Source organism: Triturus cristatus, chromosome 10, assembly GCF_964204655.1.
Source record: "Triturus cristatus chromosome 10, aTriCri1.1, whole genome shotgun sequence".
NCBI classification, from domain to species: Eukaryota; Metazoa; Chordata; class Amphibia; order Caudata; family Salamandridae; genus Triturus; species Triturus cristatus.
The window spans coordinates 909,581,149-909,653,237 of NC_140593.1; the positions used below are offsets into that span (position 1 = coordinate 909,581,149).

The 72,089-nt window shown below is 42.7% G+C and overlaps 1 protein-coding gene across 1 annotated transcript; it reads right to left on the reverse strand.

The window, feature by feature from the left end:
- Positions 1-13,723: 13,723 nt before the first annotated feature.
- On the reverse strand, positions 13,724-53,605 carry LOC146796240 (cathelicidin-2-like). Its single transcript, XM_085628735.1, has 4 exons — positions 53,368-53,605; positions 45,099-45,206; positions 26,762-26,848; positions 13,724-15,372 (listed from the first exon to the last, which is right to left on the reverse strand). The coding sequence occupies exons 1-4, from the start codon at positions 53,554-53,556 to the stop codon at positions 15,211-15,213; spliced, it is 546 nt and encodes a 181-aa protein (XP_085484861.1). The 5' UTR covers positions 53,557-53,605; the 3' UTR covers positions 13,724-15,210.
- Between the last annotated feature and the right edge of the window lie 18,484 nt (positions 53,606-72,089).

Sequence of the window (72,089 nt, forward strand, 5' to 3'; positions counted from 1 at the left end):
AAGAGTTCCTGTATGAATAAGTATGTGTTTCTATAAGGGATTGTTTAAAAGACTAAGTATGTATAAGTTTCCGTAGAAGTAAGTGTGGTGGTGTGTGTATAACTGTATATGCAAGTAAATGGATGTTTGATTCTTTATTAGCATGAGTGACTATGTGTGTGAGTAACTCTATGGATGAGTGGGGTTGTGTAACAGGATGTATAGGTGTATGTGTACATATGATGAGTGAGTACATGTATGAGTGACTGTATAGGACTGTTGGTGAATGAGTGGATGTGTATGTGGATCTTAGAATTACTGAATAGATTGTTGTAACTGGTATTGGTATGTCCATTGTTTTGAAAATTTTAGTTTCTATTTTTGAATGTGTGTATCAAAGGTTATATTAGGGTAAGAGGAGGTCTGCCACTCTATCACAAGGATGATGTCATCAGTGATGTAATCAGTGATGTCATTTGAGATGTCATCAGTGATGTCACTGACCATGTCATGAGGGATGTAATATGTGATGTCATCAGCAGTGCATTGGGGGCGCGTGAGCTATAGTTAGCTAAACTAACTATAATGGGGGAATTTCAATGGTTTTGTACGAGTGACAAGTCCAGCTAACTGTAACGCCCCTGAAACCTATGGTTTTTTCAGTGAATTTCTAAGGTTTTTTAAATGCTAATTCCTAACTATAACGTGCCTGAAACCTATGGTTTTTTCAGTGAATATATATATATATATATATATATAGAGAGAGAGAGTGAGAGAGACAGAGACAGAGACAGATAGATAGATAGATAGATAGATAGATAGATAGATAGATAGATAGATAGATAGATAGATAGATAGATAGATAGATAGATAGATAGATAGATAGATAGATAGATAGATAGATAGATAGATAGATAGATAGATAGATAGATAGATAGATAGATAGATAGATAGATAGATAGATAGATAGAAATAGAAAGAGAGATAGAGGTGAAGAGATAAAGAGATAGAGATATAAAGAGAGAGAGAGATCAAGAGATAGATAGATAGATAGATAGATAGATAGATAGATAGATAGATAGATAGATAGATAGATAGATAGATAGATAGATAGATAGATAGATAGATAGATAGATAGATAGATAGATAGATAGATAGAGATATAGAGAGAGATCGAGATAGAGAGAGATAGAAAGAGAGCTAGAGATAGAGAGGGAGAAAGAGAGGGAGAGGGACTATAGTGCAAGCGTGCCTGCGTCGGCGCTAAGTTGGTAAACTTAGCTCCATCGTAGGGGGAAACGCAAGGCTGCACCACATTCTTGTAAATATGGTGCAGCCTTGTGTAATAAAGTGAATCCACACCAGATGAAGATATGTGGTAAGAGGTATTTATTACAGCCTCAACCAACAGCCAGCATATCAACTGTCATCATAGAACCCTCACATGACAGAACCTCAGAACAAGCTGGTTCCATGCCTAGTGTTCTGGCATGGAGCCATGTTACATCATAGAACCTCAGAACAAGCTGGTTCCATGCCTAGTGTTCTGGCATGGAGCCATGTTACATCATTACACCTTGCTTTTCAGAAGTGGTGGAGAGAGGCTTTAAGCCAGGAAGGGTAACACCTCTCGCCGCCACTTCCTTTTTTATTTTTTATTATCCTCATTCGCCATTAATCTCACTTCAAATTGCACTCAAGGTGTCTGTACTTACTCTCAGAAACTGAGGAATTTAGGCTGTTAGGAATGAACGCCCGCCTACTAGTATCAGAAGCACCATAGAGGTCAACCTGAAAACCGCTGAGATCTCATCTCCCAAGCTCTTAGAGCAAGATGACATTCACCGACAAGGCCACCACCAAACCTGGTGGTACACGGCTTAGCCAGAAGAATTTAAAAAATGGCATAATCATTGGATTATTTTGGGGAGAAAAAAAAAACTCCATCGTTTTTACTTTATCATCTGGTCCGGCCATCTAAGTTGTAAAGGCTTCCAAAAGGCCTTCTTTTTGTCACTCCCTTGTCTGGCCAAATCCAATTTAGAGACTGCTAATACTGAAGACTGCCAGTCCAGCAGAGTAGGAGAACTTGATTCCGCCCATTGTATGCAGATTTGTCTCCTAGCTAATAAAATGGAATAGAAGAGAAGCAGTTCAGCAGGGCCCTTGATGTTGTCTGCAAGGCCAACCATTATCAAAGCTAAATTCATATTAACAGTGCGGCCCAAAACACTCATCAGGAAGTCGCCAACCTCTCTCCAGAAGCTGACCAGAGCAGGACATTCCATGAACATATGTATGTCTGAAGCTGATACCTGACCACATTTTTTTACAGCTAATTGGTGGCCCTTTGGAAATTAGTGACAACTTATGGGGAGTAAAATAGGCCCTATGGATGGTAAATAGATGATTCCTTTTTAACCAAGCTGGTTTCACAACTTCGTGTAGAGTCTTACATGATTTCTGCCAAAGTTTAGACCAATCTTGTGTAGGTAAAGAGCCCCCCCATAGTTACTCGGCTAGCTTGAATTCGCCGTCTACTTCGTCCAATAGGCTTTGATACCAGAAGGAAACTTCTTTCCTGCCCGGGAGCTTATTTACAAGCTGATGTTCTAGAATGCTGCCACTATCCGAGGCAATTTTCCGTAAACAGGTTTGGGCCCAACTTATGATTTGATAATATTTGAAGCGAGAGAGACCTCCCCCTACCTTATCCCGGAGAAGTTCCCAGGAAATAAGGGTGCCTCCAACGAGGAGGTCTGCCCAAACCGCCAGCCCTGTCCCTTTCAAAGGTTGTGCCAATTTATCCTTCAGACAATCTGGAGTACCAGGGGAATCCCATAGAGGGGCTAGGCTGGAGAAATAATTGAGCCCTACCGCACTTCTCACCTTAGTCCAAGTTTGGGCTGCACCTTGGAGAACCTTCAGCTTGATTTTTTTTAAAAACTTCGGGTCCCCAAATTTAAACAGAAAGCCCTCTTCTGCCAGTTTAGCACCCCTAAGCATTGCCAAAAACATCCCACCACTACCGAAGTTCACAGGCATTTTCAATAACATGCGTGAGTGTGAGAGTTGGAAAGCCCAAGCATACAACTGGATGTCCGGCAACGCCAGGCCCCCCTTTTCTCTACTCCGCCTCAACTTTTCCAAGCGATTCTCGGTGATTTAGATGCCCAAATAAATGAATTAATTTCCCTCTGAAGTTTGTCAATCATGGATTTTTCAAAGTAAAGGGGAATACAGTTAAAAAGAAATGTAATCTTTGGTAAAATTGTCATCTTGATCAGATTGATTCTTCCAATAATGGTCAAAGGAAGTATAACCCAAGATTTCAACAGCCTTTTACATTCCTTTACCACTATACCCAGATTAATCTCAGCGATCTTTGTAATATCCTGAACCACATGAACTCCCAGATACCTCATTTTGGAGCTGGGCTGGTAATGCTGGTATGTCTCTGTTATATTCCAAGTCATAAGCTCTGTTTTTGCCGCATTGATCTCATATCCAGAGACAGAGCCAAAATCCTGAGCTAGGCCAATAACTGTTGGGAATGCTGTTTGTAGATCAGATGAAAGAATCAAGATATCATCGGCATACAGGGCTACCTTCCTCTCCCACTCCCCATATTTAAAAGGCTGAATATTAGCATCTAACCTAAGACGCTGAGCAAATGGCTCAATGTAAAGGTCAAATAAAAGCGGGGAGAGTGGGCAGTCCTGTCTAGTGCCTCTGGTGATACTAAATGGGTCTGTAACATTCCCATTAACCAGTAGCCTGGCCATAGGACTATGATAAATCAACTGGACCATGTGACAGAACTTTTCCCCCAAGCCAAACTTCCTCAGAGTCTCTGACAGGTAAATCCAGTTTACTCTGTCAAAAGCCTTGGTGGCATCCAATGTCATAGCCACTAATGGGAGAGAATATGCTGAGGCAAGGTCGACAGCACCAATTAGATCATACGTGAGGTCAGAAAGCTGTCGGTTCCTGACGAACCCCTTCTGATCTAAGTGAAGAACATCTCCTATCATAAAACCCAATCTCGCTGCCATAATAGAGGTAAAAATCTTATAGTCTACATGTAAAAGCGAGATGGGTCTATATGACCCGCAGCTTGATGGAGGTTTCATGGGGGTTTCAATATGAGAATTATTAAAGCATCATTCCATGAAGCTGGGAGCCCTAGACTGAATTCCAGCACATAGTTAAACAACTGCGTTAAAACGGGGACTATCTTATCTCCCAGTAACTTATAAATCTCCGATGGAAGACCGTCAGGGCCTGCTGCTTTCCCTGTTTTGCAGCAATGAATAGCTTCTCTAACCTCCGCTTGAGTAAACGCTTGGTCCAGATATTTTTGTTGGTCCGACCCAAAAGAGGGAAGGGGAATATTCCCCAACCAATTCTGAACTCTGACTGGGTCTAGCCTTTGGTCCTCGCGATAAATCTCCTGAAAATAGGTCTGGAAGACCTGGCTAATTTCCCCATCTGAGGAGAAGGTTACACTTTCGCTAATAATCTCTTTAATGTTATTTCTTGCTCGGTCAGACTTTGCTTTCCAAGCAAGAAGCTTACCTGCACCCTCCCCATATTCAAAATGGGCAATTTTACTAGCCTCCCATCTACGTATAAGCCTGGATTGGAGAATGTTCTCCAGCTGCCCCTTTAAGGTGCCCAATTTAGTTTTTTGTTCCTCCTGGGTTTCAGGAGAGGCTAGAAAAGATAATCCAATCTCTACTTCTTTTATTTTCTCCTCAAGAGATGATATCTCCGCCTTATATCTTTTATTACTGAAACTGGCTCTACTGGTAATCTGACCCCGTAGGAAGGCCTTAAAAGAGTCCCATACATTAGTTATTAAGGTTGTCCCTAAATGTATCTTAAAAAACCATTCCGTTTCCTGCAATAAGAAAGCTTTTTCATCCTCCATTGAAAGTAAAGAACGGTCAAACAACCAGGTGCGAACGGGTGCTACCATTGGATGAATTAAACTTTGCAGGACCCCCGAATGATCTGAAAGATGATTAGCCAAGTATGAAATATCTTAGACTTTTTCTCTCAGTGAATTATTTATTAATATATATAATCTATTCTCGATTGATGGTGATATTTATAGTTTCTAAACGACACACCTGGTTGCGAACCCGCCCTTTCTCTCCAAATATTTACTAATATAAATTGTTCCATAGCCTCCAAAAGGAATTCCCGGGATTTCAAAGAGGTCACAGCTCTACTATTTAGAGGTTTATCCAGCACAGGATTTAAGACAATATTAAAATCCCCAGCTAGAATTATCGGATCAGTGTAGTCTAATAGGTGGGAGAAAATGACCTTGAGACTAGAAGGGTCATCAAAATTTGGTCCATAATAACCGACCAAAATATACAAAGTCCCCTCAATCCTAACCTTAACAATCAACCATCTACCACCTGGGTCCACCACTTACTGTAAGACCTGTGCCTTAGCGGATTTCTTAAAAATTATGAGAACTCCTCTTATGTTGATTGTCTGGCTCGTACAGACATATGAATCCACCCATCTTTTATTTTTAAGGAGGGACGATATCTCTTCTTTCATCAGATGGGTTTCCTGGAGAATCAAAACCTGGGCCGATGAATCTTGGAGATACTGTAATATCCTATCTCTCCTCGGCCTGGTACGCAAGCCATTGATGTTCCAAGATAAAATTTGTGTGGGGCTCATATTAAGTCATCTGAGAATTGGTATATGAACCAGCCCAGCTCCAGCTCCAAACACTATTCCTAAAGATAACATAAGTACAAACAACAAAAATTGGAGAATGAGGATTTTTTTTTTCTTTGCTACACCCTAACCCAACCCAGTGTCCCCCCCAACCCCTCCCCCCTCTCTGGGAACCCATCCCCCAATTATCTGGACAGATGGAGTCCAGGTAAGAGCAACTCGGAGACAGCCGTCCAGTCATGTGAACAGAAAGCAAAAGGAAAATAAAAAAAAGACTACATTCCGCCACTTCCTTGTACATATCCCCCTATATCTCATGAAACTGAGGGGCATATATACAAGAGAATGATGGAGCGTGACGTTAAGCAAAACTTGCTAACGCCACACTCCATTCCCACGCAAAAAGCCACGTAGAACTGACACAGTGAAATTTACAACATTTCACTGCGTCACTCTACGCCTTCACTGCGTCAAAATTCCTATGCCTGCTCAGACCAGGCGTAAGGAATGACGCAGGGCTTTTTGTATGGGACTCACCTATCTGTTGTGGCACAGTGCTGGAGTTGCGTCCCTTTCATGAGCAACTCCAGCACTGCGTCACTTTTGTGCCAACTGACGCATCTGTTAATCCTTGCACCATGGAGCACTGTATTGTAAATACAGCGCATTATGGTGGCACAAAGACATTTGGCGCTGGCTCAAAAAAACTGACGCATCCATACAGATGCGTCTGTTCCTTGTAAATCTGCCCCAGTTTCTACACCATTAGGTACTATTAATTAGGACGTTCCAACTGTGGATTCTACGCCCTATTCAACATTTCCTGTAACAAATGGCGGATTTTCCGTTCGCTCTAAACGAGGTCATCGGTCATTTATGTTTCAAAGGTCGATAAAGTCAGCGTTATTGATTTCGAAAATAATAACATCTGTTATTTTAATAGCTATCACATGGAAACAGTGATGCAGTGTTTAATACAATCAGGGCTATTAAAACAAAGCACCACATTGTATTAAATAAATGTGTAAAACCTTAGGGGACTTATTTACAAGCTCCTTGTGCCATCCGTGCGTCACTTTACCCATTTTAAAAGTGACGCACCGGCGGCGCAAGGGGCTGGTAAATAAGCCCCTAACTTCTCATTCTCATTCGTTATTCGAAACTGTAACACTAATGATTTAAGAAATTGTTTTACGTTGATCCTAACCAAGCCCATAGTGATGGAATTTGAATAGGGTTTCCCCATGACTTATGTTTCACTGCTCCCGTGTGGCCATTGTTGGTAATGCATATATTGTAAAGTTGGTCCTTTGGCATTGAATGCACACTTTTCCGAGATTGACTTCTGGCGTGTTTTCCTACTTCAATGGCGTTATTAAAAATATAAAAAATTAATAAATGCTTGGAGAATTGTGTCCAGAGCTAGAGGTCATGTGAGGAGTACCTCGTTCACTTCTAGAGGCTAGTGGTGTAACGAAACTTGAGGGACACCCCCCCTGCCATGTACACGGAGGAGGCCCCTCTCCCTGGCCCTTCACCTAGCACTTTTACTGAAGGGCCCCCTGGAGCTCGCACAGCCCCCCAACCCAAAGGCCATAAATGGTTAGTCATGGGGCTCTGTAGCGCGGGGTACCGTTGAAAAAAACACATTGACATTCAATGGAAAAACCTTAGCTGAAGATAAGCTACAGTGAGATTGGCAGCAGCCGGGCAACATAACCAAACACAAAGTTGTTGTGATGCAGTATCTACGAAATAAAACCTAATAAAGATTGAAATGTACCAGTTAAGATAGCTACTCAGTACTAACCACAACCCCTGCCATGCTCTCCTCATAACCTCACATTTGACATCCTTGATAACAGAGCTGGTGGCAAATATGACATCAACATTGATATCATCAGTGATGTCACTAAAGACACACTGGGGCATATTTACTAGAAAATGTCGGAGCTGTGCCAAATTTTGCAGCGCCGCGCTCCGACAGCTTCAAAACGCAGGAATGCATCATATTTATTACAATGTGACGCAACCCTGTGCTTCCCCTAGCGCTGGTGATAAAAATTAGCTGCCTAGCGCCAACGCAGTCACCCTTGCACCACAGCGAACCCTTGCACCATAGTGAACCCTTGCACCATAGCACCACAGTGCAAGGCTGCTTGCGTTGAAGGGAATGATTGTTTATGTGCAGGAAAGTATCCCTTCCTGCACAGAAACAATCAATAATGGTGATTTATTACTTATATATGTGCTGCATTCTGCAGCACACATAGAAGTAGCAAATCGTCAATATTTATTGATTGTTTATGTGCAGGAAGGGATACCTTCCAGCACATAAACAATCATTCATGGTTTTTTGCTCTTTCTATGTGTGTTGCAGAATACAGCACGCATAGAAAAAGCAAAAACGAGGGGAAATGAAACCAATTCTTCTTGTGTTCCATTCTAGCGCCTGCTCTTGCATGGAGTTAGTTTTTGGCGCTGCCACAGATTCACACTGCCTTATAAATCTTGCAGTTGTTGTACACAGTCATATCGGGTCTTCTTCAGGACACAGGAGGTGTATAACAGCCTACATAAGATAAATATATATAGATCAGTATCTACGCTGTGTTAAAGGTTTAAAAGCAAGGAGAACAAGAGTTTCCCCATCAACTCACCTAAATTGTAGGTGATAAGACAAATGTCCACCAGTATGTCGTAGTTGCCACTCGATTTCAATCGGAAGGGACTACCTGGTGACATGTGTGCACATTAGTAAGCATATATTGGATGCAAAAATTAATTTTACAACATTAAGGCCATAGAAAATTAATTACCAGAATCGTAGTAGATCATGATTCGTCTTCGTCTAATTATTTAATCTTTTTCATCTCTTTCCATTCTGATTACCGAGACATGTTGTGAATTGCTACAGATATAAACCCAGATAGGCATAATCAGGATGATATTCGTATGACCGACATTAGGTACCATTATAAATTAATGGCCCACGTGATGGCTCACCTGACTTCAGGGTAGATACTTTGCGTATAGTACTGCAGGGGGCACAGTCATCAGGATACAAATTCAACTAGAAAAAAACCATAAATCAACCCACATTTAGTACCACTGAACTCGTTTAATCTGTAGAAAGTTCAAATGACCCCAAACAATTAGGTCATAGTTTCAAATATGAAACGCGTGCCTTGATTCCCTTCACTAACAAATTACAGTATCCACAATGTTATCCCAATGGAGTTCAAGTCCCCAAATCACATAGGCTAGCGATGAGTCAATATATTCGATACATACGTGCACCATCCAGTGCTTAACCAACCACTGAAAATATAGATATCCAAGGTCTAACTAATATAAACAAATCCGCCGTCATTTTACCGGTAATTTAGTAGCACTAAACAAGTGTCCGGCAAAAACAATTAGGGACGCCTCCTACCTGATGTTTTCCGGTTGTTTCTCTTAATCAAGGGGAGTCCGTCTGTTGCACGCCGCCAGCCCGAGAGCAGAGCGTGCAGCAGCTAAATTGTAGCTGTCCATGGACATGGCAACAGGACTATTGTGGGTCTTTGCGATTGGTCTCTCTAAAATAAACTAATTATTCGGGCGTATAAAACAAAAGTCAAAAGTGCCAAATTAATTTCAATGTTTGAATGCATGGGATCTAAATCGGGCGAAAATATGACGTATTTAGGCAGAGGATATAAATTCTCAACCTTGCAAGGCTAATGAGAATATAACCTCCGAGCCTTTCCTTATTCATCACAGTATTAATACGTCTTAACGGCAAAAACCAAAGTGCCAAATTATTTTCAATGCTTATGCACATGATAACTAAATCGGGCGAAAACATAAAAAACTTTTTCAACCTTGCACTGCTTATTTACATCCAAGTTGGACATCATGTACCGAAGTCATGCCTCAAGGGACAGTGGCAGTTCTACTAGATAGTGCAACAGTAGTGGACATAGGTATCAACTCAGGCAGTTCATATGGACCAGTTTGAACATTGCTTTCCACAGTGTATATACATATAGCATAGCTGTTTTGTATAGAATTGAGTAACATTAAGATGGTTCCATTTAGATATACATTTTTTACACCATATGTTCATCGCGCATTAAACAAACTCAGTTGTATTGAATGATGTAATAACAGTGGAAAGGTACATCAACTCAGGCAGTGCACCTAGAACAGTTTGAACCTTGCTGTACACAGTGTGTTTTATATAAAATAAAAGTAATATAAAGATGGTTTCATTACATATACATTTTTTCACCAAATGTTCGTCGCGCCTTAGACAGAAAACAGTGAGCATGACAGGAAGCTATAAATTATTATCGATGATCAAACAAACTTATCCCAGACAGGCGAAGTTTAAGACAATCTCTAATTACCTAAAGCATAACATTCCCAGTTGTTTATTGGTCTCCTCATTTTCACATTTTCGTTGACGGTTCCACAGTCCCGTACCAATTGGAATTCCTTGTATATACAGAAAAGTTAGGACATGTGCCTTACAAGGTTTATTTTCTATCCATAATTAAGCTGAGAACTTTTTTGCAAAAAAATTCAGCAAAAACTTTTTTTGTGTATTTATTGATAATCACGTACATACATTGTAAATATTCACATTTTCACTATCACACCTAGTCACCTTATTCACTTTGTCACTGCGTCGTTTCTCTGTAAATATTATTGTATATACAGCCTTTTTCATTTTTGCTCATATTCAAATGAGTTGATAAATGAGTTGAAATTCATATGAAAATCAAAAAATAAATTATTGTGGTTTTTTTGAATTATTATTCATTGTTTAATATTGATTATTTGGTAGATCTACTAATGCTGTGTGTTGTGTAAATTGATTTATCTCAACTGTAAGTAACTGCTTTCCCATTGGAACCATTGTTCATATATATTGATGAGGCCCAGGTTCCTTGGGTTATAGGGTTACCCCTGTGTGTTTAACTCTTATAAATCTTGAGCACCATCAAAAAGCAATGGGTGTTGAGGTGAAACGCCCACAGCAACACCCATTGCACGCCCCTTTGCTGCAGAGGACTGCGGCGGAAAGTGGCATATTTACAAGGTGGGTCTTAGCTTAGCACCACCTTGTAAACATTGAAAATGGCGCTACGCCACAGGAGCATAAAAAAAATGATGCTCCGGTGGCGATAGGAGCTTTTAAATATGCCCCTCAAGGACACAGCAGCACACAGTCCATTGGGCAGAACCTTAGGAGGTAACTAACAGGCTGTGGATGCAGTGACTGGCCTTTGGCTACTCCCAGAGTGGAAGGAGAAGGGTGCTGAGAGCAGAGACAAATTCAGATGTTCCTTGTACCGAACAAGTTCTCTGCCAAGCCAAAAACCATACCCATAGCCTGCTAGATATGGTTGAATACACGTCCTGTAGGCCTAGGTTAAGTGCCAAAAGCATGCTCAAACAAACATAAATGCCCGAAGGGAAGGCCATCCTCGCAGAGCCTACTGGGCATAGCTGAAGACCATGGGCCCTTGTGGTAGGTACAGCCAAAGAAAGCAGACCCTGGCCGAAGACCGGCTATTTGCTCAGAGCCTGCAGGATGGGGCTACAGTTGGCTCCAGGCTCAACAACCCTTTCCACTGAGTGCAGAGTCTGACCAACGGCCCATCCATGCACCTAGAGCACACTGGGTATTGCCAAAGGTTGGACGTAGTGGAATGGTCACGTGATATGTAATGGCAACAGTGATGTCACCGAGGATGCCATCAGTGACATCATGTGTTAGGTCAAGAGTGGTGTATTAGGTGAGATATCTTTACACAGTTCACTATGATTGGGGAATTTCAGTGGCATTTGGGCTTTTTATCACAACTTCAGCGGAATCTTTCTTTTAGCACATGCCTATGATTTATTTAAAAATAGATGGGTTTTTTCTGACCTGAAAAAGACCAATATATTTTTTTAAATAAGATTCAAACCCTAATATAGTCTTATTCTGTAATTCATCCATCTGAGGTTAATGAAAAAAAGTCCAGATTAGGCAACCTAAAAAAAGCTGAATACAAAATGATTTGTGAAAAGCACAACATACATACGCCTATGTACACGGTAACCTTTCATCATCAGAGGCTGTGACGTTTGTGATACCTGCTATTTTTACTTACAGCAGAGCACAGGACCTGCCACACCAAATCCACCACATTCAGTTACAAACCTCTGAAGTGTGAGCCTACCGAAATATGTTCTTCTCCCTAAGGTCTGTGTACAACACACATAAACTATGATAAAGTATATGAGACGGACATCTAAGCTGGGCTACTGTAACCTACACACAGACCCATTGGAGCACTGAGATTTTATCCATAATCATTTAACCCTTCCTGCTCAGATTTTACTACTTGATAGCCATGAGCAAAACTCTAAGAGCTACCAGCTTGCACCAAGAGCATTTTCTTAAAATAGGCCAAGCAGCAAAGTACCCGAAGGAAACAAGCACAGGGGAAGCGGAAGTATTTGGCTACAGAGAACTCGGCTCATGGGAGTAATTTGAAATATTTTTCTTGGAACAGTAGCGAACGCAGTAGAGTTGATTGGGGTCAAAACAACGGGACATATCAGCAACAACCGGCGATAATTATCGCTAAGCGCACTTAGCGCTAGGATAATTATCGCCGGCTAGCGTTGACTTTTATTGCTGAGATAGCGTGCTATTATCAACGCTTATCTCAAAAGCGATAAAAATCCTAGCGCTAACTGCCAAATGTGAGATTATCACTGGAAACCCAGCGATAATCCCACGAAGTTTGGCAATAGTTTGCTGATAGGGCCTCACATACTTAGCCATGATATCCACATTCCATAGGATATCATGGCTAAGTCAGTTTTAAAGCAGGCGTAAGGAAAGTAGCGATAACAGAGGTTATTACTACTTTTCTTGTCGCTATGCTGCTTTGCGTGAGGCTTGATAATAGGAGAAATGTCACTTAGCGACATTTCTCCCGTTATCCTGGGGAGGAACGCCCACTTTGCATCTCATTAGAGATGCAAAGATGGGCGTTAGGAATTCAGGCGCTAAGGCAAGGTTTCACGCGATAGCGTGACCTTGCTGATATAGCGATAAAATTATTGCCGCTTTTGTAGATATGCCCCAACATTTCCTTAGACATAAACAAAGAAACAGAACTCAGTGCCAACTGGTAAGTGCTTGAGACCACGCAGAGTGTGTGAAACAGGTATAAGCAAGAAATATATGTGAGAAAAAGACAAACATTCTATGTGCCCCTGTTTTTTTGGTTCTTTTTTTTAAGAACTCTTGATTGTTTCCCTCTGTTGTGAGCTGAGGCCTGCTGAACAGGCCATCAGCCCCATGCTCCCTGTTGAAGCCATGTGTATGTGCCATGTTGCCAAAGCTCCCACTACTGTAGGCCCAAGGCTGGCCTCAGTGTCAGCCTTTTTCAGAACTTCAGGCTGAAACTGTGGTCAGTCTAAATATGCTTAACCCTTGTAAGTGAGCAGTAAGAGTAAAGTACCGCCAGTGCACACGTGAGGGGTTAGTTATGAAACAGTTAGTGCTTTTTCTTTTTTCTTTTTTTGGCTTCAAAGATAAATATGGTCTTCTCCTCAAAATGCACTTAGCACTTTATGTATAATGATAACCTAGCTTGTAATTGAACCTTACATGAATTTTATTATTTCTCACCGTGATAAATTATTTATATCCCATTGTGGTGATTTATGATAAATGTTTTAATGTTTTTATATTTGATGTTTTTTAGAATGCTTTTATGGTTGTATACTAACCGAATAAAGCTTGTTTTGAATTGAATTGAATAGTGCAGGGCATTTTGTCTCCGGCCAGTCTTTTAATCAGCTTGTGTGCTGCACTGAAAAGCTGTCAGTGTTTGCCACAGATCCACACCTCTGGTTAAATCAAATGTTTACTCGCTTTTAACCTGAATCTCAGGTTTGGGTAATAGCCATCCCCAAAAAAACAATCCAGTGGCTCCAGGCAGTAAGGAAAGGACCACAGTGGTGGCACTGAAAGGAACAGTGATTGTGTTAATGAGGTATTTATTAGCAAAGATTAGAAACAGCTCAGACATATAAATTATACAAGGGCCATCATAAGTAATACACAATACTTTATGACAAATTATGGGAGTAATGCATTTTCGAAATAGTGCATTTTATTTTATTTTCCCACACAATGCTGCAAAAAGGCAAATTAGAAGAATGTTGAACTTGATAAACCATGTATTTTCCTTCAAGTACATTAGCAATGTGGAGTAGAAGTCCACACCTCCACTTTGTTGCCTGTCCTCAATGATCCCTGTTCCATTTAAGATAAAATCAATGTACTGTATTTACACACATACAATAACACACATATGTAGCGCAACACACCAGATAGATTTAGAATGAGCGATTACAATAATTTAGGAGAACAATTAGAAACAGGGTGCAGCTCACAGCCCTCTGTTTGTACTCGAGGATTCAGGTAACACCCAGGTAGCGCCGGTGGTGGGGCTCACAACTGCTCCTCTCACTCTCCAATGTTCCTCATCCATGGCTCACTAAATTCATTCCAAACATAAAGGAGGATTTTGAGCTTTCAGGTAATATTGCAATCCGATTTAAGAGCTTTCACCCTACCAACTTGAGAAAACACAAAAGAGACTCTGAGCTCCAAGAAGTCACAATTAGTTCCAAAGTGCAACAATTAGGTCATTTGAAATATCCATGGAATTGATGGGATTGTATGAAATTTCCTTGAAAAGCATCACTAATATTCCAAATGTGCCAGAAGTGCTGAGATGAAACCAAATCTTCATATAACAAAAGCAAATATTTAGAATGAAACATGATCCCTGGCCTAAACACAATATGTGCCTTATGTGATTACTCTTTACTACCCTGATCTCTCTAAAAAGCTTCACATTCTGTCTCTGACACTTTGGAACATAAGAGTGATCAATATGCTCCTAACTCAGGTAAAACATATTTTATATAAAAATATAGCTTGAAGAGTTTCCAAAAGGAAGACCAACCCTCGCGAGATGGTGTGGTGGGTATAGTATCCAAAAGGATGTCAAAGCAGCACAAATCAACTTCCTGGATGGATCCCTTTTAAGGAATAGAATGGATGATTTAGATGAAGACCTCCCAGTTTGGTGCCCACCCCTGTGTCAACCTCTTCTCCTCTAACCTTTTTTGGTCCATGCAACTAATCAAGACCTCCCACTTTAGAAGCCAAGCGACAACCATCCATTTTCCTTCTTGATCGCCTGTCAGCAGGATGGGTGCAAGGTTGCTAGCAGTGACATCTCATCTCAACACTCTGGTCCAGGCTCTCTCATCTTTCTGACATCTCTGGTGACTATGATAGTGTTACTTTTGTGTAATTGTAGGTAGTGTGCATCAAAGTGACACAAATCAGTGATTAAAAAGTCATGCCGACAGAGGATGGTGGCGAGGTCGCCCGCCTCAGAAGCATACAATCTTTAGGCGATGCTATAATCAGCCCCAGGTCTTATGTACAAGTTACTCATCCGTTCCTGCTCCAGACAGAGTCAATGCTGCAGTTGAATAGGAGTTTATGAAGTGCTCCACTTTCACTTCAGCAACCTCTGCCATCACTTGAGGCTGGCGCTTGGCCTTTTGCTTCTTTCTCTTTGGTGACACGGGTTTCTTGGGTTTTGGCCCCTGTAAATTGAAGATAGTCTGTTCTTAGAGCAGTAAGAGTCACATTAACAGCAGCAAAGAAACACCAAGAGCTGAGTAAGGCAATGACACAAGCCTTTGCTGGTGGCAGTGGCAGATGTGCATGGATTGCAAGGCAACAAACAATGTCTCACTTATCCCAAGAGGGTATGGCCATTGAAAGGCCTGCACGGCGGGGCAGATTTAAGTTGCATGTCACATCAGTGTTTTACCAAATTATCAAGGTGTTTTTTATATCGACCTGCACATACGCCGACTTCATAATACTGACTACTAACATATTGTCAGGTTAAACATATTAGAGTTAAGAATAGTAAATGTAAATTTCCTATGTGCACTTTAAAAATGATAGTTACTGACCTCAATATTTTGACATACATCCCATGTTATATGATTCTACCTTCCCAGATCTGTACAGTTCCTCCTAGAGAGGGAGTCTGCTCTAGCTCCACTGGTCCATCTGGAAATCTGCACTCCCTGCTTCAGATCCTGTGCAAAGGAGCTTTCTCAACTCTTGCTCTGATGGTGTCATGCTTGTGGGCTGTAATCACAGAACGACATGCTTTTGGATAATATGAAGTCCTTTTATGACCATCGTTGGTTTTGTCGAGCAAGGGTCTGTGCCCTTGCACTCTGCACACTCGCAAGACTCACAAGAGGAAGGGAATTCCTCACACTCTGCAAATAGCTGTGCCTACTTGAACTCTTGTTCTAGATTCTGGCTGAATTTTTAGTTTTCCCCAGTAGACAGGGCATCAATAAGCATAATGAATCCATTCCATGATGTTTACATAGTTTCAACAGCTAAACAAAAGACTCTGTTGAACTAAGTATACCCCACCGCGTTCTCTCATACACAGAATAGGAAAGTTAGTTCTTCGTAAATAGAAACAGGCAGCAGAAAGATGTTGCCTGCACCCGTGGGATGCGAGCCGAGCAACCATCGTCACTCCCCTCTACTTTTGTATTGTGGCATGTGATGGGTGGCATATGTGTTGTGTGCATTCAACATATGTATGGATTTCGGAGAGGTGAAATTTATTATTTACACTCCAATCGGAGGGGTGAAAAATATTACTCCTACTCCAAACATCACAACAGTTTGGAAACTGTTGGACTTTGGAGTGGTAAAATAAATATAGGCTCATAAATATTAATATGTAATGAAAAATAAAAAAAATATTAATCATTTTAGATAATTACAATTCATTTAATTGATTAATTGGCAATGAATACATTTATTGTCATTCAATTTATTTATTAATTCCCACCTTATACCCCTACAAACACAGTAGCCTGCACCTAAAATATAACTAAAAAAAATAAGTATTCCATAATTTCATATTTAAAATCAATAAAAAAAATATTAGAAATTAAGAATTAACTGTTAATTCATTGTTACTTAATTAACTTCCCCTCCTAGACCCCTACAAATCTAGCAGCCACAATTAAAAAATAATCAAAATAATTATATAGTCTATAATTTAAATATTTGAAGTTCAGTTAAATAACTTAATTACACATATTACTTAATAATAAATTAATTAAATAACTTGCCACCCTATACCCCTAGAAACCTAGCTTCCTGCAACTAAAATATTAGAACAATAATTTAGTAGTCTATATCTTGCATAATTTAAAAAAAAATGATTACAAATTATTATTACATAATTTCTTTATTACTTATTTCCCACCCCAGAACCCTACAAACCTAGCAGCCTGCAAATAAAACATAAGTACAACAACTACGTTTTCCATAAATTACGTAATATAGTCAATTTAATAAGGCATCAAAATTAATAATTAATTGTTAATTAATTATTACTGAATTTACTTCCCATTCCCCCTACAATCCCAACAACCCACTATGACATATACATTACTATAAACATTTTAATAAACAATTATAAATCACAACATTACAAACTATATGTACAATAGCAACACATAAATTCAATATGTCAACTAAACCTCATCCAAATAATTATAAAACGATATGAGGGACCTGGCCTTGTGATGTGGACTACGACTCAGCTAACAGAAGTCGACATGGAAGAGCTTGGCTGGCACCATGAAGAATTTGCAGGATAGCCCTTCTAAATTGACAACAATAATCGATTGTCTACATCAACAAAGTAAAATGCATGCCGGTACCTGTGAAAGAGTGCACCTGCCATTCAGCCTGTGCTGTCTTTTCACCCTTTTGACTTTCTAGGAGTCTGCACCTCCCTTCCTACAGGCCAAGGTAGACACGAGTATTTCTCACCTTTTTCACCTAGGGGTAAGTTAGATTTGCTGAGGCTGGTCGTACTGATTTAGAGAAATATATAAATGATCTGTTTATGGCTCTTGGGAGCATATTATCAACAGTCAGCGATAATTATCACTGGCCGTGCTTAGTGATAATTTTGTTATCGCAAGCTATCTCTGGAATTTATCGCCCTGGTAGCGCGTTATTAACAACGCGTTTCTCCAGGGCGATAACGATTCCAGAGATAGCGAGGTTATCGCCGTTTTGCAGGGAACATCGCTGGTTTTCCAGCAATGTTCCCTGCAAAACGGCGATAACCTTGCTGATACAACCCACAGGGTCATATCAGCATAATCCACCCCAATGTTAGGGATAGGTAAGTCTGCATTTTAGCAGACGTTAGTTTTTGGAGAAAACAGTGGTTTTCTCCAAAAACTAACGTGGGCTAAAATGCTGGGGCAGCCTTGTAAATATCGCGATGTGCACATCAACGATATTTACAAGGTTGTCCTGCCCAGTGACGCCCACTTTGCATCTCATTAGAGATGCAAAGGGAGGCGTTGGGTAATAGGGTGCTAACATGCACTAATGCATGTTAGCACCCTCTTGTTAATAGAGCGATAGTTTTATCTCTGCTTTTTTGGCTTTAAAAGCCAAAAAAGCAGAGATAAAGCCCTTGTAAATATGCCCCTTGGTTCCGTGATCAGCTATTTACATTACACAAGCCCATAATGCTTGGAAGCCCTAAAAGACCTTCTTTGGATGCTAAGCCCATTTCAACAACAGTAGCCCTACAATTAGAATATTGCCTTATAATAGGGAGCTTCTCTGTCAACGACCAAAAAGTATCTTTTGGCCCTATTAACTGGACACTGGAATTCTGTTTTTGAAATTAGTTGCTTTTGGAAATCAGAATTCTCCTTTCTTGTGGCCTAGGAATACCAGTGAAATTCTCAATGGTGGATTTTGGGCACATTGTCAGCTACCCCAGTTTAAAACCGAGTGAGTTTGTCACTCTCCTCTATGAAAAATGGAGCTGATGAAAAACTAGGGCTGAAAGCAAAGACATCAAATACAGTAGATACACGTGTCATATTCTGTCTGCCACTTTCAGTCATTGAAAAATACTTCCTCTAGAGCAGAGGTCTTCAAACTTTTGGATGCCGAGACCCCCCTGTCAACATTTTGAGGCGTAAGGACCCCCTCTTGACAAAATGTCTAAACCTGTTGACTAAATTGCGTGGGATGAAAATGTAAATAAGGTTATGTGATGCCGCGTATTTTGGGATAGCATTGCTTCGTTATTTTGATATTTGTTACACACAGTAACGCTGAGGAAAGATTTCACCCAATCAGTACCCATTTATAACCAAAATACAGCAATTATCATCAGAAAGATTTCAAGTCAACCTTTGTGAAGGGCCTTCCACTCTGCAGCAATACGTGCTGCCACATTAGAAGCTCACCTGGCCCTGACCGGAAGAAGCAGGGGTCCCTTAAAACCCTGGCGGTTTTGTGTAGAGTTAAGCCTTTTACCCATGCAGCTTTCCTCTCACCCCCTCCCTTCCATCCCTCTCTCCTCTCCTAACCCCGGATCCCTCTCTCACTTTGCAGGTCATTTTCTTTCACCCCTTTTTACAACTTCTGAACTCTCCCCATTCAACCTCTCACTTCACCTTTAATCACCTCTTGCCATTCTGTCCTTTCACTGCCCTCATCTCTAACAGTCTCTCACATTTATCTCATGGCCTCTCTGGCCCTGTCACCTCCCGTGCCCCTCAGCACTTCTCATTCACCTCGTCTCTTCATTCAAATTTTTGTCTATTTGTATCTTACACCTCTCCAGTCCCCCCATTCCTCTTTCACATCTCCCCTTTGTTCTAACAGAAGCCCTCACCTTTGGATCACACTCACTTCTTGCGTGTCCACACTTCTCTTCGGCAATTCACATTTCTCCTCATCCCTGACCTCTTCAATCAAATTCTCTCACTCCCTTGCTGTCCTCTCTCAGTTTGGGTGCGGATGCAAGTTCAGAATGGGATGAATGAATGTATGATTACTGATGGGCTTGTTTGAGTGAGTTGCATATTGAGTAGTGAGGGGGACAGGTGAGTGAAGTGTCACATGAGTGCAGGATGAGTAGTGTACTCGTGTGACTGCAGGTTGAGGTATAGTGTGAGCAGGACAAGTGCATTGTGAGTGAAGAGTGATCACTGTGAGTGCAAGGTGAGCGGGTGAATGGTGCAAGTGCATGGTGATCAGTGTGAGTGCATTGTGATCACTGTGAGTGCAAGGTGAGCGGGTGAATGGTGCAAGTGCATGGTGATCAGTGTGAGTGCATTGTGATCGCTGTGAGTGCAAGGTGAGCGGGTGAATGGTGCAAGTGCATGGTGATCAGTGTGAGTGCATTGTGATCACTGTGAGTGCAAGGTGAGCGGGTGAATGGTGCAAGTGCATGGTGATCAGTGTGAGTGCATTGTGATCGCTGTGAGTGCAGGGTGAGCGGGTGAATGGTGCAAGTGCATGGTGATCAGTGTGAGTGCATTGTGATCGCTGTGAGTGCAAGGTGAGCGGGTGAATGGTGCAAGTGCATGGTGATCAGTGTGAGTGCATTGTGATCACTGTGGGTGCAGGGTGAACGTGACAATGAAGGGCGAGAATGAGGAATGAGTTGTCTGAATGCAGGGTGCATTCCCAGACCCATGAAGTAACTCAGCATGTTATTGACGGGGTGTAGACTTTAATATCTAAGTTAAACTATTGCGGCATTAATCGGGGATCGAGGGTGAAGGAAATAAATAATGTGCTGATCCTGCAACAAACTTCCAGTCCTATGGTTAGGGTTGCCAGCAGATTATTTTGGTGGCCCAGTCGGTACAAAAAAAAGCAGTCACCTAAAGCGGTATTTTCAGCACTTATCTGTGCATACTTCCCAGGGCCGGCTTTAGTGCTGGTGGTGCCCTGTGCGACAATGTTTGTTGGTGCCCCCCACAATGACCACCCCCACCATGGATTCTCTCACTAGCACCCTTTAACAGTGACCAAGTCTCCATAACCCCACACTCTCAGATGCATTGAATTAGTTATATAGTGCCACTCATACCAGTGTAGGGTGTCCGAGCACTTTGCATCACACACACATTACACAGAGACAATCAATCATAAGTGTGTAAATCAGTGTATAGGAAATGTTACATAAGCCAAAGGACTAAAAGTATAGGAGTCACATGTCATCCATACTGGTAGGCAGTATAGTTCAAGAGTGCTTGGTGTGGAGAAGCACAAACTCAGAGTCGCAAAAGAAACAGCATAGGGAGTTTCCTTTAATAATAAGAATTGATTTCTAGCCAAATTAACCCTTTTTGCAACATTAATCAATGGTCTAATAATGTATTCTTCGTAGTGTGCATGCTGTTCTAGGATGAAAGTTAATAGCTCACTATTCTCTATTAGGACTTTAAGTTATAAATTGCAAGTAACAAAAGGATGTCTCTTTTGAAAGCAGTGACCTGCTGATCTCTTCACATCATACGCACTCTGTAATCTACTTGGTACACGTTCTTTGCAGCAGGCATATTAACCCTCTGCACTAACTTCACCTAAATCAAAACCTCAACTATACAACATTCTGATCTCTCTCCAGGAAGATAATTAATCACACGAGTTATCTTGACATTTATGTGAGGCCTGGTAATTGCCGGGGAAAGAAACGCTGCAGCAGGTGCTTCAAAGGCACAATAAACTTTCACTCATGGCGCCCCCAGGAAGCCAACTTTGTATTCTTTTCCATGAAATGCATTCTCACACTACGGCAGTGAATGTAAAATCCAAATGTAAGGAATAGGCACAGTGGGGACCCAGGGGGTACTGGAACCAGCAAAAAAACCTAAGCCTCTGTAAGCAGTTTACAAAGGCATGTTAAATGGTCTTTAAAGACCTGTGAAAAAACACGGGGGCGGAGATAGGAATCCAGACACTGCCCAGCTGAGCCCCCTGCAGCTCAAGTTTCACTGCAGCAGCCCGGGCTGACTGGGAAGGCGCGACCCCCTTTGCATCACTCCACGGCCCCCCTGGGGGTCGCGCCCCACAGTTTGAAGACCCCTGCTCTAGAGCATAAGACAGACCCAAAGATTTACAGGGAAAGATTGCATGTCCAGACCATAGCATAGTATTGTGCATAGACCCCAATGAGATCTTGACAAAAAAAAACCTTATCACTTAAATGCTATGAAACCGTTTGGGGTCATATATAACTTCAGCAGCTGCTCGGCCCTAAAGGGTTTGTGGTTCATCATGTTGACTGTTCTTACTCTCCTAAATAAAAAATGATTTCCATAAAAGATATAGGGCCAGATGTATGAAGGCCCTGTTTTGCGATTTCCTAATTGCGAATCTTTGAGATTCGCAATTAGGAAATCGCAAAATGGAATGCATGAAAGTGTGTTTAACACTTTTAGCGATTCCTAGGGGATCGCAAATGACCTACCTCATGAATATTAATGAGGTAGGTCGCAATTTGCGACCCCCTAGGAATCGCACAAATCACAGGGATGGTGGCCTGCTGTGCTCAGCAGACCACCATGTCTGTGACTGCTTTTTAATAAAGCAATTCTTTTAAAGGAAAAAAGGAAAACAGGATGCTTTAAAAAAAAAGAAGTTTTCTTTTCATTTTTTAGAAGCAGGCAGTGTTATGTGGGACCACTTCCTGCCCTTAAAAAATGATTTAGCTAACATTAACAAAGGGGAAGGGTTCCCTCGGGGACCCCTTCCCATTTGCGAATGGGTTACCACCTACTTGAAGTAGCTGGTAGTATGCGAATGTTTTGCGACCGCATTCACGGTCACAATACATTAATGCATACCATTAGGATTCTCTATTTGGAAGGGACGCCCTAAACACGCCCCTTCCAAACAGCGAATTGCAAACCCATTTTGCAATTTGGTAACAGGTTACCGAATTGCAAAATTGGGTTTGCTGCATCAGAAACGCATTTTTTGCGAGCGCAAATGGGACAATTCTGTGAATCGGCCCTTTTGCGAGGAGCAAAATGCATGATGCATCTGGCCCATAGCACTGACTGGACACTGAATTTCATTACAGAGTTAAACTGTTTATGAGTATCAAACCCACCACCATCTTCTGAGGTTGGACCCAACTGCTCCATCTTGCTACGCTTGAAGTCTCAAGTATACAAGTAGAGCCACCTTGTTATCCAATTGGAGTGCAATAGTACCTGAGTCACTGTTAAACCAGTCGTAAAGATAGTACCCAACACGGAAACCATTGGCAGACCCATCACTCACAATGTATCTCAAACACTTTCAAGCCTGCAGTAATCTTCCAGAGTAGGCCACTGCTAGGTGAGTCAAATCCTTCAGACAGATTGGTGAATTAACTGCAGAAGAAACACTAACTGAAACATATTGAGGCTGTCCGGTTTTAGGTTTAACCCTATAATAACTGATAAAACCCCACCAAAAGGGAAATAGCTCTTGCCAGTATAAACATATAAACACAGGAAAAACACCTGTACAACCACAAACTAAATGTCATTCAAAGAAATGAAAGAGTAATTTTTTTCTTCCTGGAGGGGCAAATACAATGTAACTTTCTTATACAAGCTAGCAGCCAGAAGACTGGGATAACATTATTCTGCTTGACTTTTGTTCTTTAGGGATGTTACTAAAATAGTGTTTCTTCTTCCTTTTGCTTTTTCAGTTATGTGGTCTTTGGTCTAAAGATGCAGGGTTAGAAACATGTTTTAGGTCTTGTTTAATTATTTTATTAACCGTAGAGAATCAGGAACTATCAAAATGATACTTGATATTTTGGGTGCGTTTGATCCTTTTACTGACAGGTAAAATGGCTGGTTTCATAAGAATCTTTTCCAATATGTGCCATCATATTTACCCACAGAAAATGGCTAAAAACCCAGCCCCTGGTTTCTGGTGAGTCAGCATTGATAGTAGATGAATTGCCAACACCTCATGCTTTAAACATTCAATACAAGGTACAGTGACAAGTATGTGAAAAGAGTGCTATCACCAAGTATCTGGGATAGTGGTGAAAACATGACACCAGACTTTTGGAAAACATGGAACGCAGTGTCACTTGGAATGCAGCTGCAAAAAGGTTCTTTCCAAGTTCACCAAAGATTGGAGTGATATTGTTTGTATCTGCAGTGATTCAGTTACGTATATGAAAAAGTTGTGTGATGACCTGTCAAAATCGATACCTGAGCTGAAGTGCCTCCCTGTAAGAGATCCCTGCCACTTGTTAGATGGTATGCTGAAAGAATCTTTACAATCTTCAGAGTAAATGAAGAATGCTATTGACTTTTTTTGCCCATTCTGGTGCACTGTTTTGTAATGCGCTGGAACTAAAACACAAATAGTTCTAATTTTGTGCATTATGTGGCATCAAAGAAAGAGTCATCCCAACTGTGTCGCTTAGCTGATGTTTCTCAGTCCAAGGGGCTGTGAATGCTATATTATCCATGTGGGAACCGTTTATAGACGTGTGGCAGATGTTTTGCTGAGTGATGATGCCAAAGGCAAGAAATGTGAGGATCTTTGGTCGCATATTGATAGTGATGTGAAAAAGAGTACACTCAACTGCATTCTTTGATTTTTACAGGAAAACATACCTGCTGTAGTGGACATAATAAAAAAACTAGAGTCTGAAAACACCCTTGTCAGCCAAGTGTTCAGCATAATTGGTGTAGACGTGAAACATCTCCTTGAGAGTAGTCTGGGCGACAACTTTAGTGACTTTGGAACTGCAACATGTTCCATGTTAGAGTGCTTTCCACTTGGTAAGCAAAGCAACGTTGAAGAGCAATTCAGGAACAATTATTTTACAATGTATGAGAAACGGTTTACAATGATGCATAGAAATATAACTTCACCAACCATGGCATTTGAAGTCAATGAAACCTCACTGTGGTACTCTGTACAAGTTCTAGATCCCTTCCATAAAGGGGAATTTTCTCTGTAGTTTCAAAAGTCCTACTTCTTTTTTGACAGCTTCAATAACTCTGAGTGCATAAGAGCCCAGTTCAACGCAAATGTTGCAGAACCTGCCCAGAGATTCACAATCTTCAAGTGCACCAGTATTGGCATGGAAAGCTATGTCAGTGGCCAGAGTTAGCAAATTGTGTACTGGCATTTTTGTCGCTGCCTGTCTCAAGTGCCAATGTTGAGAGGGCCTTTTCACAGAAAAAAGTTTATATGAGAAGGAAAGAGCGAGTGCACATGACCAAAGACTCACTGAATTAGTATTGTATGATGTACTACAATAAGTTTGATTTGCAAAAATGTATTTGGATCTCATATACACTGTACGTACACTGTCTATATACCATGCACTATCAGTGCAGAAAGTAAGCAATAATAAAAGCAAAACTTTCCATAAACACCAGAAAAACACTGTTTCTGTTGTTTTTAATGGCGTGAAAATGTGTAAACACTGATAACCACTGTTTTTTTAAGGTATTGAAATCACTTGAAAACACTGAAAAAAACACCAGAATTTACTAAAAATAGAAACTGAAAACAGGAAAGCCTATACATATTGTGCTTGTTTCCGGTCCAGGGAAGACATGGCTTGGCAGTTCGGGCTGGACTGTTCCCATGAGGCACAGGGTCAGACTGATTTGCATATGGCCATGTCTGAACTGGGGTGGCGGAATGAGCTAAAGAATGATGATGGATTAAACCCAGATCAGTTGACTGGGGGTGAGTGCTTGCTATGTTCAACACTCCGTCCATCATCCCCTTTGGTTTTGTAATGCATTTAGGATCATCACAAAGTGTTCAGAGTGCAGTAGGTATGGACCGTAGCATAAGACTCTACAGACAATACAAAAATATAAACATGCAAATGAAGTTATTGAAGGACATTTTGACAGCAGAGTCCAGATTAATCTCAGAATCAGACTGCAGAGGTATTGAGTACCATCCAGAAAGGGGCCTCTTATGATGTCGACACCATCTCGGAACTCGGACTGACCTCCTGATTAGGATGCGACCGAACACTGTTCGGTCGCATTCTGACATTTCCCTATGGGAGCATGTATTACAGCCGTAACCTGGCCGTAGTACATGCTGCCATAGGGAAATAGGAGGTGATTTTAATCCCTGCACCCCATGGCATCACCTCAAGGTGCCTGCCACGGGGTGCAGGGATTAACAAAGGTGCACCATAGGTGCCCCCTCAGCCCCCAGCCAGAGGCTGCAGAGGCACGGGGGCCCTGTGGGGGCCCCCATACTCGCTCTCCAACAGGCTTTCCATGTTGGAAAGCCAGACATGGAAGGCCTGCCTGAGACCGAATATCGTAATCCCAAGGGCAGAAAGGCCGCTCTTTGGGATTACGGGCTGGCTTCCGACTGACCGATGGGCTCCTTAAGCCCGTTGGAAGCCAGCCAGAATGACCAGTTGATTTAATTTTCTACCGCCAGAAATGTAATGCAGGGGTCGGAAATTAAACCAAGATGCAGCCCGGAAAGGAACTGACCGATGGTCAGAGCCTTTCTGGGCCGCATCGTAATCGGCCCCAAAGTCTCAAACATAACTGTGGGAACTAATAGGGTACATGTAGAGTGGGTTTCATTTTTCTAGACTGGTGCTGGAGAATATTTGTCACCTTTTGAAGCTAGAGTATAAATAGACAGTTTTAACAATCTCCAGATAAAGAAGAGTTAGGCCAAGACACATTAGAATTTATTTGAATCACTGCTATATGACAACTAGCAGAAGTAACAGTGTAATCCACTTTACTAAAAATGTACATCTTTAACTGCTGCTTAAGTTGTCTCGAGTGCTATTTTGTTCGACGGCAGCATATCATAACTGGGTTTGTGGAGATTTACATAATCGTTCAGTGGCATTGTCAGAAAGGAGAAGCCAACTGCGATCTTCTGTTCTTAGAGGATAGACTATCTCACACAAATGCAAGACTTCAAACACAAAACTATCCAAGCATTCAATTCTGCTGACTGACACCCAGTCAAACAAGCCCTTGCAAAGGCAATGACATAGGTATGTAGATTGGTCTATTGACCTAGACACATTGCAAAAGTAAGTCATTTAAAGCAACATTCTTCAACATTCTCCCATACCTGTGGCACGTGGCATTCCACCGATGTCAAAGGTGCATCATCCATGAAGTCGAGAACTGTTGCCTCCGCAAAACAATCCCTTATTTTCTGATGCATGGAAATATAATATTATCAAGATTGATTGAGTACATTGATCCTTGTTAAGGTATACTTACTATTTGAAGGGCTTCATTTCTAGATTATTGAGGACTCATTTAGTAAGTTTGGTGTGGTCTAATGCATCACTGTTCCATAGTGAACATAGAAGAAAGACTACACATACTAATTGGATAGAAAAATGATTAATTTCATTGAAATGTTCAAAACATAATTAGCATTTACAGGCATTAGGCAAATGTACAGTGTAGTGCCAAGTCTATTAAATTTGACTACATGCTTTAAAATATCTTTGAGATGACACACATTTGTTTCTCTTTGAATATTTTAGATTTTTGCGCCGCAAGTCATCAGAAGCTACTTCACACACTGACAAAATGCAAGCCAGAGAACATAACCTAAGGGAAAACCAAGACAGCTGTTATAAAAATATATCTTTTAGCTCCTTAGATCTGCACAATGTGGCATCAGACAGTAAGAAAGACTTCAGGGAAAGTAGATAGAAAATGGCCGATCCCTCCGCACTTGCAAATTGAGGGGGTGGCAGCCAATCCCTACACTCTCCCACAGAAGCTGTTTCAGGCTCCCACCAGGAGACCAGGTACACTAGACTCTATTAACTCTACAATTCACGAATGGCATGATTTATTAAACTGACATGCAAGTGCACTCATGTACTCTCCCTTGATCCCTTCAGAATGGGATGAGGAAGTTATACAAGATTTAATTAAACTAAGCATCACAAAGATGGGTGATCTATTTCATGATGGAGTGGTCCGCAGGTGGGCTGACATTGAGACCAAAGGACATGATTTCTCCCCATTTACACAATATCACTTCTATTGTGTCAGACATGCACTATAGAAGCTTCTTGGGGATGATATGCAGGAGCCTCGAAGATGGTGACCACCATTTATAACTTGACGCAGGAAGTTAGGAGAATACGCTCAAATAATGCTAAACTAGAATGGCAGAGAGATCTAGGCATAATTATAGATGACAGCACTTGGTGGTATTGTTGCGAAATGGCCAAAGACGTTTCACTAAATGGAAGGCACCGCCTCATCCATTTTAAATTCCTCAACAGGTCTACTACACGCCGGAGAGACTATGTCGATATGGACTGCTAGACACGGCGGCTTGCCATCGCTGCAGAGAAAGCGAGACTGGGTTCATGCACGTTGCCTGGTATTGCCCTAAGATTGCAGAATTTTGGGATATGGTTTTTCGCATACTAAACGAGGTCACAGAGCTCTCACTAACTCCGGACCCACTACTCGCCTTGCTGGGATATAACAAAAGACTAAGCAAGGAGGTCAGACGTTTAGTTGCAATCGGTATACTAATAGCCAAGCGCAGAATAGCAATGTGCTGGGCCAGAGGCCCATTTCCAACCATAGACGATTGGACCAAAGACATGCTCTATTGTAACACACAGTCAGACGTTTACAATGAGCTATTACCTCCCCAGAATCGACCCAGAGGCTTTTGGGGACTATATCAGCAGTATCTTGGGGGAAAGGAAACTGGGGAGCTGGAAGGAAGCGATGATAATTTGATTTGCTGAATCACAGTCTGTATTGCAATCAGAAAGATATTGCCATATTTGGAGAGGAGGTTCGATGTATCCCTGGAAATTCAATAGCAAGTATCCTAAATACGCATACTCCTGTTGTCTATTACCACGTGCCCATAATGTGTCATTTCTCTAGTTGTGGTATTAATTACGCTTCAATAACCCACTGTGAGTCTGCACTGCATCCAGCCAATGTAATTGCGTATCGTAAAGTGTTGGTGTAATACTGTAAAACGTTTCAATAAAACAATTTTAAAAAAAGATTTAAAAAAATAAAATGCTCGATCCCTTCATCTCAATGTTCCCTGTGACGCCAAACCTCATCTATAAAGGTATAAAGAGAGATAACTGCGGTGAGCAGGAAAATTGTTGTAGATATCAACAATTCGCAAGAGGAATGCAATGATTACTATGTTACAGTGGTAAAGCAAGCCAGATCAAAAAAGAACTGCGACATAAAACACATTACATTATGGGGCATATTATCAAGCACTGCGTTAAAATTATCGCCACTTTAGCGGCAGAAAACTGCAGCTAAAGCGGCGATAATGTGCTTGATAATATGCCCTTGAGAATTCCCATAGAAGCCCATGTTGACACCAGAACCTGGGCTTCTATAGGAATTCTCCAGGGCATATTATCAAGCCCATTATCGCCGCTTTAGCAGCAGTTTTCTGCCGCTAAAGCGGCGATAATTTTAACGCCGTTTGTTGATAATATTCCCCTTAATTCTTTGAAAACATGTGGGAAGTACAACCAGGGCCGTAGCTCCAGGGGGGTGTTTGAGGTGTTACACCCCCCTAAAAATGTATTTCGTAGAAAATAGTTGGGTGCAAGTACTTTCGGTGGGGTAATGTGAAGTGTGGGCAAGGCGAAGCGCTATCTAGCGCGCGACGCCATTATGGCAGTCGCGCCAGACCCCTTGCTGTGAACCGGAAGCACTTTAAGTGCTTCCGGTTCACACGAACGCTGGACGTGGTGGAGGGCTGGTTTAGACCAGCCTGCCTGGTGGTCTTACTGCCCCCTCTTAAAAGGGGGCGGTGTGCGCAGGAACAGTCTCTTGTTCCTCGCGCCCCCACCGGAACACACCCGGGCCATCGGCGGCCCATAACTTATTTTCTGCTTTGTGTTTTAGGTCCGAAGCCCGGGGAACGAGGATCCGCGTTTGAGCCTTCGTCAGGAGAGAGGCATAATCATCATTGGTGGGGAGCCGGTGTGGAGCTGCGGAGCCCGGGAGAGCACCAGATGAATTCTTTCTTCATCGGTGGGCGTGTGCCAGCCGGTTTTGGAGCTGCGGAGCCCGGGAGAGCAGCAGTGGCATTGTCAGTTAAGTTAAGTGCAGCCTGTTGGCTTACATGCAGAAAAGTTGCGATGGTAGGATGGGCAGTTTGCAGTGGGCAGAGCATCACTTTCGTGATGTCGGTGTCCTGAGTTTGGTTCTCTGGTAGTGGACGACGTATTTCATTTCCACCATAGGAAGACATGCAGCACGTTTCCAGGCATTGAGCAGGACAAGAATTTGATGCATTTAGTTAATAAGCTTTTCTGAGCCACGATGCAATACACGTGGTGCAAATGAAATACGTCGTCCTCACATTGATGACTAGAATACACTGCAAAAGATACTCTCCATTGTTTGTGCTGTACCTTATTGTCGCTATACCGAATTGCTACGTCTTCTATCCTTGGAGTGGCTTGGTCTGCATTACAGACACTTGCCAATTGGAGCCGTATTACATTGTCACCATCCCGTTCTAAATACTTTTTCCACAATATCTTTTCCATCCTTGGAGTGGCTTGATTCTTCCACCCCTTAAGTGGCTGGGGTAGGATCACAGACGCTTGTTGATTTCAAAATTGGGTTTCCCCGTCTCCTTTTTGACCAGAAGCATCACCCATCCTTGGAGAAGCCGGGGGGAATATTACAGCTACCTCGAGAACATTGAATTTGGCTGATGGGTTCAACATAATATAGTTGGATTCTTTTCAATTTTTCGAGTGTCGGATTTGGAATTCCTTTCTATCAGAAACAGCCCTGAGGAAGTTCCCTATAAGGGAATGAAACACGTTGGCTGGATGATTTAATATGAATGTTTGCTATAAAAGAAATATTTTCAAATAAAGAAGTGACATTTCTATCTACTTTGGCCTGTTGGACTTTTTAAGCTGCGCACCCGCACTTGTTACAACAAACTCCAAACTACTCCACTCCAGTCAACCCCAATCCTCCCCACCCCACCTAATCTATCCTACTCCACTTCACTACAATCTACCGCAATCTACTCTACTTCAGTCTACCCCACTCCACTTCAAACTACCCCAATCTACCCTCATACACCACAATCTACCCCTCTTCACCCCACGCCACTCCAATCTACCCCACCCCATTCCACTCCAATCTACCCACCCCACTCCAATCTATCCCACTCCACTCTACCCCAATCCACTTCATTCCAATCTACCCCACTCTACTCCAATCTACCTCAATCCACCCCACTCCACTCCAGTCTACTCCACTCCACTTCAATCTACCCTAATCCACTCCAATATATCCTATTCCACTCCAATCTACCCACTTTACTCCAGTCTACACCATTTCAGTCCAATCTATCCCACTCCACTCTAATATTACCCAATCTACCACACCCCACCCCAATCTACCCCACTCCAGTCCAATGTACCCCAGTCTAACCCACACAACTCCACTTCAATCTGCCCCAATCTACTCCATTCACTCCAATCTACCCAACTACACTCCAATCCACCCCAATCCATGCCACCCCAATCTACTCCACTCCACTCCAATCTACTCCACTCCACCCCAATCTGCCCCACTTCAACAAACTTCACTATAATCTACCCCAATATGCCCAACTTCAAACTACCTCACTCCAATGTACCCCAGTCCTCCCCACTCCACCCCAATCTATCCTGCTCCACTTCACTCCAAGCTACCCTCTCCACCACAATTTACCCCACTCCAATCTACTCCACTCCAATCTACCCACACTCCACTGAACTCCACTCCACTCTACCCCACTCAAATCTACCCCACACTGATCTACACCACTCCATTCCATTCTACACCACTTCACTCCAATTTGCCCCACTCCACTCCCAATCCAAACTACTCCAATATACAACACTTCACACCAATCTACCCAGCTCCACTGCAATCTACCCTAATCTACCCCATTAAAAATCTCCCACCATCTACTCAGTTCACTCCAATCCACCCCAACGTACCCCAGTCCAATCTACTGCAATCTACCTCACTTCATTCCACTCAAATCTACCCTGTTCCACTCCACTCCAGCCTACCCCAATCCACCACACAAACACTCTACTAGAATCTACCCTACTTCATTCCAGTCTACCCCACTCCACTCTAATCTTACCCAAGCTACCACACTCCACCCCTATCTACCGCACTCCACTCCGATGTACTCCAATTAAATGCACTCCAATCTACCCACTTCACTCAAATCAACTTCATGCTATCCTACTCACTCCAGTCTACCCCACTACACTCCAATCTACCCCAATCTATGCCACCTCAATCGACCCCACTCCAATCAAATCTCCCCCACTATAATCCAATCTACCCCACTCCTCTCACTTCCCCCAATCTACCCCACTCCAATCAACTTCACTCCAATCTATCCCAATCTACCCAACTTCAATCTACCCCACTCCAATCTATCCCAATTCTCCCAACTCCACCCCAATCTATCCTACTCCACTTCACTCCAATCTACTCCACTTCAATCTAATCCACTCCACTTCAACCTACCCCAATCTACCCTACTCAACTCCAATCTACCCCAATCCACCCCATTCTACCCCGTTCCACTCCAAACTATCCACAATCCACTCCAATCCTCCCCACTCAAATATACCCCACTTCATTCCAATCTACCCCCTCAACTCTACTCTACCCCATTCCACTCCAATCTACCCGACTCCATTCCAATCTCCAATGAACTCCAATCTACAACACTCCACACCAATCTACCCCACTCCAAACAACCCACACCTACCACCCTCCAATTTACCACAATCTAGCCCATGCCAAACTCCCACCATCTACTCCAGTCCACTCCAATGTACCCCAATGTACCCCACTCTACTTCATTCCAATCACAGCAATCTTCCCCAGTTCACTCGACTCCAATTCAAACCATTATATCCCGTTTCACTCCAATCTACCCCACTCCAGTCTACCCCACTCCAATCTATCCCACTCCACTCCACTGTACTCCACTCCAGTCCAGTGTACCACCACTCAACCACAATCTGCCCCACTGCACACCAATCCATCCCACTTTAATCTACCCCACCCTACTCTACTCCACTTTAATCTACCACACCCCACTCTACCCCATTTCCATCTACCTCAACCCTATGTACCCCAATGCACCCCAATCCACCCACTCCACTCAAAGCTACATCATGATACTCCACTGTAAGCTACCCCAGTCTACCACACTCCACTCCAATCTACCCCACTCCAATCTACCCTACTCTACCCCAGTGTAGCCCTCTCCAATCTGCCCTAATCTACCTCTATCCAATCCAGCCCACTTCAATCTACCCTACTCCTCCACTCCAATCTACCCCTCTCCATTCCAATCTGCCCCAGCCATCCCACTATACCCCACTCTACCCCAATCTACCCTAATCTACCCTACTCCAGTCCAAAGTACACCAATCGACCCCACTACACTCAATTCATCCCCGATATGCCCCACTCCACTCCAGTTCCCCTACTTCCATGTATCCCCTCCATTCTACCCAATCCACCCCACTCCACTCAATTCTACCCCAATCGAACCCACTCATGTTCAATTTACCCCACTCTATCCCACTCCACTCCAATCTACCCCACTCAAATCCACCACACTCCAATCTACCCCTCTCCACTACAATCTACCCATTCTTCCCCACCCCTCTCCAATCTACCCCACTCCCCTCCTATCTACTCCACTCCATCCCAGTCATCCCCAGTCTACTCCAATCTACCCTGCTCTAATCCACCTCACTCCACTATAATCCAATTCCCCTCAATCTAGCCCAGTTTACCCCACTCTACCACAAACTACCCCACTGAACTCCAAATTCACCCAACTCCACTCCACTATAATATATCCCACTCAACCCCACTCACTACAATCTACCCCAATCTATCCTACTCCAACCTACCTCACTTTACCCCACTCCAATCTATCCCACTCTACCCAATCTATCCCACTGCAATCTACCCCACTTTAACACACGTTACTCTACTTCACTCTACCCCACCCTACATCACCCCACTCTACCCAATCTACCCCAATACAATCCACGCCAATCTCCCCCAATTCACCCCCACTGTTACTCACCCTACCTCTCTCCATGCCACTAGCTTTTAGCCATGCTGAACAACAGCCACACGGTGTACACCATGGCTAAAACCTGTAAAAGCTACATAGGCGAAACCTGTTGTCTTTACCAATGCTTGATCATTTTGCCACAAAGTCCATGAAATTCTGACATAAGAAAGAAGCTGAAGGGATATTATTTACTGAGCTCAGGCAAAATATCTGGGATGTTTCTGTACCCTTTTAATTTTCATTTGGTTTTGGCAATGATATGGGTATGGCATGGATTGAGTAGAGTGTGCGTACTGTTAGGTTTATTGTGGGTAGGTGGGTGCTGAGCCTTCTAGACATTTGTAAGTGAGGCATAGTACTTTGGAATTGATTCTGCTCTGGGTGTTTAGCAACAATGGATTTGGTTGTGTGTGTCATTGTCAAGAGTATCAATAACGTGAAACTGAGTCCCACCACTATATTTTGGACTTTTGTAGTCTAATTTGCGATCAGAGAAGGCATGTGCACAGGGTGTTGGTATAACTTGGTAGACCAGTATACCTACTACCATGGTGTGATGTCTTGAAGGTACAACGTGGAAAGTTCTTTTGCCTATAAAGTACCCAAAGAAAGTGGTTGGTGGGAGCATTCTATTTAGTTGTGGTTTCCATTCATTTCTCACAAGCGTACTTGTGTGTCTTCTGCATATGAATGGAAGGAGAGGCAGTCAGTTATGATGAAATTCATCATAAGCTTCAGGTATGTATTGACTACTATGTGATAGAGACATCCCGTGGGGACCTCTTACACTACTGGGTTCCCAGAGTGGGGGATGGGACGCTGCTAAAGGCAGCACAGAGACCAATGGGGTACCATTCTAGATGATACTTGGTGAGTTATCGTTAGCATGTTGTCGAATATATTATTAGGGTTCTCTCAGTTCCGTATCTGGGGCAAAAGCTTGGTTGGTGCCAAGAATGTTTTTTTGTGTCTAAGTGACTTTGGATTTAGGTAGTGGCCACCTTCTCCAGTATCTTGGAGTTCCATGGGAGTCCTGCACTTTAGCATCAGTTGTTCAGGTTAGTTGAGATGAGTGCGCCTTTTTAGAATGCGTGAGGTGTTTCAAAGCAGCATGGATTTTTATTGTTTGCAGGCAGCTATTAGTGAATGTGGACATGTTCCTTCTAGTATTTCTATGTGTCTGTTTTTCGTCTACCATGATCGTGAATGGTGTGGGGTTGTTGAAGGCTAGATTTAGCCCTCAATTTTAGGACTTCCTCCCTTGAAGAATGCAGCTTATGAGTTTCAAAGTTTTTAAGTTTCTGGGATAGATGTTCTGGTGCATTGAGGGTTGGTAAATTATTTGGACTTCTTTGAGTCTATTTATGGAGCTGTTTATGGGGGCTGCTCTGTCCGAAAAGAGTTCTATTTTTGCAGAAAATATTATTTTGTGGTATGTGGAGGAAGTCTTCGGGGAAATGATCAATCCTTTATAAACCATCCCATGAGCTTGTTTATTAACAAAAGGCAATTTTCCATTTATTTGAGCTACTCCTCAATACTAAAGGTATGCCTAAATATTATGAGCTCTCAGTGCTTCAATCTCTAGTTCATTCAATTGAGACTTCTCCCACATACAGAAGCAGGCAAGCTCCTCTTTCCTTGCAGTCTGGTCACCTTCTGGGCTCATCTAAATGAAGAAACTAAATCTTCATTGATCATTTCATGCAGATGGTAAATGGCGTGCACAAGTGGAGTGCAGGAACTAAACAGTGATAGGACTCTGGTGGGATCGTACGGACTGGACTTCTGGCCATGTCGTAAATGTCATGCCTGGCGTTCCATTGCACATTGGTGGTGGGTGTTAACCATGCCTAAGAGCTTGAAGTTCTAGAGGAAAATCAGTTGCCTTATTAGACACAAATGATAATGGTCATTGACCAATAACTCATGCACATAAAATGGCACACCTGGACCACCAGTAAGGTAGATAGCAGGGTCAGGTCCAGCTTGCACTGATTCAGGTTTCCAAAAAGGTCAAAGTAAAACCTATCTGCCCCTGCTTTCTCAGAGCTTGAGGCGGGTGGTGGTTCAGGATCTGATTCTCTCCCACCTGGACGACGGCAAATCACTCTGTTTGGGCACTTCCAGAGAAGATACTTGGAAACAATAAGCCGTACAAAATGCTGCTTCACGCATGCTACTAGGGATTCCCAGGTCTCAGTCAGTCAGACAGGGGTTGAGAGATCTTCATTGGCTTTCTTTTTCCTAAATAATAGAATTAAAATCCATGTGCATCACCCACAGAGCCTTACATGGGCAAGGTCCTTCCATCTTACGCTAGTTTGTCATGCCCTACATTCCAAACATGCCACTCAGATCCTTTAAACTCCCCACTGTCAGAAGAGCTAAAAGTGGAGGACGTTCCTTTAGCCTTAATACGGCCAAGCTCCAGAACTCTATACCCTTTGTCATGCGATCTATGGATAAAGAAAGGTGCTTTCGAAAAGCTCACAAGACCAATCTTTTTTAGAAATGGACTCTTAAGGTGTCTCGTCTGTCCTCTGGGAAATAGCCTCTCACTGCTAGTACTGGGGTGCCTCCGGGTTACCACGCGTTCTATAAATCCCTTAGCATAGCACCATAGAATAGCGTACCTTCTACTTTGTAAAGAGAAAATCCACTTACCATTCTGATTTGAAGGCAGTCTTCGGTGCAGTTGCTTTTGGCTTTGACTTTGGCTTTGACTTTGGCTTTCTTCAGCATGTAACTTCCAACAAATACCTCCCCCCCCCCGTGATCACTCTTCAGAATATGTACATAGCCCGTATGTCTCTTTCCATCAACAAGGTGCGTCCCCAGACCATCAATATGTGACATGTTCATGACCACGCAAGCAATTGACACACACCGCAAATGTGGCAGACTTCCTTTAACCTCCATCTTGTGCAACATTCAGTCAGTGGCATTGCAAAATTGTTTCCACTGACAGATACTCATCCAGTTCATATGCTGCACTGGCTCACACTACATTCCACCTATTAATATATACATATACAAGTCATATACAGATGGTGTAGCAAAAGGAGCAGGCCACAAAATGTAGTGGGAATTTTAGGGGTGAAGCTGTGGTACTGTTTTTCTGGGTTTATATTTTCATGAAAAATAATGTTAATGGATAAGTATTTTAATGAGGGATTCAACACAGTAAATGCTGAACTAAAATGGCTGCAATTGAAACAAGTTTATTATAATACATTGTAGTGTGTTTATTAATGTCATTTATGTGTGCTACATTTTCACAAAATTGTCATATTAGATCAAGTAGATGCTGTTTTGATGCTGCTTTTACATATATTTCTGTTCTTTTCCCACAGCCATCTCCTCACCCTGTGCATCTTCTCTCCCCACAAGTTATGCAGAAATGAAGGCAAACTGATATCTTTGATTTTTACAGTACTGTGTGTTGTGAATGAACTTTACAGTGTTCCTAACTGTAGCAAATGTCAAGGCCCTTCAGCTGAAGTTCTGTTGCTGCGCCTAGTCCTATTCATCAGTGTGATGTTTCATTGTGTGACTGTTGCATATTATTTTAGACATCACTGGATGGCAATAGCAAATAACATGCTTGTTGTTTTCTTAAAATGGGTTAGTAGTATGAACTTAACAGTGATGTTTAATCCTTTGATTTGTCTAAAACATGTTATTTGTGATGATGTCACAATGAGACTGTGTTTTCTCTCATTTGTTATGCAGGAATTGTGTATAAGGACCCCTTAGATTTTGGGTTGAGCCAGAAGACTTCCCCATTCCACTAGAGATGCTGTCCGATTTCATTCTGATTTTGCTGCTCCTTGGGACTTAGAATACTTCTGATCCTTTATTACTTTGTATCTTAAACTTCATGGCATTTATTCTGTACCACTTGATTTTTAAGATTTGAGTAACAATACCCTTTCTCTTTTCCCTGATCTAGAACTCAGTTATTGAGTGGCCCCAGTTACTTAATTTGCTTCTCTGCTAAATTGATGTTGGGTCTGATCTTGGGTTGAGTTCCCTTTAACACAAGATACATTTGGAGTTCAACTGTCTGAGGTAAATTATTGGGTGATCTGACTTTTGGGTGTCCTGAATATTGAGTTAGGGTTCCACTTCCACAAGGCCGATTAGACACCTTTTCATAGAGCATGAAAAAGACTTGCCCTGCATTTACGATTAAAATAAATCTGCTACCACTGCTGAACCTATGTCAGCCAGCACAAGGACTTTTGGTCCATGTCCAAGGAATGTTTATGCACACCTCCAGGCCACAGAGCCCTTCTCTGGATCTTCATTACCATTCAGTAAACTTCCTGCGCATGTGCATGATTGTCTTGCAGTTGTGTAACTCAGGTTAGGATTGCATGCTCACAAGATCCGATGGGGGCATTCCCACCCCTAAAGAATGATTGTTTCTCTTTCTTTACAGCTGTAATGACGTTTCTTGGGCTTTTGAGTCATTCAGACTGCCAAAGAGCTTTAAATACAATTCTATGCTCCTGTGATTCTAAAGGTTTCTCACCATATTCTGCATTTTTCAAAGACCGACATTTTTATGTGCGAGAAGACCTTTCAAGTCCTCTTATGAAAGGTGCTAAGAACCTGCTTTACTATACTCAACGGGATTTTGAGCAATCTTTTTCTAGTGCAATTGCCGGCAGAACTACCAATAAATCAGTGGAAACCGGGCTGAAAATAATACAGGAGATTAGGTGGGTACACCCTCTGCAGTCCTAAAATGGAGAATAAGTCTGTCGCCAAGCTACACAATAAATAACGGAATCTGGACTGTTGGGTCCTCTGCAAATGGTGAGTTATCGAGGACACCTCGCTCCATTACAAAGTTGGCACTTCAAAACAGGGATAAGGTCACATCTTACAAACGCATCTATTCATCATATTACTGTATCTAGTGTGGGCAACATGTGATCCAGAACTCACTAGTCCTGCATCATGGTTATTGTAATGCTGATAAATTCAAATAAAAAGTATTACAATAAAAACTCCATATGCCTGTCTCTTTTATTGTCTTGGCCAGCTAGTTAAATGGAAGACGCAACTGAGAGATGAAGTGCTTAGCCGGCTGGGGCCTTTTTTTGCCTGGGAGCTTTGGCCTCTAGAGCCTTTCAGGCAGCAGAGACTAACTTGGTGCATACATCAAGCTTTCCATACTTGTACATTGCATCCGGGCATGCCTTAGAATGCAGATTTTTTTAAGGCCATTTTGTTATAGACGAAGAGGTGAGCATTCTTTCTTCCTATGTGTCTTTTGAAAATTCCACCTGCTCCAGTGCTGCTAAGGACCGCAGGGTTGGGGGCAATGGGGGAGGGGGTGGGGGAAGAGGAGAAAAGCCGCGCACAAGGGAGAGAGCAACACTAGGGCAGGGAGAGAAGTGCACAATGAATAGAACATTATGGAGAATGGGGGCGTGGGAGAAGTACACAAGAGAGAGAGCAGACATTCAGGAGAGAGCAACACGGGGCATAAACAGGCTATGCTCCAGGGGAAGGAAAGATGAGGAGGATGTGGGAGGCAATCGCTCAAATAGGATCTAAACACATGGGAATGACAGTGAAGCCAACCAAGGGTAAGCAATATGCGGACTGTGAACCCATCATTAGTTCACAACAGGCCTTTTGCAACGATGGGCGAGACCTAATGAGGCATTGCTTTGCTACAGTATGGAATTGCAAAACTGGTTTTTAACCTTTCTCAGGGTCAGCCGAGGGAGACTGAGCATCCTATAGCTTGTAGGCCCCGCAGACGCCTCCTTTTCTTTACCTATTTATTTATCAATGTATTTTTATGTAGCCCAGACATTACCCAAAAGTGTCAGAGCACTTTACAATAGAACAGGTTTCATTACAAGAAATACAAAGTTACAAACATTTGTTACTTACAATTATTACAAAAGGCGCAAATATACATAGGGTTAGTTGCTTGTTTCGATCATTAGAAGGGCAAGGACTTCCAGATTGTTGGAATATGAAAGTGGTGTGGGTAGGAGAAGCAAGCTTAGGTTAAGGAGGCAGTGCAGTTAGTCTCAATCTCGGTCTCGGGAAGGGTACATTATCCTGAGAGAAGTTGGCTAAGAGGACAACCGGTCAAAATGTCTGTAGGAGAGGGGTTTTCGGCTCCATTTTGATTGAAGATCTGTAATGAGGAAGTCGTGGTGCATATTTTAGGGGGTGAGGAGTTTCTGGTAATCTGCGAGTTTATTTTATTTCTTCTCTGTATTATTTCAACTCATTCTGTTCTTTGCTCGTATTTCCACAAAAGGAGGGTGCCAATAGTTTGGAGCAAACAATATTAGCACTATTTTAACAGCTGTTCTTTAGATAAAAAGCCTGCAGATCTGCCAATTTATACGGTGACACCACGTGTCACAAGATATCGGCTTCCTTCACACGATCACTGGTGAGGAGCCGATATCACATGATGGCAGGGAAGACAAGGTGAAAACCTACTACACAGGGTGATTTTCCAGATCTTTTTTGGAAGCTCTGAGCAGCAATATCCAATAAGAAGTGTAAAAACACACCAGGACATCTAGGGCAGCCCCAGCAAGCTTTTGTTTTCCTGTTTTTTGGGAGGGGGTTATTAGGAGGAGTGACAGAGTTGCTCTTAGGTAGTTCCCAACACCAGGCCTCACCCTCTGCAAGGCCCGCCCCATTCTCATTCAGTAAATTGTTTTTGTAAATTGGCAGGTGTGTGGCAGGAATAAATCAGACAAAACGTTTTCTTTTAATCTGAAATGTGTTATTAAATTTGAACTCTTTGGCAAATAAATATCAATGTTTCCAAAGTGCTAGGTAGAATAAAAGGACTGAAAATAAAAGTGATTTAGAGAAGCAGGTACGTTAGTTATGAGACTGATACAAGATACTGCTATGTTGTAAAGTGTAAGTGTAGCTTTTGGTTGATTTAAAGTTGTGCATTGTGCAACAGTGACATCTGGTGCTCTTTAATGGAAGTGTCTTCTGGATTCATAGTGCAAAAGTTTTCCATAATTCCAATAGATTTTATAACAAGTTCTTATCTCACACTGTTTCCAATCCATTTTTAATATCTGCTTTTATTTGAGAATTATAATCTTAACTTAATATTTTCAGTTTTGGAGGCAATAGTTGTTTTCAGTATAAAAACAATACACTGAAAACTACCTGCACTTGACTTCCCTTTACTCGATACCATACAGTGACAATGGGTTGAATACACTTTTTGTGTATGGTTTGTTGGTTTATTGATTTATTGTGAAAAGTTTCTTAAGCTTTTGCACTGGGTCTGAACTGATTTGATCTTTGAGTAACCAATTCCTTATTACATAAGGTTCTCATTAATGTTCATGAGGCAGCAAGTGTAACATGGTCTCTTAGTGACAAATATTAGCTTTGGCTGCGATTAATTCTAATAGATTTTGTTGAAAGCATCTTTTACACAAAGTGTGAACTAGTAACTCAGTGTTCCGGTCTTTTTGAAAAGTGTTTATTTTTTGCTTCATTCACAAACCAGGAACTATTTTTTTACATGTTGCCCATAGTAAGATATAATATTTTTACTGAGTTAGTTTGCAGAACCATCAGTGCAATGTCAGCACAATTAACTCTTTGAAAACTGCAACCGCTTGTTGTTTAATTAACAAAGGAACATTTCTGTTTTTTGTTTTTTTTACTTTTTGTCTACACCAATACATGTTTTACAGGCAGTCAACCAGATTTGTGTTAAGTATTTGGCACCTGAAAATCTTGCTCAAATTGTGTAGCCTGATTATCTCTTACATTTGGCATATTCTGTTAAAGGTTGGCTGGCAATAGCTACTTTCATTTATTGGCAGGTCTAGACATTTGATTAAGTTACTGAAATATAAGTTTTCAATTTCACCAACAAAAATGTTTAATTCCAAAGATATTCCAGGTACCAGAGATGCCTCATCTAAAAGACCTGAGACTGACCGCCCCACCCCCTTCAATAAGATCTCATCTAGCTCTGTACTTTATAAGATTTAGAATTAAATAATGGCTTTGCAACACTTTGTAGATACTACCAACAAAAAGTTTCAACAAAGTGACGACAGATGGGTGACAGAGGAAAAAAGAGCAGTGGAAGTGGATCAGGGAATAAGTGAAGACCAATATGTACCACTTAACTATCAGAGCAAATGGAGGACTTAGAAAACAGAAATCATCATAATAATTAAAGGTGGAATGGCCTTCCAGAAAAAGCCAAGGGGGATAATATATTAGGTTGTTTTTAAGAAGTCTTTACCTACATTTCTTGGGCTGCCTAAAATAAATTAATTGGATTTGCAAAGGTCTCATCATTTAGGCAAGAAATCTCCATCGTCCAGTAGGAACACTTAACATAGGGAAGTCGTAATGTTATTTTTGGAAAATACTTAATTAATGTCAGTGCCACTGCCACTTAGGAAAATAAACAATTAACTGGCCTAATTATAAGATTTACATATCAGAAGACTTCTCTAGAACAATTTCTGCTAGGAAAGGGGAATTCTTGGCACTGAGACTGGCACTTAAAGAGTGTAATATCAGATATTGATTGGCAAATCCCTGCCATTTTAAGGTGACTTACCATGGTAACAATTTATTAAGAAGTACAAATTTTTCAATACGGAAACTTCCCAAGCAGAACATACCTAATTTTGTAATGTTTCTCTAGTAGGGTATATTTGTCTTTCAGCACTGAAGTTATTCAGTAACAGCATGTCTTATATGATCTTTTTTATTTTGGATGTAATGGTGGTACAGTGTTGTATTTATTGTTGTCATATTGTTTGGTGTATATTCTCTATTCTTGTTTGTCCATTTTGTTTGACTGTCTGCTATATTTGTGATCTACTAATCTTTTTCATTGTAAGTGTTGTCATCAGCTCCAGAGTCAGAAATTGAGCTGCTACATGTCCTCTATTATAATCCCTCCTTTCATTCCTTTATTGAATGTGTTCTCTTTGTTACTTTTTTGATTTGTCTCTTTTCTTCCACTGTGTATAAAGAAGAAATGTTCACTTTGAAACCACTGTACTATTACCAGAGTAAACATCACTTTAAATATTTTCTAATTTTAATTCTCATAAATTCCATTATTTTAGCCTATTTATTAACAACTAATGCTTGTTGTATAAAACTAAATATGAAGGTGAAATGTTACGGAGGTTTGAATAAACTTGGGAAAATGTTAGCTAGTTTTTTTAAAGTCAAGAAGAGAGTGTGTAACTGTATTGAATGCAGGGTAATAAGTCTGCAACTATTTATCATACAAGAATTTCTACTGCATTTCAAAACATTTATAGAGATCTCCACTCTGTAGTCCAAAATCCCCTACAAACAAAATTGGGTGAATATTTTCAAAATATTACCATTCTGGATCAACAGTTATTAGATTTTGGTTCTCTTGATTCTGATGTTTCTTAGTTGAGATGCAAAAAGCTATCACTGCTTTAAGGAAAGAGAAGTCTCCTGGACCTTTTGGCTTATATATATTGTGTTTCCCATTATCTCATGTTTTTCACCCAGACAAGCTAAACTTTTTTATTCCTTTATTTCTTCTAGAGAGGTGAGGTTGTGCAAGAAATACTGCCCTATCTCACTTGTTAATAATGATTGCAAAATCTCTGCAAATGCTTTAGGCCCTGGTGTGTATCGGGGCAGACAGTCTGCCATTCCGCCATGAGGACAGAGTAAATTACTCTATCCTTATGATGGAGGGACTGCTCGTCTAATTTATGCAAGACCACCAAACAGATGGTCATTTATAAAAACATTGTTTGGAACTGCCGTCATGGTGGTTCCTGTCAATGCATTTTACTCTGTGCTATGGGGCTGCATCAACAGGACGAAGTCCTGTTGCACAGAGTATTCTTTTTTGAGTAAAAAAAGAAAATACCGAAAAGGGACTCCTCTGCATTTTATTATGTTTTTCAGCTTTTATGAAATGCCCAGGTAGGTGTTTATTGTTCCTATCTTAAAAAGTGCAAATTCCTCCCAATTCATACCGGCTCTTATGTTTTTATAAATGCTTTCAGGGTATATTATCTTTAACGTACTCTGCTTTTTGGAAGTTGTTGTAAGGCAGCGGCATAGCAGCGACTAGGTATCCCATGAGGCTTGAGGTGATTGTCCCCTGTTAAAATGCACTGTATTCGCTGTGTTTGCACAATTAGTAGAGTTTTTTTATATCTGTTTAACATTTTATGTTTCATTTTATTGATGTTGTATTTTAGCTGATGTATTGTACTTTGTATGTGCTTTTATGTTTTTCTCTATTCAAGACTAAATAATGCTAACTTTGATATGAATTCATCTTGAAATTTACAATATTGTTTAAATAGCCATTATTTAAGCCTTTACGTACTCTCAATATATAAAATATATTTTATATTCTTAAATGTAAAGCCTACCTCAGTCCATCAATGTTGGAAATTCCATGATCAATTCCATGGCAGGCTCTCATCGAATTTAATCTGCCAAAAATAGTGTCGGACCAATCACCCTCGATTGGCTAGCTGTTCTGCAGCCATGGTTAGCAGAATCAACTTCAGATCACGGATACACTAAAATATGTGGTTATACTTCCTAATGCATAGAGAAGGAATCTCCCATTTTTATGCAAAGCTCTCGTCTACATCAGTTTGCACGCAAAGATATCTTTGCCATTACTTCATTTGAGGTTGATGATACATGTACCAGTGGGTTTAAATTAATGAACACTGTTATACCACTGCAAAAAGACACACTATCTTGTTGTGTGTTTTAAGTAAGAGGGCAATATGTTACCAATACTGTTGGAAAAAGGCAAATACATTTGTGGTCTTTGTGCTGACGTTTCCACTCAGGTTATCCACCATGTCTATCTGGCAGCTATCAGAAGTGTGTGCCTCACAGGACTGTGAAGCCACCAAAGAGGAAGAATGCACAAGCATACAACAAAATAAAAAAAACACATTAGAGAATCTATGGGGCATATTATCAAGCCAGGCGATAAAATTATCGCCGCTTTAGCGGCAGAAAACTGCCGCTAAAACGGCGATAATCGGCTTGATAATATGCTCTATGGAATTCCAATTGAAGCCCATGTTAGACGTCCTTCACATTTAACATGGGCTTCAATTGGAATTCCATAGAGCATATTATCAAGCCCATTATCGCCGTTTTAGCGGCAGTTTTCTGCCGCTAAAGCGGCGATAATTTTATCGCCTGGCTTGATAATATGCCCCCAAATGTGCAGGTGGTGTGGTTTTAGTTTTAAACATGCACCTACCCCTTTATTTCCATATTTGCAGCCTTGAACGTCGTACACCACGGGTTTCCGACAATCTGTCTCTTTGATTGTGAAGTTGATGCTAAAGTGAACCCCCCAGTCAAAGTTCTGCAAAGTAATGAAAGGATTGAGGCAGTTAGCATATGTATGTGGGGTGTATTTATCTCAATAGTCTTATCAACATTTTTTTAAAGTAAACAAAGTGGGGTGATGATAGGTGCATGCTTAATTCAGTGACGTAAATATCCCTGAGAGGCGAGGACAATTATGGCTGCTTAAGCTGGGACTGATATCCCTATGTCCAGGTACGACCCAGCACTGATTTTTGTTGACCGGGACTTACTTTTCATCAACAGACTTTAACCTAGAGTAAGAGGAACAGTAGAAGGGTAGAAAGAAATAAAGAGGAAGAGAAATATAGGAAAACAGGGATAAAGGGATAAAACAGGGATGATAGAAAGCGTAGAGGCCCGAGTTGGAACCAACACTAGACTGCCATGGATTTGACAGTGCCAGAGGCAGACTGCAAAAGAAAAACTTTGTTCATGTTGGATTTTTTTTTAACAAAGTAAGCATTGCTTATATCTGGACTTCTTGCTTTCATGTAGAACCTATAAAAGGGCCATTAGATTGTACCACTCATTTCATGAATTGCTGATAGAATTCCTTCTTTCTCATGTTGTATATCTGAGATAGCAAAAGGTCGAAATCTTCACTATGCAGCAGGTTCAACATGATACCTCTATGGTATCTGGGCTATCTCTAGCTCTGTCCCTAACACTTATGTTATACCACTAGCTTTACATCTTCATCTACACATATCTTTACCTCATAATCTGGGTCTATCAGTCCCCCTGTAACCGGGTCTTTCGTTACAACCAGGTGGGAAATGGGTGGCACATGTGTAAGTTCTACGATTATTTGTGTAGCGTGTGTTTGTTACATGTGGCACTAGTGACACAAGAATCCATTATGTTCTCTTAAATCCAAGTAGTGCCTCAGAAAGAGGGCAAAGAGAGACCCAGACAGTACTGTGAATTGCATGGCTACTCTAGGACATTCTAGATATCCTTTGAAGTAGATGAGACTTTAGCTTGTAGAGGAGAGAAGACAGATGGCCCCTTTAAAAAATCCCCCTGTTCACTGGAAGTGGGCACAGGCTAATGCAATCAAGTGGGCAAGCCTCTCCTCTTTTGGACATTAGGGGGGTCCCAACTTCACCCAACCTTGCTGCTGACACCTCAAGACCAAGGGTCTGATTTAGAAATCTGCGGACAGGCTAGTTTGTCACAATGGTGACGGATATCCTGTCCGCCGAAATCTAAATCTCATAGAATATAATGAAATTTAGATTTCGTCAGAAGGGAAATCCATCACCGTGGTAACAGAGCAACCCATCCACCGAGTTCTAAATCAGGCCAAAAGACTAAGGGCCGACCAGTCTGAAAGGGATAATCAAAAGGCAGAAACTGCCCAAGACCTGCCTTCGAGGTGACAGTTGAGATACACAAATAATATCTGTAACTTAAATATAAAGATGAGACAGAAAATTCCTGCCAGTGTGCCAACATTTATCTACCAGAATTTGACAGTGGCAACTGAAAACCTCTGTTGTGCTTCAGGGTTTGAGAATCTACTGCCAACTCTCCTTTGCTAGATTCAGGACTAGAAACCTGGGGAGCCCTTCAGACTGTCGGGAGAAACTGGCTTGGGGGTGGGTTTCTTGAAGGACGTAACTGAGTGACTGCTTAGGAGGGGCATCAGAGGTGCCCTTACACAAGGATTATACTGCCTCGAGGAGGGGATCAGTGAAGGAACAGAGGCAGTGATGAACTGAAGTTGCTGATGCACTTCAGGAGACACCACTGCTCACATTGAAGGGTGAGGTCTGGGTGCACAGATGTCCCCGCAGCATGACTGGCCAGTGGATAATACCATCATGCTGGATGTAATTTGCCAGTGAGATAAGCTACATTCTAGAGATGTGAAGTGCTGAATGAACTGGAACTGTATTCCAGGGTTTTTATTGGACTGACCTATGCCCAGGAAGTAGGCATTCTCAGTCATCAGATACAATATCTACCGATGCCGGAATTTCACCATTGTGACTTTGGGTGGGCTCCTATCTTAGTTTGGTGGGGCCTTGTGTTTGAGCCCAAGGAAGAACCCGTAAAGCAAGAACCACTGACCCAAAAGTAGCGGGACGTGAGCAATAAGCTTCACCACCATTAGTGGCATTGCCAATGATCATCTGTGGTGCACAGGAACCCTTTCCACATATCACAATCATGTTGTCTGGGCCTGGGCAGTGAAAAACAACCTTCACTCTGGGCAGTGCAAGGAGCACACCACTTTGAGAGGGGTTACCCCACCGACTACTGACACGCATTCTGTCAACCATTAGACAAAGATGATACTGTGCAAATTGTGACCATGGAAGGTAACTTTACCTTGCTGAACTTAAACTGAACTAGCTTCTGGTTCCATAGATCACAAGAGGTGGAACATTCCATGAAACTGCAGTTGTCTGCTGGATACACTCAAGTGTGCAGAGTCCATTATGCACATATACTTATTGACCTCTGTCCTAGTGGAACAACAGGGGCTGTTCTACAAATGCACCAAGACCCATAGAGATGATGCCAATGTAACTTGTGGAATGCCAAAACTGCTGGCTGGCCATCGATTTATTGATTTCTGTTGGATGGTCTGTTGAGTTCTTAGTCCCTAGGCCTCCAAGATCTCCGAGAGTAAGCCTTAGACTTCTCGACTTCACTGCCCTGGGGGTCAAGTAATAAATGGTTTTACTTGGTGCTCATTTTGAGGCTCAATAGTATAAGGATAATGCCAAGTTCACCAGTGGTGAAAGGCTCGCTCAGATTGTCAAAATCTGACCCCATTAGCTCCACAGTGCATGGAACACCTGAAAAAGTTCCCACACTCCACATGCAGCTCTCTACTCCTGATTCGACCTCTGAAGCTACCTATACTAAACTTAACTATACCTGTACACCTCCCTCTCAGCTGAACCTGAGGGAGGTGCCAGACCAATAAGCCCGGAAAGACCAGAGTGAGATCTACAGACTGTGAAAAATTTCCAAAGCAGCTATGATCCTCATAACAACAATCCAATGTATGTGAGTCCGTCCTAAATATTTTGTGTAGGTGCTTTCCCGAAACCACAACTTGCTTCTAAAGCTTTTGCTGCCATAACTGCAGAAAATTAATATCTTTAGTATGGGGGCACTGAATAGTCCTTAATCAATAAAGTCATGTTTCTTCTTTCTTATCTTAGTTCCTCTCATATATATATATTTTTAAATACAGTGAAGTAGCCACAGCCAACATGTTTCCTTCATTGAACTTGTTCAGGGCAAGATTCATATCCGTAAGAATCCAATTATGTAGATCCGTTCTTACATGCAATTGTATTGTTCTATTAGTTTGAGTCCATAACTGGGTAGCATTGGTAACTTTTTGTAACACAAGTGCAGCATACCACTACATGGTACTTATTTGCTAAAATAAGTGAGGTCTTTTCACTTAGAAGGTGGGCAGCAGCTTTCTGATCTGGCTGCCCCAAGCTTACGCATGAACATGGGTAAGTAAGAGCTAACAGAAATAACAATTAAATATAACTGTGAAACTTCATATCTAGGCACATTGAAAGACGAGAAGGACCTGAGAGGTTAATGCAGGCACATGGTGACATGTTGGGTTGGATGGGATCGCAATTCTTATCCCCATCTTTAAACTCTCAGATCGAAGGTGTAGATGTTAGCATACTTGCTTCATAGACAATGTTTCCATAAAAGTGAAGACAATATTACAGGATTAATCGAAATATGCTGCGCAACAGAGCCCTTAGCTTATAAAATGATCAAAAAGCAGATTTTTTGCCAGATTAATTTTGGACCTGACATTCTTAGCCTGGTTTGCCACAGCTTTTTGCCTTCCTCTTTTTGCTGGCCTTGGGACTCTGCGCCTCTTCACCACTGTTAGCCAGTGCTAACGTGCTTGAGCTCTGTCCCCAAAACATAGTAACATTGGCTTCTACCCAATTAGCACCTCTAATTTACCTGTAAGTCGTTTGTAAAGTGGTACTGCCTGTAACCAGGACCTGTAAATGAAATGCTACTAGTGGGCTTGCAGCACTGAGAGTGCCGCCAACTTAAGTAGCCGTTTTAAACATATTTCAGGCCTGCCATTGCTGCCTGTGTAAACTGCCATTTCAACCTGGTAAAATAAACTTTTTCCAGGCCTAAGTCTTCCTTTTTAATACATGTGCCACCCCTGGAGTAGGCTTTGAGCAGCCCAGAAGGCAGGGTGCAGTGTATTTAAAATGTTGGGCATGTACTTTTAACTTTTACATGTCCTGATAATGAAAAACTCTTAAATTAGTATTTCACTACTGCAATGCCTCCATCTCCTATAGGATAGCATTGGATCGCCTTCTTACATTTAATAATTGATAACTTTCAATTGGGGGCAAGTAGGGAAGTCAAGTTTGGTCTCTAAAGACTTGTTATGTAAACCATCTTTAATGGTAAATTTAGACTTTAAATCACAATTCTGAAAATGGTACTTTTAGAACGTTTACAAACTGAGGTGGCATGGTGGGTGAAAAACGATAGATTGGGATGAGGCCCGAGCGATTGCCAGTGGCTGAGATTAATTCAAGCATTCCACCTACCACCTTGTTGTTTTTTGCATTTGATACCCTAAGTGCACTGGGTATGCCCGTACATGGGTCCTGGGCACACTGAAATTGGAACCAAGCTATACCTGGCTGAAGAGCCCTAATAAGAACAAAACCAGTCCTGGGTTGCTTCTATTGCGGTTCAGGAAGAGCCGAGCCTGGCCTGGCAATTTGGGCTGGACTGTTCCCATGAGGGGTAGGGTCAACACTGATCTGCATATGGCTGGGTCAAAACTGAAGTGGCTTGATTGGTGTAAAATGGTGGATTGGGATGTGTCCCCAAGCAATTTCCAGTGGCTCAGATTAATTCAAACATTCCATCCATCAACTTGTTGTATTTGCTTTTAGAAAGTTGACATTTTCTTGCAGTGGCCATTTGGTGCCTGCAGCCTGTATTTTGGGTCAGATGACTAGGTGTAGCTGGCCAGTTGGTCATTGTGTATTACTCCCAGACAGTGAGTCAAAGAGAGATTAGGTGTTGACTGGGTAGGCCATCTGTCAGGATGAGGGTGTTGAGCTGTCACCTACAACACTTGCACATCCCAATGGCTCTACCTCAGTCCACTTACGGTGGGTTTCACTCTAGTTTTTTGTGCCCCTAGACAAGCTGGGACAAGGGCAGGGAGGCAGGATAGACTCCTCTGTAGGCAAAGGGCTCTAGAAGCTTCTCCGACTTCAAAGTGGGCGCCAGGTATAAGTAGTCGACCCTGAGAAACAACTCTTCGGAATGTCGACTCTGCCAGGAAGAAGGACTGCCCAGCTATTAAGTCTGTCCTGCCTGCTGACTAAGGACTCCTTTGCTGCCTAAGGCCTGCAGTCGCCGCACCAGGACTCCTCTGCTGCTGTAAGCTGCTCTATTGACTCCAGCATGCCTGTGTGGACCCAGGACTCCAAGGAATCTCCAAGCCACAGGGACATAGCAGGCTTCTTCAAGCTTCTCAGCGCAGCCCCCCATCGACTCCAAACCAGCTCCAGTCCAGCAGCTCTTCGTCAACGGTCATCAACTCCACTGCTGCGCGACGCATCTCAATTATGGACCTCGCATTGCAGCTCCTCGTCAAGTGTTCCTCGAAGCTGGCCCACGCACTTTGACGCAAGGACTCCGCATCTCAACAACCAGGCCACAAAGTACTTTTCAGCAGACTGAACTCAGTCTTGTATCCGGCCTGCACTCCATCATTGTCTACCTAAACTTGTGACTTGGACCCAGCCTGCCGCAACAGATAACCACGGTTGGTCCTTTTTTCATCTTAACACATTATTTCTAGAAAACCCTTAAAATTGCATATCTCTGATTCTACTAATTGGATTTTTGGTGTCAAATAATTTATTCAAATGGTCTCTATTTTGCAAAATTGGTATGGGATTTTTCTTGTGTTGTGTTATCACTTTGTTACTGTTTGCGTGCTGCATAAATACTTGACATATTGCCACAAACTTAAGCCTGACTGCTTTTGTGCCAAAACTACTAGACTGCCACCCACCCAACCTCCACTGACTGCATGGAAACGTGGATTGGATTTCTGCATGGGGTTGGAAGAACCGGTCTTTAAAGCTCGTGGATGCCCACATAAACATATACGTATATGGCAACGCTGGGCAGATTATAGAGGAATCGTCTTGACAACGCCATCACCGCCCACATCCCCAGTGTTAGAGGTTCTGCCCCACGATTAAAAGCGGTGTCTAAAAAAAACATTATATGTCAGAAGTGAATAGATTATTCAACTTGTTGTTTGTAACCTGGTCATGTAATGGAGCTAATACTTCAATGCTCCACAACGCCGCCGTTTTTTTAATTATATTTTATTTTGTTTTGCTTCCTTTATTGCAGTTGGTTCTCTTTTTTATATGAATTGTATGATGTAGCTCAGGATAGTCAATATTATTTCATACTATGTATATTTGCATCATTGTTTGAGATTATCAAGTGGACAAGGAAAATATCAATAAAGTTTGCTATAAAAAAAAACTACCAGACCGTTGAACACAGGTTAATTTGGGTTTGCTTGTGTTTCACCCTGACAAGAATTGCGGTTGCTGCTTGAGTAGGGTTTCACCCCCCTGAACCACTAACCCAATTTCCTACATTTTTGCTTCTTAAAATGATGCATTTAAATACAACTTGCAAATCAACTGCCTGAAAATAAACCTCTTCTTGGGAACAAACACTGTGCACAAGTTGTAAAAATGTCAGATCAATACTTTGTTGGATGATTAAACAGACCCAGTGCTGGGAGCATGCCTGGGGATAAGGCCGCATATGTGATCAAACAACACAGCAGTGATGTAGGAATCTGCCATTGAACATACCAGATGAGGGCGCTATATACTAATAATTAATTAAATTGGGCAAGTGCAGACAGCCAACAGGCAACGTGGGCGCCTGACTGCACTCCCTGCCACTTCTGTGCACAAGGTTCATTAACACACTAACAAGGTGTAACCATCACATGTTTGTGTAAAGAAAAAGAAAAGAAACTCCATCACTGCAGGCTGGGCATGGCCACACTCCATAAACTACTTCATAACTGAGTTTTAATTTACACTTCTCCCTTGTAAATAAACAAGCTAGATATACTTGGAGGTTGTGGTGATAAGATTTGGCAACAACGCAAAGTAAAAATGAAACTGTGCAAAATGAGAATATGCTGCTTTATCAAAGAGCTTTAAAATTCACCAAAAGTCCACAGGATTCCCAAACCTTTCCTTGGGGCTATTCCCAGTCCCCTCAGTAAAGTTCTGACCAATGTAACTGGACCAAGTTGTCTTGAAAGCACACTTTTGCAGAATGGTTTAAAAAGTCCCCTTTAAAAAATGTTGCTATATCGGTTCGAAAAGGTATTACTGGAGAGCAGCTGGGCTTTACACTGAAGTCCTTCACACAACCTTTGGAAAGATTTCTTGATGGGACAGCCCCTCCCCCATAAAGTGTTGTTTTTTTAATTACGAAGCACCAACATGTCCACCATGTCACAAAGATGCAAAGTGTCCTAGGTCGTGCTTTTATTTAAAAATCTAGTGCATTTTGGTTTCAGTTATCTTGTTTGCTTCAACCAAACAAATAGGCAAGCACAGCTAATACGAATTAATTATTAAAGGAGAACCCAAGACTGAATATTTGGTGTCAACACGACATGGATCTTTTCAGTAACGCTATCTAAAATGTGCCGATGTTCCCATAGTTCCACCGTGGGATCGCCCCTGGAACCACGCTGGGGGATCGCCGAAAGTTGACTGGTATGGGAATACTTACTGTTAGTGGCTGTGAGTGATGCAGGACTGAGTAAGAACTTATTTTCTCTCTTTCAAGGCACCATCTTGTGAAGACAAAATAAGTGTTCTTTTTTGCCAGCCCTGCATCACTAACAATCACCCACAATAAACATTCCAGAATGTTCCTTAGTTTGATGATGTCATTTTGGGTTGAGACGTCTTAAAACATTAATCGGCGCATGGGCCCTTGAAAGTGCTTCGGAAAGGCGTCTTCAAGGCAGAGCACCAGGCCAAGACTAAACAGTGTCTCGTCATGAGAGGTGAGGAGACCGTCGGGTACAATGTCGGACTTACCTTTGTCCGCACCCTTCTGAGCTGAAGGAACTTGAACACAATATCTGTCGATGTCTGCTGGTTATACGCTTCGACTGCACTCCGAGCGACATCTTTGGGGGTCGAACGGGTCTCGGGCAGGGGAGCGGCGCCAAAACCGCATACAGTCACTGACAGAAAAATGAACAGGGACGTCCACGACCGAGTCATCCTCTCGACTGCTGTTGGATTACTGAGCGGGCACGTACTGGGCTGAAGATATGAGCATTGAACCCTGTCAAGCAAAGTCAACACAGCGGGTGACAAGGCCAGGGCAGCTGCCCCCTGCTGGACACGTGCCCGCCCAGCAGCAGATGACATAACTTCATTCACTCTGTCCTTCTGGTCTATGAGGGAGCGTCACTCACTACTCAGAGGTCAATACAATATTCGCAATATATACAGTGCACATCACAAACTCGGAGGACCCCCAGGCTAGGCTGGCTCTGTCGGAATTCACATGAGGCGGAAATCTCTGCTGCAAGCACTAATCGCAGCCGTTGAGACACTTTTTGTGATGCTGCGGTGGCAAAAAAAAATGCCCCACACTGCGCCATATTTACAAAGGGACACATCTAGGCAGATGTATCACTTTGTAAACCCCTGCGCTACATTGTACCTGTGACAGGTATAACATATGCAGGGTGGGAGTTCTGACGCAGAAAAACCTCGCAGAAGTGGCGCTGTGAAATCTATGAGACTTCACTGCGTCACTTATACTTACGCCTGCTTGAAGCAGGCGTAAGGGGTGACACAGGCCTTTTCACAGGGGGCATGCCTCATGTGAAATGTCACAATGCTGGAGTTGCGTCTGTTTCCAGACACACTCCAGCAATGCGCCATTTCTGAGCCGACAGATACGTCAGGATTCCTGATGTATCTGTAAATCCTTGCGACATGGAGCACGGTACAGTAAATACGGCGCATTCATTGTGTCACACGGATGGCACACTGAAAAGTATTGCATCGCTGTTTCACACCAGCCATGCAACGCTTTTCATAAATAAGGCCCTAAATTCACTGAGCGATGCACTGCAGGAGAATTTTCGACTTCCAATAGAGTAGGTACTTAATCCCCATCTCAAAAAAATAATAATAATTGAAATGTTAGGATATTGTAGCAGATGAAAGACGGGTCTTTGGAGTTAAAATACTTTTATTCACAGAGCACCGTACCTGCAATTGATTCCGAAGAGAAAGGTGTGTGTCAGCCGAGCTCCTTCGGAGTCTTAAAGAAGAAACAAACACTCAGGAACATGGGTAGTGGTCACGACCTAAAGGGTGGCATAGCAGGTGCAGCTAGTATATGACAGGTGAAACACATGCTTTGGTGTGGGATTACTGGATCTTTGGCTCCTTGTCGCCTTGCGTCTGCCTAGTGTCCATCTATCGCCTAAATAGGCATAAGGTGGCTCTAATCCATGTCGTCTCTCTTCCAAGACATTGTGGTGAGGTTCAATCTTTGTCGAATGACTGCCAGTTTGATCATTGTTTTATCGGAGCCCTGGTTACACAATCCTCTGACCCCCCACACTGTATTGACTATACCTGAAGGGTGTTGTCAGACCCAGTTCAAGGATCACAGGACAGGCTCCTCTTATAGACCCTTGTCGCTTCTGAATGTTGACACCAAGATCTTTGCCAACATTCTGGTGAATAGACTTGCTCTGTTGGTACCATTACTTGTTGGTCCAGAGGAAGCAGGCTTTGTCCCAGTGCGCAGCTTAACATATAACCTACAAACTGTATTCGGGGCCATACAGAATATAAAGCCGGAGGTTAAGGCAGCCGCAGTCTTCCTCAACACTGAGAAGGCGTTTGACTCGGTGGAGTGGGCATTTATGAAGGCAGTGCTGTGACGAGTGGGCGTAGGTGATGTCTTTCTTAGATTAGTGGCAGTATTGTGTAACTCACCGGCGGCCAGGATCAGGGTGGGTGTCACGTCCCCTATTGTAACTTCGAGGGGCACCCGCCAAGGCTGTCTTTTATCCCCATTGCTGTATGCAATTGTGGCAGAGCCATTAGCCTGCGCTCTGAGAGTATCACGGGCACAGAGGGATTAGTTTCCCAAGTTATCGTCTCATAATATTGGTGTGTGCTGACGATATGCTTTTATATGTCCGAGACCCAGCTACAAATCTCATCCCAATGATCACCAAAGTGGTGCGCTTCGGGGCTATATCAGGCCTAAAACTCAATTGGGCAAAATCTAGTATTTTTCCTCTGACCCCGGCTATATTGCCTATCAGGCTGGATTTCCCATTGCAATGGTCAACTGAGCCTGTACGTTCTTTAGGTATCCAAGTACACACAGACTCAGATTTGGTGCTCAAAGAGAATTATGGAAAAGCTATATCTAAGCTGGAGGACGACGTCGCTCGCAGGATTCTCCTACCATTATCAATGATAAGGTGCATCTCCCTTATGAAGATGATAGTTCTTCCCCGATTTTTATTCCTGTTTCAAAACATACTGATGTTTCTCCCGAAATCAATGTTTAATACACTCCGTTCTATATTTTTAAAATTGGCTTGGGCTGGGAAACAACCACTAATTAAATGGGATACACTTATATTGCCATATTCAATGGGTGGCCTCAACGTGCCGGACTAAGAGCTATATTATAGATCAGCACTGTGTTCCCATGCACACTACTGGATTTATGGTCCACAGAATGTCCCACATCTGCTAATTGAGGGAATTATGGCAGAACCTAGAACCCTTCCTCAGAAACTGTTGCATACTACGGATAGGAGACCTGGTATATTGGACTCCATTAACTCCACGGTTCATGCCTGGCACAATTTAATAAATAGACAGGCTGGCGCCATCATGTACTCACCCCTGTTATCCTTAGACTGGTTATAAAGTCAGCTATTCATTGGAGTATACTTAGAACACATACAATGATCCCATCATCCTCTTCAATCATACAATAATTCTATCTTCTAAAGAACGCCCTTACTTGCTTCTGGTGATATCTAATTTTCAACTCCCACATTTTGTCACAAAAAGACTACTTTATTAAAAACACATTGTATACAATTGTAATGACATTAAAAATTTCACAACCTGTGTGTGACACAATTTTTTCCAAATAAAAACACAATATTACATAAAGTGCAATACAATTAAAACATCATACAAAACAACATTTCATATCCAGAACAGCATTTGTTATGCAGAGAGAATTTTTTTTTTGACAGCACAATTTGTCATTCAAAAAGCATATCGATTGGGACAAATTTAAAGACTAGGCCTTAATGTACTTAATCTTTACACCATTTACAAGACCAAGAATTCCCATGGATTATGCTATTAGTTGCGTCAATGCGTTTCGATGGTTTCTTGTTAATAGTCCATCTTTTTCAAGACCATATAAATTCAAGTCTCTCTGTGTGTTTCATTATACAGTCGCTGTAAGCATCCTGATCCTAGCAAATACTGTGCCCCTACTGCTGTTTAGCACGAGTTGGGACCATATATCAGCCCTTCTTGTATCTGCAGTGTTTCCTTTTTATTCAATCGACCTTAATATTAGATCAGTGCTCGCAGCTGCCTTACGTGATTTTCTTTTATGTATAGTTTGGAAACTTTATGGCCCCTTGGTTTTTTGACTTAACCTTTAATTAAAACAGCACGGAATCGTGGTATGTCTCAAATTCCACCCACGACTATAAACAAAGCTTGGGGGACTGAAGCTTACAAGCTTCCTCTTGCTTGTTGCTACAATTCACTTCCGTGTCGACGGAGTGCTCGGGCCTTACACGTATTGTCTTTCGTTAGTCAGATAAGCCTGGTGCGACTGGCTCAAAATTAGCAAGGAGAAGGAAGTACTATTTGCACTTAAAAAACTTAACATCACAAAGCTGGGTGATCTCTTCCAGGATGGTGAGACGTTGTGCCTGAAGGCCACTATCCCACGACACTGACACAATATCACTTCTACAGAGTTAAGTACGAGTTGTTAGAGGATGACATGCAAGAGCCACCGGAATTGTTACCCCTTTCCTTCTTATTACGCTCCATTTCCCCCTCGAAAACAGTGACCACCATTTATAACTTGAACCAGGAGACCAAGAGAACGCACACTCTCAAAGCTAGATTAGATTGGCAAACTGATCTAGGCTTAATCATAGACGATGGTACATGGAGATACTGCTGCGAAATGACTAAACGCATTTCATTAAACGGAAGGCACCATCTCATTCATTTTAAATTCCTCAACAGGGTGTACTACATGCCTGAGAGACTGTGCCGGTATGGATTGCGGGACACGGCGGCCTGTAATCGCTGCAAAGAAAATGTAGCTGGGGTTATGCATATAGCCTGGTTTTGTCCTGGGATTGCAACATTTTGGGATCGAGTCTTTGATACATTGAGTGAGGTCACAGGACTTTCCTTCACTCCAGACCCACTACTTACCCTGTTGGGATATGATAAAGATCGAAGGAAAGACGTTGTGGTTGCTATGGACTTGCTGGTTGCCAAGCGCAGAATAGCGATACACTGGGCTAGGGGCCCAGCCCCAACTATGAAGGAGTGGTCCAATGACACGTTCTACTGTAACACGCAGTCAGAAAATATTAATGACCGGTTACCCCCTAAAAATCGTCCTAAAAGCATTTGGGGATTATATCAACAATATCTTGTGGGAAAAGAAACAGGGGAGCCGGAAGGAGGCGAGGATAACTAAATTAGGTGCATTTAGATTTGGATCTTTATTAGCCTGATTTGTCACACTCTGGACGATGGTGGTGAGAGATGCTGTAAGCCCAACAATATGTATGCGGAGGTTGTATTCTCCTTATGTCTGCTTCCACAAAATGTACTGTCTAATTCCTTTTTGTTGTGATTCTCATTGTGAAACGGGATCCTGCGGCGGGTCCACCCTGCACTCAGCCAATATTGATGTGTTTTGTAATGTGTCTATGACATACTGTAAAACAAGCATTGGCATAGCCAATAGGTCTTGCTTTTGGGACCTTATAAGTATTTAGTTATGAAGCACAATATCCTTGGTACAACAATATTAACTGTTGCATGGTTAAACACTTATAAGGTTCCAAAGGCGAGACCTATTGGCTATGCCAATGCTTGTTTTGAAGATGTTGATACATTCCCACATATAAGGACATCTATGGTATAGGCTGGGCTGTTACGTATGGATTTGCTTCTCATTATTGCATACTTTTGACTAGCTGTGTTAATTTATACTACAATGTACATACCTTTTTTATAAAATTGACTTAAACTTGAGTTTAATTATCTGTTTGGAACGTGTGTTTAATTTTTGGAAAAAGAAAATACAAATACAATTAAAAAGAAAACTTTGATGCCCCTAGTGTCAGTCGCCACACATGCTCCCCCGCCACCCCGTCATCGGTCGGGATTTGCAAGGGATTTTTTCTTGTCAACTACCTGTATTTTGTTTTACTTTGCAAAAATGTATATCTGTCAGGACGTTTGCAAGCTTTCGATAAATAGCAGAAGAAAACGTTTCGCTAAAACTAGGCCTGCGCGGTGAAATTGAACCAAGGTGCTTTTTAGGTGGTCGGTGCTGATGCCAAAAGTTGTTTCAGAAATTTCTCTTGTAAAACTTCCTTTGTGTGGACAAGTTATATTCCGTAAAAGAAGTCGGGCGAAGTTGGTAAATGAAGTATTCCACAGTCGATTAGTTGTTCGCTTTTTTGTGCGTTAGGAACGAATTGAACCGCACATGGTCCCGTCCAAGTCTCACGGCTCCTTCCCTGCAGCTATTTATTGAGGGTTTTTCAGCTCAGAATCCCCACACGGGTGCATGCACAGCTTGGCTCATTGTCACTAGTGACAGTATATATTTAGATATTCTATACGTTTATTATAAATACTGTATATTTTCACTCTATAAAATGTCCTTACTGTGGCTCAGCACTTCTTATAGTCCCAAAATAACACACTCATCATGGGCTTAAAATGATGCTGCACTATTCGGCTTATTGCTTCGGGCCAGGGACACAGTAGCTCCAGAAGGGGAATCAAGACAGCGGTGCTGCAGCGCCATCTAGCAGCAGTCAGTAACAGCAACGACTTTAAAAGGCCGTCTATTCTGTTCTCGGGAGCACTTCATAGGCAACATAAAATTTTGCATGGTGTTGGGAACTTGCCCCGTTCCTGAGGCGAATTTTTTACGTGATTGAGCTGGCATGCTTCGAGAGTTATGAAGAGTGGACTCACAGTTGTCGAGTATTGACCTGGAGCTTTGTGGTCGATACCTAGCTGATGGTACTCTGAAATCATCGGAAGCTATTAAGTCCCCGATCGGCGCTACTCCATCTGGTCTTTTGCTTTATAGCAGTACCCCCTCTTTAAAATCGTTAGATATTTCCTCACAGTATAACATCTTAAAGAGCCCACTGCTTAATATATCTGGTTTTGGTCCCATGGGTCCTCCAGGTTTTGATAAATCGGAAAAACCGATCTCTGAGTCCCTGATTGCATTGGAACATTTGCTGGCATCTATTTTACAGTTATTGGGTAAATTTGTGGGAAGCTCTGATTGTATTTTGGAATCAGTCACTCAGATACTAAGGGCCTCATGTAGGTAGCTTAATACCGGTCGGTAACGGCCGAAATTCGGTAAATATGCCGTTACCGACCGGTATATAGACAAGTGAGATGTAGGAGACCAAAAACCAGTTTTCGGTAAATATGAAGTGGTAAATACCGATTCATAATTACCGAATTCGAAAATACCGATTCATAATTACCGAATACATATTTACCGAATCGGTAAATATGAAGTGGTAAATATGAATCGGTAAATATGAAGTGGTAAATATGAAGTGGTAAAACTGAAAATGACATGTAGGTAAAATCGGTAATGAAGAAATCCATGAAAATCGGTAATTAAGAGTCGGTAATTAACACTGAGTGAAAGCAGGTGGTAACCATCAACAGACCATATAAGCAATCCCAAAATGCAACAGCGTGGACAACATGGCCGCTCTGTATGTCATTGCAAGGCGCCTACGTCTACAGGCAGCAGGTCTGAGGATATGGAGACGGGAGGAACGCATCTACAGACAGCGCATCACACTCTTCCAACTGACTGATGCAGAGATACATGAAAGGTACAGGCTACACCCCCAAACCATCATGGACCTGATAAGGGACCTGCACCCACTCCTGGACCAGCCAACAAGAAGGGCGCATGCCATACCACCACATGTGCAGGTGCTCTGCAGCCTACATCTACTGGCATCCGGCAGTTATCAGGTGGTGATAGCTGCGGTGGGTGGTGTATCCCAGAGTTGCCTGTCCCGTTTCTTCAGGAAGTTCCTGGATGCCATGATGCAGAGAATGCACCACTACATCAGCTTCCCAAACACACAGGCTGAACTGCAGAAAACTAAAACTGACTTTTATCACATGGCACAGTTTCCCCATGTCATTGGCTGTATTGATGGCACACACATCCCAATCTGCCCACCAGCTGACACAGAGCACATCTACAGGAACAGAAAGTCCACCCACTCCATCAATGTGCAGGTGATCTGTGATGCAGGGAACATCATCACTGATGTTGTAGCGAAGTTTCCTGGGAGCACCCACGACTCTTACATCTTCCAGAACAGTGGGATCTACACACGACTGATTGCCGGAGAATTTGGAGAGGGATACCTGCTAGGTAAGTAACAGTGACGCCCCATGAAACCTGCAAATCATAGTGTATAGAGGCATGTGACTGATGGTTCCCTTTTACTCACCTAGGCGACAGTGCATATGCCTGCCGGTCATTCATTCTCACTCCCTACCTACACCCATCAACCCAGAGTGAGAGACGATACAACGTGGCACATAAATCTACACGCAATGTGGTGGAGCACACGTTTGGACTACTGAAAAGCAGGTTCCGCTGCCTCCACAAGAGCGGAGGCGCACGCCAGTACACACCCATCAACTGCTGCAAGATCATTGCCACTTGTGCAATGCTGCACAACCTTGCCACGAAGAGAGGTACAGATGTGGAACTAACAGATTTTGAGGACAACGAGGATGAGTCAGGCCAGCCAGAGGGCAACGCAGCTAGAGTGCCAACTGCAATAGATGGGAGAGAGAGACGGGCAGAGATCACATGCAACTATTTCTGAGTAAGTAAGGGGACACAGCCAGTTGTGGTATGTCATGACGTAGTTTTAATGCGGCACTACGCCATGAACACAAGATCAAGCCAATCTGGCAACATAGCATATATACAAGGAGTAAGTCCAGGGTTACGTCACCCATTTGGAAGTGGCTACGCAGGGCTGCATCAATGTTTGCGCATACGCGCTGCAGTGTGGGATGGCACGGCTTGAGCATCCTCACTACAGCCAACCCCAAGCCGCCTGCTGCTCCTGCGTGCTTCTGGGACGGGGGGTGTGATGCTGCTCCTGCTGCTGGTGTCGATGCTCTCCGCAGCATCCCCTGCAGCATTTGTCGCCGCCTGACTTGTTAATAGCACCTCTAGTGCACTTGTCACCTGCACCATCCCCCGAGACACGTCGCTGCAGCAGTGTGTCAGGCCCTCCTGCATCGACACAGAGCGCCGGCAGAGTAGAGAAGTGGCAGTTGCCAGACGGTTGAGTGCCCTGGTGGTAGTGTCCCTCCTCTGCCGTTCCCGGCGCCGTGCATCTATGTCAGCATCTAATTTGCTGCACAACTGCTGGATTGACTGGGACATGTCCCGAATGCCCGCTGCCATTGCGCTGATGTTATTGTCCATGTTGACAAATGTAGATTTCATGAACCGCATATGCCTCTGGACTGACATGACTGCCTTTGTTTGCAGGCGCTGTTGTTTTAACATTTGGCCCTCGAGCCCCGAGAAGACACCATGGCTGTCAATGCTTGCTGGTGGACTCTGGACACGCGACCTGCGGCGCCCTCTTGCACCCGTCTGTGCTGCCTGTGAGGTGTAGGGCACAGTGGCATGGCTCCCATCCTGGGGCATAGTAATTTGCTCAGGGCCCCTGCTGTCGTCAGACGAGGTGTCTAAGGCTCGCAGCCTGGCGGCAGGACGCCTCCTCATTCTCACACCTGCAGGCGGTGATGTGGCCGGTGACTCAAACATGAGTGGCGATGCTGGCTCTGGGTGAGGTGATGCTGGCTCTGGGTGAGGTGATGCTGTCTCTGGGTGAGGTGATGCTGGCTCCGGTTGAGGTGATGCTGGCTCTGGTTGAGGCGAGGTTGCCTGTGTTGGTGGTGCGGCTGCCTGTGGCCCTGCTCCCTGGGCTGAACTTGTGCTGGCCAGAGGTGATCTGTGTGGCCGGTGTGCCCTCTCTCCTGCAGCATGCCCTGTCCTGCGTGATGTCACATCTGTGGACAGAAATGCAACATCGGCTCAGTGTCCCCGAAGGGCTGCATTGCAAGCATCCCAATAAATCATGTCACACTCCAAATTGTCCTCTGCCTCCTTGTGCCTAATGTGTGTAACATGCCTTGTTGCCCTGTGCTATTTACTTCATGGTTGGGGTTTCCCTGACTACATCTCCCAGAATGCATTGCCTGTCTGCACTAACACATGGACTGGAGTGGGATACTCATTTCACAATGGGGGATGTGGGATAGGGGTAGGGGGGGCTACATTGCTGTGCATTCATCTTACCTTGTTGGGTGGCGGCTCTGGCAGAGCTGTCAGCATCCCCAAGACCCACGACGCTCTCTTTCTCGATTGTGGCCCCCACCAGCTCCTCCAGTTCGGTGAGGGCAGGTGCCCTGTTGGTTCCACCTCCAGTCTGGCTGGCCTCCTTCTGGATTTCCCCCATCTTCCTCTTGGTTACAATCCTCAGGTCATACCAGCGCTTTTTGAGGACCTCTATGTCCCTGTGGGTCACTCCCACAGCATTGACCTGCGCCTGGATGCCCAGCTAAATATTGCGCTTTTCAGCCTCAGGCACTTGCAGGGACTGCCTCCCAAACAGCTTCTGGTGCTGCTTCACCACCTCCTCCACCAGCACCTGGAGTTCCTTGGGGCTGAATTTCAGCTTCCTCCTCCTTTCCCCTCCATCTCTCTGTGTCCTCTGGCTGGACATGATGTTTTTTTCCTGCACAAACAGGCACTGGCTCCCTGCCTCTCCTCTGCACTCCAAGCCTCTCCAGGGTCTGTTAATTGTGTGCACCTGCCTGGATGTGGCCACTTCCTGGTTGGGTGGGGTGTGGTTGCACAGGATTGGCTATTTCATCAAGTCATGTGATTTTTTTTCCCGATTCGGTAAATACCGATTCGGTATTTTCCGATTCGGTAAATACCACCGCTGTATTTACCGATTCGGTAAATACCACCTCGGTATTTACCGATTCGGTGAATTCCGATTCTTGATTACCGAATGTTACCGATTCGGTAATTGTTACCGAAATTTTACCTACATATAACTTACCGATTCTTAAATACCGATTCGGTACGGCTCGGTATTTAAGAATCGGTAATATTTATTTACCTACATGAGGCCCTAAATGTCTTACTGTTAAAGCTCCCGGAAAAGGCTCCTGACTTAGTTCCTAAGGCAGGATTGCAGGGGCCTGAGTCGGGTAGTGACCATCTAGCTGGAAATGTTAATTCAGTTCAAAATAAACCTGTGGCTATTGTTAAAAATGAGCAATCCTTAGTACCCACACTTCCCGTATCTAACTGTGTAAGGAATTCTGACCTCGAAATTGAAGAAGAAAGTGTTGATGTTACCGTTCCAAAATCTGAAAAAGAGCTATTCCCAATTTTTGTGCCTGAAATGAAGGGGATGGGGGGGAAGAAAAAGAAAAAACTGGAAAACAAAGAAAGAACAAAGGAAAAAAGAGGAAACCAATCCGCAGATACAGGAAGAAAAGGCAGAGACAAATAATGTTTGAGGATTCCCAAGTCCCTGATATCAATGAACCTAACACTGGAGAATCTGTGAATGGGTCCTTGAGTCAGGAAGCGGCCACTCATCCTTCCGATAATTTGAATCCCTCTGCATTAGGCATTAAAATGTCTTCCAATTGTTTAATCTCTCCTGTGGGAGGCCCCCTATTAGATGTAGGAGGATTGACGATTCCTCTCCCCGTAGCAGAGATGACTAGGTCAGTCCCTATTGTATCTGTGGCTCTTAATCCTTCTGCTCCTACTTTTCATGTCTCAGGTGATGGCGTTGTATGGCCTCATCATCTGCCTATAAAAGTACCAGAAGTTTTTGTAGATACATTGACTGTGGATTTTCTATCGTTATTTGATTTTGATCTGCCTTTAAATAGAGCATGGTTACTTAAGTATTTCAAAGACATAGAGAGTCTAAAGTTAATCCAATCTAACGATATTGATTTAGTCTCCATATCAGGAACAGTTGCCGCGCCCTATGTCAGGGTAAAGTTCTATTCTAAACTTATAGTAAATCTTATATTGCAACAGGCTGAGAACTTCCAGTGTAGGGGAATTGATGTATTACCTGTTTTGTCTTCTGGCAGAGATAGTTTCCCTTATAATAGACTCTCTCAGCAGGGCACTGGCCAAGATGGTCCCCCTCCCTCATTTGACGATTTAAAGATTTGGGTTTCGAAAAGCACACGTTTGGTGACGCATGTAATGCCTTCTCCGTTAATTCAGAACACCCTCCCAATAGAAGATAACCAGCTGTGGAATTGGCTGCCCGGTGCTTTGTCTAGTAAATCCATAGACAACCCCAAACTTTTTCAACATCTTTAGCAGTAATTTAAAAGTTCTCTCTTGGAACGCTGCCGGGATAAATAATAGTCCCGAGAAATTACAGTACTTGTTCTCTCTGAACGCTAGTGTGATTTGCATCCAAGAGACTTGGTGTGCTAGTAGATTGTGTGCAGGGAGAGATTATTTTGTCCTTGAGGCAATGGCCTCTCCTTCGAAGAAAGGGCATGCAAAAGGGGGAATTGCGTGCCTTCTGTCCAATAGATTAAAGTGGAACTTCACCCATTATGCTGACCCAAGCAACCTCTTTCAGGCGGTGACCCTTTGTAGTCTAACCAGTATGGGAAACAATAATCCTCTGGTACTAATAAACGCATACATCCCCCCGGATGAATGTTTTAATATTCTATTGAAGCAAGTCTTTTCGTACATTAAACAGATTAAAGAGTTAGAACCTCCCCCCTATGTGTTGTTAGTAGGTGATTTTAATTGTAACGTTTCTAACTCTAGCTTAGAGCTATTTAGAAATAAATTTAAAGAAGAAGCCTATCTTATTCCTCAATCTCTCTTCCCTAATAAAATTAAAACTAATAAGAGAGGGAAGCTGTTGCTAGAAGAACTTTCAGTGAATGGTAGGCTTCCCTCTGATGTCCCTGCAAAATATACTCATAGATCCTCCCAAAGTGAGTCAATTCTGGACTATGTAATCACCGACTATTGTATTTTGTCCTTAGTGAAGGATCTGGTGGTCTCCCCGACATCATTTAGTGACCACAATGTGATTACTATAAGCCTCTCATTACAACCTCCTAATTCCGATTCATGGTCCCTTAACAGTGATGTAGTTAACTTTCATAAGGACTCTGGAAGATGTTTTTGGAACTTTAAAGCCAAGAAGGGCCTGGAGTGTATTCTAGGTAAAACAATTCTAGAACTGAATGATTGGCAGGGTTCTGAAATAATTCACTTTGAGAATTTTATGAAGGAGGTCATCCGTGTTGCCAAAAGGTCTAGCTCTTCTATAAAAAAGATTTATGTTTCTAGACCGATTACCCTCCTAAATAAGGAAATAAATAAATTAGTACGGGAGCAATTTTTGCGTAGATCTATTGAAATAAATATTAAAATATACCTGTTAAAAAGAAGGAGAAGCAGAATTAGGAAGAAACTTAAAAAAGAAAAAGAAGATTCACTCTGGATAAGTCTACGGGAGGCCGCAGTTCATGGCAAAGTTAGACAATTCTGGTCACTCATTGGGTAGGGTTGTGGCGTAAGAGTTAGCCCCCTCCCTATTCCCATTGCTGAATTGTCATGGGTCACTTTCATTTCCAACCTGTATGCTGGGAACGGCGTAAGGGTAGAATGTAAGGGGTCTACTTAAGAAGATGAGTTTTCTATTGACGCCCCTTCGGAGAAAACCATTGAAATGGCCATTAAGGACATACGTTCCTCTGGAGCAATGGGGCCTGATGAACTTCCCATATCGGTATTGAAGCAGGACCCTGTTTTATGGAGCAAGATTCTTTTTCCATTATTTAGCTCTTGCTTCATTAGTAAAACTGTGCCCTCTTCTTGGAAGGGGAGCATATTGGTTCCATTATTCAAGAAGGGCGATAGGGATAAGCCAATGAATTATCGCCAGATAGCCCTTCTCGATGCCATTGGAAAAGTCTTTTCCAAATGTCTCCTATCGCTAATTACTGATTGGGTTGATGCGAATCAGATATTACCCTTTGAACAAACCGGCTTCCGTAAGGGGCATGGTACATTGGATAACCTCACAGCCCTTCAGGTTATTTCGGACAAATATATAAGAGTTCGGGGAGGAGGAGTGTATGCGGCTTTCATTGATTTCTCCACAGCATTCGACAAAGTTGATCGTCCCTTGCTGTGGAGAAAGCTATCTGACTTGGGCATGCCCCCTCTTCTATTAGATCTGGTGCGGTCATTACACACGGACACTTGGTGCCGAGTGTTACAAGGTGGAGAAAGGGGTTTATCGCGGGTTATTCCCTCCATTAATGGATTAAAACAGGGTTGTCTACTGGCCCCATTACTGTTCTCCCTGTACATTGCTGACCTTCCAGCTTTGCTTTCATCTTGTGTTGGCATAGCCTCGGTACTGGGGGGATCTTCTATTTCCTGCCTCCTATATGCAGACGACATCCTTATCCTAGATTTAACACGTAAGGGATTAGCTAATCGTCTGCAGGCTTTACATCTTTTTGCAGAGACCCACTACATGAGGATAAATGCCACAAAAAGCAAAATTATGTGCATTACAGGGAAGAAAAAATCTAAATCAGAGAATTTTGGTTGGTCAGTTGGTGGTCAGAAATTGGAGGTGGTTAAGACATATACCTTCTTAGGAAAAATAATTTCTGCCAAACTGAGCGAGAAGCCTCATATGGATAATAATTCCCGTAAAGCCCTGTCCCAAGGCAAAAGTCTGAGCGCCCTTTATTCCGCCACAGGGAGAAGACACTTTGCTTGTTTACTGGAGGTCTATAGGGCAATCAACCCTCTTGTACGGAATGGAACTGGTTGACTTAAAGCACTGGGGTTTTCTACAGACGGTAAAAGGAAAATTATTAAGGTCTATAACTTCTCTCAACCCCGCCTGTTCTGTGGCTGCCTGTAGACTTGAATTCGGTCTCCGTAGTAGTTGGGTGCAGGGCCTGTCCGCTCTAGTACGATGGGTTGCCAGCCTGGCTAGAGGAGAAACAGGGACTTTGAGATCCCTTCTCAAGGGGGAATTGTTGGGTAGCTTAAGAGAGTACTCCCTAATTGTTAAGAACTTTAGAAAGGTTGTGGCACTTCTTGAATTGGAAGAGAGTACCCTTTTTACTATTTCCCCTTCCCAGCTAAAATCTCTTTTGAAACAGGCTTCTTGGGCTCTTTGCTTCACGTTGGACAAGAAGTCCATGCTAGTAAAGAGGGGAGGTGATCTCCTTGCAAACACATACTCAATGAAGCTTGCACAACCCTATGTCACCTGGAATCTACCACATGGTGTTCGGAGATTTTGGTTCCTCCTAAGGCAGGACTTGCTGCCCCTAAATACTCTTTTGGCAAAATGGCATGGCTCCTCTCCCACATGTAACTTTTGTAATATGTCTGCTCAGGATCGTTCTCATGTACTGTTTATATGTCCTGCATTGCGTCCACTTCGTTCGAAGTGGTTAAGATCAATATGCTTGCAATTGGGTATCCTTAATGTGAATTCTTTTTTGCAGGCCTTATATACTCCTCCAAATGAAATGTTTTGCTTCAATATTTGTAACTTTTTTAAAGGTTTTTTAGTTATTTATTGATGAAATATGGAGGCATGTGTCGCTGATTATCTTGTTCAGTGGAAAATGTTGTAGTTGTCATTTTTTACTTTGAGAATGTGTATTTGTATTTGTGTATCTTGTTTTATGTGGACCTCTTCGGAGTGCCAAAACATAATAATAAAATTGATTGATTGATGAAGGGTGGGGCTGGCAAATGCCAAATTACTTCAGCTTCTTTTAAAAGTAAAAATAAATCACTGTTGTGTAGAGGAGATGAGTGTTATTGTTCGCCCCTGCCTCTAGCCAAGGCTTTCCACCCCAGGAGGGAGCAGAGGCAGCGACTGTGTGCAGACTTCTTCACACAGTACAGTTGTCCTTCTTAGAATGTGCTTGTATTGGTTAAATTTAAAGTACCATAAACTTGGATTTCACGTCATGAGGTGCTTCAGCGCTGGATGCTGCCAAGACCTGTGAGCAGTTGGTGCTCTGTAAAAGGGCACATCCGCCTCCCATGGGGCCTTAAAAATGTAAAAGTGAAAAAGTGGCCTGACGCTGTCTGCAGATTCAGACACAGTTCTGTGGGAAAATCGTAGCTTTCAACCTGTAACTTGATGCTCAGTTCAGCTCTTCTGCGTTTTTGTGAAGACCTTTTCAGCACATTTAAATGTAACCTGCTGTGGAAGGGTTCTCTGTGCAGTTAACAGGCTGTAGCGGGGTTCTCTGTGTAGTTATTGAGTGAAAGGAGATGAGGATGACATCGGAGAAAGGCGGAGAGGTGTGCCAACAGTGAAAGAGAGTAGGAGTGAAAGGAGGAGGGAGAAGCAGTGAGAGGGGAAAGATGAGGGGAGACGGTGAAAGGAGAGCAATGGGGGAATCAGGAAAGAAATGAAGAGGGACAACACTAGAAGGGGTGGGTGTAGGAAACAACAATGAAAGGTAGAAACGTGTGGCAGAAAAAAATAGGTAAAAAAGAAAGTATCAAATGTAGAGGGCGAGAGAGGATCAGCAGTGAATGAATGAGGGGCGGAGAGGAGGCTCTGAGGGAGAGCGACAGCTAAAGGCCGAGAGGATTGCCAGATGGCATGGTGCATGAAGTGGCTGGTGTGAAGGGCCGCAGGGAAGGGGGCGGAGAGGAGGCTCTGACGGAGAGCGGCGGCTAAAGGCCGAGAGGAAAGCCAGATGGCAGCTGCGCGCAAGCACACACGCGTTACCGCAAGCTTGAGGCCAGCAAAAGCGTGTGGTAGCAATTGAAAACCCACTTACTAAATGTCTCGCCCGAGACAGCGCATGCACTGGCTCAGGCCAGACCTAAAAAGGTTAAAATAAAACAATAAAAATATCTAAAAAGGATTGAAGTATGCAACAAAATGACCCAACCAGTCACCCTGAAAGGCTTGCACATAGACGACCAGCCGACAAAGATACTGCTGGACAATGTCTACCTCAACATTTTTAGTCACGGACAGGCAGACAGACTGACTCGACTATGCAATTCCCTAGATTCTGCACTTTGATAATATACCAACCACAAAATCGTAATCTGGGGTGATTTTAACATGCGCCATCTGGAGATGGCATCAACAGAGGACACTCTGGTGAGATGCAGCACAAATCTACTCTGCTCTCTCCTAAAGAACCACAGTCTCAGGTCTATTCAGCACACATTGGAAAACAATTCATGGCCAAACATTTTCCAAAATGTTTCAAGGGAATAGCACCCTCGATTATGTGTTCACCTCTAACAAAGTTCTAAAGTCCATGGAGAACTTTGAAATTCCAACCCAAAATGGGGGTGACCATCTTCCACTCTCCACTATCATAAAAACTAGCATTAGCAAGTGAGAAGATCTGAGAGTGGTGGGTGAATTATCTGGAGACAAATGCCGGCACCTGATCAGGAAAGTAAAATGGGGCCAAGTATGTGTGCAGAAACTGACAGCCTGGAAAATAGCTATAGGTCCATACCTCAAAAACCAAAATGGCAAATTGTTACTGGACAACTGAAATAAAACCACTGATGAAATTATCCAGGCACTAGGTAACAACAATGTAATTGGATGACCATAAAGTTTCTATCCAAAAGGGGTCACACAAAGACAAACCATAAAATAACAAAAAGTAAATGTAATATACAAAGACTGCAAAAAATGTGCCAAAAAGCTAACAAAGCAGAAACACAACAAAAATGTTCAAGCTTAAGAAAACATCACTAACAGCTGGTCTGGGCAGTAAAACATGAACAAGCAGACAAAGAGTGGTGACACATATACACTTTGATGGGCAAACGAAACCAAGCTGACCTATAGAGGTATCTCGGAGATAAGACAGCCTGGAGACATCTAAAATTAACGTTGTTGATGAACATCAGTGGACAATACACATAAAAAACGTATACAAAAACGGTAAGTAACGCAGTCTCTTGAACGGCATCTATAGAAACCTTGAACCAAGAGGAGCTACTAACCATTGATGGTCTTTACAAAATTCTAAGGAAGATCATACCCTCCGGTGCCCCAGGTCCCATAGGTATTCGTACCCAGGTCTTTAAAATTGACATCAGCCTGTGGTCAACAATCTTATTCTCACTATACCAATCATGTATATCTACCCAGCAGGTTCTGGAGAGCTGGAAGGGTTTGATCAAGCGCCCCATATTTTAGAAGGGAGCCAGGCAGGACCCCGCAAACTAATGCCTCATTGACCTTTTGCACATAGAAGCAAATGCATATGCCTTCATCCTCCTAAGGGAGCTGGAATGCTGGACTGAGGCAAATGAGATAAATCTGCTTACCCAAACCCGACTCAGGGCAAAATCCTCAACGCTGGACAATATCGTAGCACTCTCGTACCTAATCCATCAAGCCACCATCCTGAAACAGTTTCCACTCTATGCATGGTTTGCTGAGTATTCTGTTGCACTTGACTCTGTAGTCCGGAACAACCTATAGAGGAAACTTAGAGGGTGGGGGAAACCTACACAACGTGCTGCAAGCAATCATATCATTATATACTGCTACCTGGATGAGGGTCAAGTTATCTCAGACTGTGGTTACAAGGAGAATGTTGACGGTCAATAGCCTAAAAGAAGGATGTGTGCTTGTGCCCCTACCATTGAACCTCTACACAGTACATATGACATCAGCACTGAAACAAGCCAACCTAATTCCGTCAAAAACTGGAGACAACAAAATTACAATACTACAATATGCAGACGACATCGTCCTGTTCGACCACTTCAGAATAGGGATCCAAAAAGCGATCAACACCATACACAAATACAATCTGTCCAACAAAATGATGGCAACCAGCGCAAAGACCAAAGCAGTCAAATTCAGCAGGCCACATAAGAAAAAGAACCCTACCTGGAGCCTGGGCCCACTAAAGATTCAAAACACTGAATCATACAACTACTTGGGAGTCTGGCTATCATCAGAGGGAGGAGCAAAAACCATCCTGAGGCACTTAGAAGCAAAAGCAGAACATTCCAATTGAACAACTCCCTTGAAAGCTCCAGTACAACCCAATAAGACGTGGAATTGGAGTAACACTCCTTCCAATGGTCAAATATGGACACAAAGCATACACCGGCCAATTTGTCAAAGTCATGGAAAAATTAGCACTCAAGGTCTAGAAAAGGGTCTTCAGGCTACCAGCATACATCCGCAGATGCCTGATCGGGCTGGACTTTGGGTTAGAGGGCCAATCATGGGTTAGTGTGGCGGTCTTCCCAAAGTACTATTACAAGATCATGAAAGCACCACCCAAATCTTTGG

Coding starts and splice junctions, on each gene's coding strand:
- LOC146796240 (XM_085628735.1), bottom strand. CDS start 53,556: ATGACTCGGTCGTGGACGTCCCTGTTCATTTTTCTGTCAGTGACTGTA. Junction 45,207..53,367: donor TCAGAAGGGTGCGGACAAAG/GTAAGTCCGACA, acceptor ATTACTTTGCAG/AACTTTGACTGGGGGGTTCA. Junction 26,849..45,098: donor GCAAATATGGAAATAAAGGG/GTAGGTGCATGT, acceptor TCCATGCATCAG/AAAATAAGGGATTGTTTTGC.